General features: G+C 44.3%; 3 protein-coding genes across 4 annotated transcripts; 2 read left to right on the forward strand and 1 right to left on the reverse strand.

Annotated features, from left to right (window-relative positions):
- Nucleotides 1–17,090: 17,090 nt before the first annotated feature.
- SPRYD7 (SPRY domain containing 7) lies at nucleotides 17,091–29,734 on the reverse strand (the record flags this gene model as incomplete). Of its 2 annotated transcripts, XM_082008224.1 has the most annotated exons (5): nucleotides 17,091–17,188; nucleotides 19,991–20,093; nucleotides 22,219–22,385; nucleotides 28,108–28,224; nucleotides 29,629–29,734. In XM_082008224.1, 5 exons carry the CDS (start codon nucleotides 29,732–29,734, stop codon nucleotides 17,091–17,093), a joined length of 591 nt encoding a protein of 196 aa, XP_081864350.1. The 2 variants fall into 2 exon arrangements, with proteins under 2 accessions (XP_081864350.1, XP_081864351.1); XM_082008225.1 differs by lacking the exon at nucleotides 28,108–28,224.
- A 9,271-nt stretch (nucleotides 29,735–39,005) lies between these two features.
- TRIM13 (tripartite motif containing 13) lies at nucleotides 39,006–42,680 on the forward strand (the record flags this gene model as incomplete). Its single annotated transcript, XM_081998127.1, has 2 exons — nucleotides 39,006–39,032; nucleotides 41,448–42,680. The coding sequence occupies exon 2, from the start codon at nucleotides 41,451–41,453 to the stop codon at nucleotides 42,678–42,680; it is 1,230 nt and encodes a 409-aa protein (XP_081854253.1). The 5' UTR covers nucleotides 39,006–39,032; nucleotides 41,448–41,450.
- A 1,633-nt stretch (nucleotides 42,681–44,313) lies between these two features.
- Nucleotides 44,314–47,067, forward strand: KCNRG (potassium channel regulator; the record flags this gene model as incomplete). The annotated part of the gene is made up of 2 exons (XM_081999764.1): nucleotides 44,314–44,891; nucleotides 46,815–47,067. The coding sequence occupies 2 exons, from the start codon at nucleotides 44,314–44,316 to the stop codon at nucleotides 47,065–47,067; spliced, it is 831 nt and encodes a 276-aa protein (XP_081855890.1).
- Nucleotides 47,068–72,089: the final 25,022 nt, after the last annotated feature.

The raw sequence follows: 72,089 nt of genomic DNA on the forward strand, positions 1-72,089 counted from the left end.
GGTTGGGGCAACCACCGGTATCAATACAGGCTGGGGGATGAAGGGATTGAGAGCAGCCCTGCCGAGGAGGACTTGGGGGTACTGGTGGATGAAAAGTTGGACATGAGCCAGCAATGTGCGCTCACAGCCCCGAAGGCCAACTGTATCCTGGGCTGCATCCAAAGAAGCGTGGCCAGCAGCTCAAGGGAGGTGATTCTGCCACTCTACTCTGCTCTGGGGAGACCCCACCTGGAGTCCTGCATCCAGCCCTGGAGCCCTCAGCGCAGGAAAGACATGGACCTTGGGAGCAGGTCCAAGAGGGCCACAAAAATGATCAGAGGGATGGAACACCTCTGCTATGAGGACAGGCTGAGAGAGTTGGGGTTGTTCAGCCTGAAGAAGAGAAGGCTCCAGGGAGACCTTATTGCAGCCTTTCAGTACTTCAAGGGGGCTTATAGGAAAGATGGAGACAGACTTTTTAGCAGGGCCTGTAGTGACAGGACAAGGGGTAATAATTTTAAACTAAAAGAGGGTAGATTTAGACTGTACATAAAGAAGAAATTTTTGACGATGAGGCTGGTGAAGCACTGGCACAGGTTGCCCAGAGAGGTGGTAGATGCCCCGTCCCTGGCAACATTCAAGGTCAGGTTGGACGGGGCTCTGAGCAGCCTGCCCTAGTTGAAGATGTCCCTGCTCATTGCAGGGGGGTTGGACTAGATGTCCTTTAAAGGACCCTTCCAACCCAAAGATTCTGTGATTCTATGATTTATTTATATTTTGGCTCTGCACTCACAGGTTTTGACCAGGACATGGGCAACCAGACTTCCACCGCAGCTTGCAGAGTTTCAAACCACCTACCTCCAGGACAATCCATTAACAACCAGGCTCCTTTCCTGGGGGAGGTGGCCACTTCACATCTCAGGTCTTGTGCAGAGACTTGTTTTGCGATTTGCACTATGCAAGTGTTGAGTAATTACAGGGTATTCAGGAAAGCATCATCATGTGCCTGCTGTCTGCTGTGGTCTTCCCTATAAATCCACTTTTGGCCGCTGTGTTTATGGCTCTTGTTGGACAGTGTCTTGGAGACTGCATGCTGGGCTGAGCAGGCTTTCGGCTTCACCCAATATGGAGATTTTATTTTTAAAAAAATGTTCTTCACAGCATTTAACAGAACATGGGGTGGCTACTGGTAGTTAAAAGGAGAGTCAGAGCAATTCAGGATGCCCTGAACTGCCTCCAGGCATCACGTCCTACACAAGAACCACCAATGCTCTGGGCAAGAAGTATAATGAGTGGACAAGTGTGTGCCAGCTACTGCCCTGTTGACAGCCTGGTAGAACGGTTTTGAATGATTTACATGCTGCCATGAATGGAAATAAGCCAATAAGTGTGTTTTAACTTTTGCAGGCAATTTAATACTGCAGGCTAAGAGCAATTCAACAAATACGCATTACCCTTAGTCAGGGGAGCAGCACTCCAACACTCCAGGTGCCTTTCCCAAGTTTTCCACCATGGGAAAGGGGAAAAGGCAGTCTTGCTGCCAGTTGTTTGCTACTGATTCTAGCTGGCATCAACGAACCATTGCCTCATGGGACCATCCAGGTTCATTATGCAATTAATGCTGGCTTGCAACGTATTTTAAGCAATTTTCAAGTTAATTTTTAGTGCCTGAACGTTGTGCTGTGCAGGGCACTGCTTTCAGGACTTTATATATTGCTGCAATATGGGTTTTGGTAACAGATTGGGAGAAAGCACAGATAAAGGTTGCTCATACAAAAGCACCTTTTTCAAACTCATACAGATTGAAAGTGAAAAGCCTTGCTAAATTTCTCATTATTAAAATAACAACAAAAGGCCTTGATGAGACATACTGAACAGAAACTGTGTCTAGAATTTTTATGGATTACTGATTTACACTGTTGTCTAAATGCACGCTTCATGGGATCAGAATACATCATGTGCTTCATAATGCAGCCATGGCACGCCTGGATTTGCGTAACCATGTTTCTAGACCAAGCTGGCCTCGTTTTAACCTGATATGACTGGGAACATGTGGATGGCACAGGGAAAGGAAGCCCACACTGGGCAAGAGGCTGGGAAGCCAGCTGTGCCTGGATCAGGGTTTTGTTTTCAGCCTTCTTGCAGGCCAGCTTTGACTTCTCCTGCTTGTTCTTCTCTAGGTGCCGTCCTGCTTGTAGGTCTGCTCAATCATTGCAGTGGTAGCGTCTTTGTATATGGTCAAAGCAGTTTTGCTGAGAAATCAGGACTTGTGCTTATTCCTCTCCGTAGAGGATACGGAAACCAGGACCAGGTGAAAGCACTGTGACTATGTAGGGCACTGAGCTAACTAGGAGAATGTGTTAGATGTATTTTCTGGAGCACATGGACACAAAGAAGTGGAGCCTGGCTGCAGGCCAGCACAATTCCACACGAAGACAAGATCAGGCAGATCGAGAGAGGAACTGGGCAAGCAACCTCTGCAGTGTAACTTACTTTAAGTGCAAAAGGACTCCAGGCTCTGGGAGGAGTCCAAGCCACCAAGCAATTCACCAGTCAGACTAACATCAGCAGCTGCAGATCCTTCTACGTCAATGCAACAGGGTTTACACTGGTATAAATCATGCACATTGCTACATTCAGAGACAGGAAAATATGGAAGGAAGAGAAACAAAGGGCAGAAACAGAGATGGCCCTAAAAGGGAACTTACTTTCTTACAGAGCAATCCTGAAAGCAACAATAAGGTACTAAACAATAAAGCACGGCTAAGCAGTTCATTGCTACACAAGGTCATGGTCTACCTTCCCCCACAACCATCCTCAGTGGGAGGCTCATTGTGGAGCGATGGATGCAGAGCCGAATTGACAGCCAAACCTGGGGGATCTGACCATTTCCCCAGGATGGATCTGACATCCCTGGCTCTTAGGATGAAGACAAAGGGTGAGGGAACAGAAATATTATGATTCCCATTCTACAGAGGAGAATGAATAGCAGCGGCATTAAGGCTATCTGCGCAACAGGACGGCTTTAACGGTACTGGAATATCAGCGTGCTATCCTGCAAAGCACGTCTAGCGAGGACAGAGCTATTTCAGTAAAAATCGATTTTTTTTAGCAGACTAACACCCTCCTGAATGCAGCGAGCAGCGATGCAGCTACAAGCAACGTTTTTGACAGTTTAACACTCACTAGCCCAGAAGCTGCTTCCCACTTGCATGGCTGTGTTAGCTGGGGATACCAGCCTTTCCCTCTCCTCACCGACAGAGCTGGCCTGGTTCACCTGATTTAGACTTTCTCTGTGACCTGGGACAAAATATTTAGGGTAGAGCTCTACCAGAGCCCTGCTGGAGCCGGGGAGGTGTGCTTTCCCACCAGTCACAGTCACTGCTTCTTCCCTTCCCACCCCACTGGGCCAGCAGCAAACACAGCACACGCAGAGGATTTCGGGTTTGCCCTCACCATCTGGTCCCGCTCTGGCTCCTCTCCCTGGAGCCCCAACTTTCAATGTGCCAATGCTGCTGAGAAGCCTCCGGGCAGCTTGGTTTGCTTCCTTATCCCAACCAGCATGGCTCTGAAAGCAAAAGCTTCAGCAATATGTGGAGTTACATTGGAAAAAAGGCCATCTGTCACTACGGCTCACTTCATTTCAGGAAATGATTCAAGCAGCATCAGCAGACCTCTTTTGCTGCATGACATGCATCTCCTGCAGGGGGTTTAGCTGACGGGATTATGTTGACCATCGCTTTTTAAGTGGGCATGAGGTTTCCCAGAATTTGGGAATTGTCAGTCTGCAGCAAATAAATGGCTGGCGTATCACTTGGTTGAGTACTAGTGGGAAAATGGGTCTTTTGGGCAGATGAAGAAAAGGTGATGACTTCGATGAGAAGCGAGGAATCGGGCTATAAGCAGCCCAATCTTCTCCTAAAGAAATCTCTGGCAAAATACAGATTCTTAAGATAACTAGATGGCTCTCCCTTTACTGTAACGTCTGAAGGTGTGTTCACACCCCCTACTCAGGGAGCTTAATTTAGGACTTATAACTACTACATTCAGATTAGTCATGAGTGATTCAGACTGCTCAGACTTGATTCCTCAGACAATGGAGAAATGGAGTTGTGACAGGCGTTAGGGTACAAGCAGTCTGAACATGGCCTCATACTCGCTAGATGCATTCTCCTGACATCCCCCCAAAGCAGGAAGCACTATTTCCATCCTACATACAGGAAAAGATGACTTTCTTGGGAGCATACTACCAACTTACATGAAACAAGCCACTTCCACCAGCTTATCTCGATTTTGCCGGAGTTTACTTTGGCCAAGAGCTGCACTTTTCCCACACAAAATCTTCACCGAACTACTGAAATCATTATTCAGTGTAATACATTTTCATTTATGAAAAGGTCATAAGCCATCTTATACTGAGTACAGATATTTTAAGGCAAAAGGGAATTTAGATTTCTCAACAATGAGGATTTTAACATGTACTCCTTGCCAATATAATGAGTGCATCCAAGAAATATGGCTTAAGTTTTCATGGTTCTTGAAGCTAGGAACTGTCTTGTCTGCTAAACGTGCAGAGTTTTCCATGGATGTGACTTGGCTTCTATTTTTGCTCTCCCTGTATTATCTTGAATTACACTGCAGGCACAACCTAAATACGTATACAGAAATATATAGCTTTTTTTCTTGACATGTTCTGGAATTAGGGAAAAATGACATTAGTTTTATTTACGCACTTCTCTTCACACTGAATTTCTGGCATTTTAGCAGATGACTCCCCATGAGAATGTTCTTTCAATCTTATTTAATTCCCAGCCCACCTCTCTTGACTGCAGCAAAGGAAATTCCAGTGTCTAAGCAACTATTCCTCATCCTGGAAGTGTCAGACATTCAGACCACATGGGGAGTTAAAGAGCTCTTCTGCTGACTCATCTTGGCAGCCAGAACAGGTGGCCTTCCTTAGGTCCAACACAGGGCTAGAAAAAGGGCTAGGAAAAGCTAAAATCTAAAATGTCTGGATGGGGGGAAAAAAGGAAAGGAAAAAAAAGACTCTTGAACAAGCCAGGAAGGAATTGGTCCTACCAACTGTTTGTTATGGCAAATATTCAACCTGCGAAAATTCAACATTCGAGCCACCAAGATTTGCCCCAACAGAGAGCACTCAAGAAAAGGTCTGCCACTGTACATGTGAGAGCTCTCCCTAACCCCTTGAGCTTTTGTCTAGAAATCCCTATTCAAGGTGTCAATAACCTGAAAAGTACTTTATTGTGGAACTAGGTAAGGGAAGGCACAGTGAAGAGAATTGTTTGGCACTTAGCTTTGCTCCAAACCTTATGTCACAGGCTTCCCACCTTGTGCATAGTTTTGGACATATTTATGCAACCAGGTTCCCTCACTACTGCAAGCAGTAATAGTTAACCCCATTTCCAAAAGCAACATCGGCTCTTAACATATAAGGGATGTCAGGGGAGCTGGATCCTTGGGCCTTAAAGCCTGGATTCACAGAGACACGTAAGGATCTATGTTTCACTGATTTGCTTGAGGACCTTTGAGACACCTTCTCTCAGCCACAAGCTTGATCAGTTGTCAGAATACAAAGCAACATCAACAAAAACTGATAACAAAGATGAGTGAGTACTGCAAAAATAATCTAAGAACAAGAAATTCATATTAATTACTAGGACCCTGTTCCTTTTTTTTTTTTTTTAATGCAGCTGTATGCACGGCAGTGCATTCCCAAGAAAGCCTGCAGAAAGGAAGAACAGCATGAATACTCATGCAAGTCTGTATTCTCATGAACATTTGCACCTGAACAGCCTGTCATGTTGTCTCTGAACGCTCTTTCTAGGCCTGGGAGTAGAATTGCTCTCAATGGGATTTAAGGGACCCACTGCACATCACAAAGTTTCTCTTCACAGAGCATCTATGTTACTGTATCCTGGCATGACTCTTTTGTGGAAGAGCGCCTTTCAGGCAATTCTTGACACGTATTTCTAGCTTTATGGTATCTAATTAGGATTTTAAGCTCCTTGGAATAGTGCTACCTGACTTCATCTATCCCCAAAGCACCATAAACAGTTCCAGTATTAGAAAAATAACAACCAATCTACATGCAACCTGTATTATGTGCCCTGTCAGTTCTATTGGTTTGTGGATGTGCAAATAAAGTCTGGTTCAGACTTTGTATCTTGCCGCCACAGTATAATCTCAAAAGGGCTCAGAAAACATACAGGATTAGTCAATACAAAGTTGTGCACTCAAAGAGATAGGGTGTCCAAATTGTAGCATTGAAAGATTAAGAAAACATTCGGGTACAAACAATTAGTGGAAATACCTCAACCATTTCATTGGGAAGCATGATTCATTCTTATTAAAGTGAATTTGCTACTAGTAAATATATTGCTAAACCTTAACTGAAAATTACTTTCTAGTGCAACTTCTAGAAACACATACTGCATCTCACTTAGCTGGGCAAAGTTGGAACTGGGAACACATCTGGGAAAACAGCTGGGTTTATTGCCAGATGCTGAAATGACATGCTGAGACACAAATTAATTCACATCCTATTTCTGTGGCTCATCTTCTTACCTATACAATGGAGTTAACTGTACCCTTGCTTCTCGTATGAATTATCCTCACAAAACTTATTTTCAGGTGAAAACTGTGCTCTCTTTCCATTTTGATAAATAGATAGTAATAATCTTTTATTCACACTCCACACACACTTATTTTATACAGTCTCCCTGTGTCACCAGTTACAGAACAAGAAGTTTTCTGATTTTTTATCACAGGAATGTAGTTGTGTTGTGTGGTATTATAAATGCATCTTACTATGTTTAAGAAGAGAAATGAGCAACCCTGAGCTATAAAAGCAGGGTCTTTTCATATTTTTGGTGAATTTAGCAGCTATTTTGAGTATTTGATATTTACCAAAATGTTTTCCATTTCAAACATCAGCTTTGAAGAAGACAGCCTTCTCCGTATTTTAATGCAAGTCTACATCAAGCTCAAGGTAGCAGCTTTTACTGTTAAACATTCTTAAACACAGCAGACTTCAAAAAAAGTTGTTTGCTAGATGCAGTTAGATGAAGTGAGAAGAATTTCTTTAAATACTTCCTCCTTTCCCCAGGAACATGAGAAACACAATTCCACAAGAAGCACTTTCATCTCAGTAGTCTTTCATGGCAAAGAACCACTGTTGAAGGCATTGTTGAAAGATATCAAAAGGAAAAAGGACACATGCCTCCATTTCCTTTTATATATATATGTATGTATATATAATCATTTCAAGTTTGAAGAGCTGACAAACTTGATTACAGATACATGGCATGTGTCAACTAGTGCAACAACATCACCTCAAGGAAGAATCACAGAATGGTTGAGGCTGGAAGGGACCTCTGAAGGGACCATCTGGTCCAACCACCCTGCTTGGCCACCTAAAGCCAGTTGCCCAGGACCATGCCCAGACCTTGAATATCTCCAGGGATGGAGATTCCACAAGCAGTGTGGCCAACTTGTGCCAGTGCTCAGTCACCCTCACTGTAAAAAGTGTTTCCTGATGTTGAAAGGGAATCTCCTGTGTTTTGGTTTGTGCCCCTTGCCTTTGGTCCTGTCACTGGGCACTGCTGAAAAAAGCCTGGCTCCATCCTCTTCACACTCTCCCTTCAGGTATTTATATACATTGATCAGATCCCCCCTGAGCCTCTTCTCCAGGTTAAACAGTCCCAGCTCTCACAGCCTTTCCTCATAGGAGAGATGCTCCAGTTCCTTAATTGTCTTTGTGGACATTTGCTGGACTCTACCCAGTATGTCCATGTCTCTCTTGTACCAAAGAGCCCAGAATTGGACACAGCACTCCAGGTATGGCCTCCCCAATGCTGAGTAGAGGCAAAGGATCATCTCTCTTGACCTGCCAGCAACATTTCATCTACTGCAGTCCCTCCCTGATCTCATTCGCTTTCTTTGCTACAAGGGCACATGGCTGGCTCATGTTCAACTTGTTGTCCCCCAGGACCCCCAGGTCTTTTTCTGCCAAGCTGCTTTCCAGCTGGACAACCTTTAGCATGTACTAGTGCATGACATTGTGTCTCCTCATGTGCAGGACTTTGCACTTCTCCTTGTTGAACTTCACGAGGTTCCTGTCAGACCATTTCTCCAGCCTGTCAAGGTCCCTCTGGATGGCAGCACAACCCTCTGGCGTATCAGACACTCCTCCCACTTTTGTGTCACCTGCAAACTTGCTGAGGGTACACTCTGCCCCATCATTCAGATTGTTAATGAAGATATTAAACATGACTGGACCCAGTATTGACCCCTGGGGTACACTGCTAGTTACTGGCCTCCAACTAAACTTCGTGCACTGATCACCACCCTCATTCAGCCAGTTTTCAATCCACCTCACTGTCTCCTTATCCAGTCCATACATCAACAGCTTGTCTATAAGGATCTTATGGGAGAAAGTATCAAAGGTCTTAATGAAGTCCAGGTAGACAATATCCACTGCTCTCCCCTCATCTACCAGGCCAGTCACTCATCATAGAAGTTTATCAAGTTGTTAAAGCATGACTTCCCCTTGATGAAGTCGTGCTGACTACTCCTGATTATTTTCTTGTCCTTAATGCGCCTGGAAATGTTTTCCAGGTTCAGCTGCTACATCACTTTCCCAGAGACTGAAGTGAGGCTGACCGGCCTGTAGGTCGCTGGGTCTCCCTTCTTGAAAATAGGAGTGACATTTGCTTTCCTCCAGTCTTCAGGCACTTCTCCCAATCACCATGATTGATTGATCAAAGATTATCAAGAGTGGCCTCACAATGACATCAGCCAGCTCCCTCCTCACTCATGGGGGCATCCCATCAGGGCCCATGGATTTACAGGTGTTCAGTTTGCTGAACCTGATCCTCTTCCACCAAGGGTAGATATTCCTTGTTTTAACCTTTCCCCCAGTCTCATAGGACCTGGGACTCATGAAGGCTCATCTTGCTAGTAAAGACTAAGACAAAGAAGGTATTCAGTACCTCAACCTTTTCCATGGCCTGTGTCGCTGGTTCTCCCACCTCATTGATCAATGGGTGCAGATTTTCCTTAGTCTTCCTTCTATCTTCTATGTATTTATAGAAGTCTTTCTTGTAGTCTTGGACATCCCTAGTCAGATTCAATTCCATTTGGGCTTTAACTTTCCTAACAGTCCCTGGATGCTCAGGCAATGTTTCTGTATTGCTCCCAGGTTACCTGTCTTTGCTTCTACCCTCTGTATGCTTCTTTTTTGTGTTTGAATTTGGCTAGGAGCTCTTTTGTTCATCCACGCGGACCTCCTGGCATTTTTGCCTGACTTATTCATTGGGATGGAACTCCCTTGAGCTTGGATGAGGTAATCTTTGAATATTAAGCAGGTTTCTTGGCCCACCCTTCCTTCCAGGGCCTTATCCCATGGTACTCTTCCAAGCAGATCTTTGCAGAGACCAAAATGTGCTCTCCTGAAGTCCAGAGTTGTGAGCTTGCTTTTCACCCTCTTCCCTGCTCTCAGGATCCTGAGCCCCACAATCTCATGGTCACGGCAGCCATGACTGCCTTTGACCATCACATGCCCAACAAGCCCCTCCTTGTTGGTGAGTAGGAGGTCCAGCAGAATACCTGTCCTCATTGGCTTCTCTATCACTTGGAGGAGGAAGTTATCATCAATACAGTCCAGGAACCTCCCAGATTGCTTCTGTCCTGCTGTATTACCCCTCCATCAAATAGTGAGGAGGTTGAAGTCTGCCATGAGAACTATGCCCTGCAAACTTGAGGCTGCTCCTATCTGCCTACAGAGGGCCTGATCCACTTGTTCTTCCTGGTCAGGTGGCCTACAGCAGCCACCCACTATAATGTCACCTTTACCTGTCCTCTCTTTAATCCTAACTCATAAACTGATCTCAGTTGTCTCCTCATCCATGCCCAGGCAGAGTTCCATGCACTCCAGCTGCTCTCTCACGTAAAGGGCAACTCCCCCCTCCTCATATTTCGATCCTGTCCTTTCTAAGGACCCTGTATCCCTCCTTTGCAGCACTCCAGTCATGGGAGCCATCCCACCACATCTCCATGATCCCAGTAAAACTGTAGCCCTGCAACTACACACAGATCTCTTAACTCATTGTGTTTATTCCCCATTTGGAGTGTGTTGCTATACAGACACGTCAGAAAGGCACCCAGCATGCTGACTTCCTAGAAAGGGTTTGGGGCTTTCTCCATAATGGTGCCTTGTAGGCACTTCATTGCTTACATGCAAGTGCTAGAGGTGACCCTGCCTAAGCTCCATTTTGTCGATTTTGTGATCCCTTCTTGTCACATCACACCCTGCCCTTCGCTCAGCAAACCTGTCCATCACTCCCTCCTCTGTCATTCTTGATTCAAAGCTCTTCTAACAAGATCATCCTGTCGGCAAAAGTAGCTTTTCCCCACTTAGTGAGGTGGATTCCACCTCTCCCAAGCAGACACTGATCTGCAAACAGGGTCCCATGGTCATAGAACCCAAAATCCTGTTGCCAACACTGCTTCTGCAGCTAATTATTGACTTGTCCTATTAGTGCCCTCCTCCTCACTTGCTTTCCCCTCACCAGCAGGATTGAGACCACCATGCCCAGACCACTGGGTGCCCATGCCCATGATTACTTCCCCCAGAGCTCTGTAGTAACTTTTGATACTGTCCAGGTTTCCCCTGGCAGTATCACTTGCACCCACATGGAGTAACAGCGGGGGGTTGTAGTCAGAGGGCCGGACGACCGTCGGTACTTTCTCCACAGCATCCCAGATCCTGGCCCCCAGAAGGCAGAAAGCCTCTCCAGATGATTGGTTGGGCTGACAAATGAGTGCCTCTGTGCGCTGCAGAAGGGTGTCACTCATTACGATGACTCAACATTTATTTCTGGTAAGTCTTGCATGGTTTAGGGTTGGGTGGACCAGGTTCTTTGCTGGAAGGCACATCTAGCTCCTCTTCAACTTTGAGGGCAGTGAACCTGTTTTGCAACTGTAAGCCCTTAGGTGGGGCAGGAACCTTCCTTGAAGAAGTCACCAGCTTCCATCCTTCCCCTTCTCCAGAGGTTTTGCTTACCTTGGTAGTGCAAGGTAGACGCTGCCTGCTTCCCTGTTGCAGATGGGATCTGGGGCTCTTCAAGCTGTAAAGTCTCAGAGAAGAACCTCTCCATCTTCGATGTGGTGGAGCCTGCTCACTTCCTCCTGGAAGTCCTCCATTTGGCAGCACAGCTCCTCTAAGACGGCACACTTCCTGAAGGACGGCGGGCCATCTCCCCTGGCCTCAGAGAGAGATGCCAAGCACTCCCTGCAACCTGGGATTTGGAGGGCTGCATCGGCCATCTGTGTGGAAGCTGTATTGGATTTGTGTGGCAAGGTTTTGGTAGCGGGGGGCTCCAGGGGTGGCTTCTGTGAGAAGCTGCTACAAGCTTCCCTGTGTCCGACAGAGCCAATGCAGCTGGCTACAAGATAGACCCACCACTGGCCAAGGCTGAGCCCTTCAGCGATGGTGGCAGCGCCTCTAGGAGAGCAGAGTTAAGAGGGGGAAAAAGTTGCTGCACAATAGCAACAGCAGCCAGAGAGAGGAGTGAGAACATGTGAGAGCAACAGCCCTGCAGACACCAAGGTCAGTGAAGAAGGAGGGGCAGGAGGGGCTCCAGACACCGGAGCAGAGATTCCCCGGCAGCCCCTGGGGAAGCCCATGGTGAGGCCGGCTGTGCCCCTGCAGCCATGGAGCTCCACGCTGGAGCAGATCTCCACCTGCAGCCCGGGGAGGGCCCCACGCTGGAGCAGGGGGATGCCCAAAGGAGGCTGTGACCCCAGGGGAAGCCCACGCTGGAGCAGGCTCCTGGCAGGACCTGTGGCCCCGTGGAGAGAGGAGCCCAGGCTGGAGCAGGGCTGCTGGCAGGACTTGTGACCCCATGGGAGACCCATGCTGGAGCAGCCTGTTCCTGAAGGACAGCACCCGTGGGGGGACCCCGGCTGGAGCAGCTCATGAGGAACTGGAGCCCGTGGGAAGGACTCACAATGGAGAAGTCCGTGGAGGACTGTCTCCTGTGGGAGGGACCCCACGCTGGAGCAGGGGCAGAGTGTGAGGAGTCCTCCCCCTGAGGAGGAAGGAGCGGTAGAGACAAGATGTGATGAACAGCCCAGGTACTGTTTTCATCAATCCCTTCAGTGACAGGGAAGAACGCTGAAAGGAACAGGAAAGCACACCTGATCAACACGTGGCTCAGGGGCTGGTGCTGTTGTCAGAATTTTGGGTTTTTTGACCATGGGGCGGTTTACACGGCACCGGGCCTGCTCGAAGCTGATGGAGTGCAACTGACGCCAAGGGGCAAAAGGATTCTTGCTCATGAGCTGGCAGGCCTCATTGAGAGGGCTTTAAACTAGATTTGGAGGGGGGGAAGGGATAAAGCCGGGCTCACTAGAGTTGAACCTAGGGGTAGGTTCAACGTGCCAGAGTTGAAATCGATAGCCCAGCTCAGGTGCATCTACACCAATGCACGCAGCACGGGCACCAAACAGGAGCAGCAGGAAGCCATTGTGCAGCGCGACAGCTATGACGTAGTTGCCATCACAGAAACATGGTGGGATGTTTCTCATGACTGGAGTGCTGCATTGGATGGCTATAAGCTCTTCCGAAGGATAGGCAGGGAAGGAGAGGTGGTGGGGTGGCTCTGTATGTTAGAGAGTGTTTTGATTGCATAGAAATCGAAGATTGTGAAGACCAAGTAGAGTGCTTGCGGGTAAGGATGAGGGGGAAGGCCAACGAGGCAGATATCCTGCTGGGAGTCTGTTACAGACCACCCAACCAGGATGAAGAGACAGATGAGACACTCTATAAGCGACTGGCGGAGGTCTCGCATTTGCTGGCCCTTGTTCTTGTGGGGGACTTCAACCTACCGGACATCTGCTGGAAGCATAACACAGCAGAGAGGAAACAATCTGGGAGGTTCCTGGAGTGTGTGGAGGATAACTTCCTGACACAGCTGGTGAGGGAGCCCACCAGAGGAGGTGCCTTACTGGACCTGCTGTTTACAAACAGAGAAGGACTGGTAAGAGATGTGGTGGTCGGAGGCCGTCTTGGGCTTAGCGACCACGACATGATAGAATTCTCAGTTGTGAGTGAAGTAAGGAGAGGGGTCAGCAAAACTGCTATCATGGACTTCCGGAGGGCAGACTTTGGCCTGTTCAGGTCACTGGTTGAGAGAGTCCCTTGGGAGACAGTCCTGAAGGACAAAGGGGTCCAGGAAGGCTGGACAGTCTTCAAGAAGGAAATCTTAAAGGCGCAGGAGCAGGCGGTCCCCATGTGCCATAAGAAGAGCTGGCAGGGAAGGCGACCGGCCTGGCTGAACAGGGAGATTTTGCTGGGACTCAGGGAAAAGAGGAGAGTTTATCATCTCTGGAAGAAGGGGCAGGCAACTCACGAAGAGTACAAGGATCTCGTTAGGTCAAGCAAGGACAAAATTAGAAAGGCAAAAGCCCAACTAGAGCTCAGTCTGGCCACAGTCGTAAAGGATAATAAAAAATGTTTTTACAAATATATTAACAACAAAAAGAGAGGCAAGGAGAATCTCCATCCCCTACTGGATATGGCGGGGAACATTGTCTCCAAGGACAAGGACAAGGCTGAGGTACTTAATGCCTTCTTTGCCTCAGTCTTTAATAGCCAGTCCAGGTATCCACAGGGTATTCAGCCCCCTGAGCTGGAAGACGGGGATGGAGAGCACAATGTACTCCTCATAATCCAGGAGGAAGCAGTCAAGGACATGCTAAACCACCTGGACACCCACAAGTCTATGGGGCCTGATGGGATCCACCCGAGAATACTGAGAGAGCTGGCGGAGGAGCTTGCCAAGCCACTCTCCATCGTTTATCAGCAGTCCTGGTTAACAGGGGAGGTCCCAGAAGACTGGAGGCTTGCCAATGTGATGCCCGTCTACAAGAAAGGCCGGAAGGAGGATCCCGGGAACTACAGGCCTGTCAGCTTGACCTCTGTACCAGGGAAGATTATGGAGCGGTTGGTCTTGAGAGTGCTCACAGGGCACCTGCAGGACAACCAAGGGATCAGGCCCACCCAGCATGGGTTCATGAAAGGCAGGTCCTGCTTGACCAACCTGATCTCCTTCTATGACCAGGTGACCAGCCTAGTGGATGAGGGAAAGACTGTGGACGTTGTCTACCTGGACTTTAGTAAAGCCTTTGACAGCGTCTCCCACAGCATTCTCCTGGAGAAACTGGCAGCTCGTGGCTTAGACAGGTTTACTCTTCGCTAGGTGAGGAACTGGCTGGATGGCCGAGCCCAGAGAGTTGTGGTGAACGGCATTAAATCCGGCTGGCGGCCGGTCACAAGCGGTGTTCCCCAGGGCTCGGTTCTGGGGCCAGTCTTGTTCAATATCTTTATCGATGATCTGGATGAGGGAATTGAGTGCTCCCTCAGTAAGTTTGCAGATGACACCAAGTTGGGTGGGAGTGTTGATCTGCTGGAGGGTAGGAGGGCTCTGCAGAGGGATCTGGACAGGCTGGATCGATGGGCAGAGGCCAACTGTATGAGGTTTAATAAGGCCAAGTGCAGGGTCCTGCACTTTGGCCACAACAACCCCATGCAACGCTACAGGCTTGGGGAGGAGTGGCTAGAGAGCAGCCCGGCGGAAAGGGACCTGGGGGTGCTGGTTGACAGCCGGCTGAACATGAGCCCGCAGTGTGCCCAGATGGCCAAGAAGGCCAACAGCGTCCTGGCCTGTATCAGGAATAGTGTGGCCAGCAGAAGTAGGGAAGTGATTGTGCCCCCGTACTCGGCACTGGTGAGGCCGCACCTTGAATCCTGTGTTCAGTTTTGGGCCCCTCACTACAAGAAGGATGTTGAGATGCTGGAGCGTGTCCAGAGAAGGGCAACGAAGCTCGTGAGGGGGCTGGAGCACAAGTCTTATGAGGAGCGGCTGAGGGAACTGGGGTTGTTTAGCCTGGAGAAGAGGAGGCTGAGAGGAGACCTTACCGCTCTCTACAACTACCTGAAAGGGGGTTGTGGCGACGAGGGTGTTGGTCTCTTCTCCCAAGTAACTAGTGATACGACAAGAGGAAATGGCCTCAAGTTGCGCCAGGGGAGGTTTAGATTGGATATTAGGAAAAATTTCTTCACTGAGAGGGTGGTCAGGCATTGGAACAGGCTGCCCAGGGAGGTGGTGGAGTCGCCATCTCTGGAAGTGTTCAAAAAACATGTGGATGTGGCGCTTCAGGACATGGTTTAGGGAACATGGTGGTTCTGGATTAATGGTTGGACTTGATGATCTTGAAGGTCCTTTCCAACCTAGTGATTCTGTGATTCTGTGAACTGACCACAACCCTCATTCCCCGTCACCCTGTGCAACTCAGGGAGAGAAGGTAGAGAAAATGGGGAGTGAAGTTGAGCTCAGGAAGAAGGGAGGGGTGAGGGGAAGGTGTTTTAAGATTTGGTTTTAATTCTCATTACCCTACTCTGATTTTGATTGGTAATAAATTAAATTAATTTTCCCCAAGTCAAGTCTGTTTTGCTTGTGACAGTAATCACTGAATGATCTCCCTGTCCTTATCTCAACCCACGAGCCTTTCCAGCAGTGAGAGGAGAGGCTTTGGTGGGCACCTGGCATCCAACAAGGGTCAACCCGCTGCCAGAGCCTCTGCCCTAGCAGGGACAGGTGCTGCCACGTCTACTGGGGAAAACAGCTTGAAACATCTACTGGAGAAAGTGAAATGAAACATATGAATGCCTAGTATAATTTCAGTTACATATCTGACCACAGCAAAGCACAGCAGATTTCAAGAGGAGTCGATAAAACTGCACTCTAATCTCCTGAGCTTTGTACCATAATGCTGACAAGGGCATCATTCCTTTCAGGTTGAAAAGTTCTACCCAACAGTGTCATGTGACAGCAAGGCTAAAGGGAAGGAAAACACAGGCCACTCAGAATGAAAAGACAGATGCAGAAAATCATAAGGTGAAAGGCTTTGAGAAAGTTGTTTGTATTTGAAAATTTCAGAATCAGATAATTTTTAAAAATATTTAAATAAAATCATTAATTTATGCAAATGCATTAAAACCCAGGAAAAGCCAAAACCAAAAACCAAACATCCAGTATGAAGATTTTCTTTACAATAAAATTCTTCTAGGAAGTATATTAAACATGACAAGAGGGGAAAAAAGCATCTCACAATTTATATTCAAGGGCATCACATTTTAGAACAATGTCTTAGCCATTAATCATTTATAAATGATTCACAAAGAAATTAAATACGATATTCCATAAAAGAATAATCTAGTTTACAGTTTAGATGTAAGGTTTCACCGTAACAGCTCATACCCTTCACCTGGCACTTTGCATACCCAAGCTGAGTGATCTGTACCTACTCTCCCAGAATAACACAGCACAGTGGTCCTCAAAAACACAGGTAGTGTTCAGGCTTACTTTCTAAGGTTCAACAAAAAGATATTACTAGAATAGTGTCCTGTTATTTATCACAATTAAAGCAAATGAAAAGCTAGGAGAAATAGATAAGTTATACTTGTCACTCTAAAATTGAGGAAATTGATTAAATTACACCTTGGGAAAAAAAACAAAACAAAACAAAACCCCGAAGTACCTGGCTGCTAGTTATGCCATCGTATTACTAGTCATTGTGCACAACTGGGACATCACAACTCCAAATCACAGACTAGAAACACAGTGCTTCCTTTAAACAAGGTACATAACTTCTGTGTGAAAAAAGCTGGGAAAGAAAATCATGAGAACTATCCATCTCCATAGCTATCATATGCATAAGGACTATTGGCTTTACAGAGCTCGAGTTTATTCAAAATACTGAATGTAATACTGATGTCAATAATATCCCTTAGTCTCCTTATGCATCAAGTACAAATCAGAGAAAAACCCTGCCACAAAACAGTGTCAGAAATCTTGTATTTGCAACACAGTTATCTGGTGTTGCAGTTAACATACTAATTCTGCAGACAACAGTCACAAGTACTTACTAAAAATACAGATATATTTCCCAAAAGTAATGTGAAGCTTTATTTAAGATGACAAAGCTTTTGTAACAGTGCAGGGTGCAAATTTTCGGTATGAAGACATTCAGAAGATTTGCTGCTCAAAGAGGATCTTTTCAAACCCTGGTGGAGGTGTATGATAAAATTCACTGAACTGACAGTCCAGAATGGCACTGTCATCAACTGCAGAAGAGAACCAAACAGAAGGAATTAGAGAAGGACCACTTACAGTTTAATCCTCTATTACACCTTTTTATTATATTATGTACTATGCTCAAACCATGAAGAATATTCTCCAATACATCCATTAGATATATACAATACAATTAAAAGAAATCTCTTCAACAAATTTGCTAAAGCCCTACACACATACCCAAGGAGAGCACATCATCTCTCTTTGCTGCTGTTTACTTTATTCGGTAATGGTACTTGGTGAAGTCAACGAGAATGCTGCCTCTGACTTCACTGGGAGCATTTGCAGGGCTTCAGGTAATGCCCTCCAAATTTTCTACTCTCTTTCTATGGACAGCTACAGATTAAGGACACTCCAATACACATTGCAGGGCTGTCACCTCCTCAGCTGCATATTTTTCTGTCCACTTCCTAATTCTGCTGGAGTGTCAGCTGTCTGCAATGATTCTTCTGGAGGTTTACAAGGTTTCAGATGTCTGCAATGGTTGGTGTCAGACCATCTGTTTTAGCATGTGACCCAAAGAGAGCTTCTTTGACTGCTTCTTTAAGTTGGAAGTTAATGGTTTTTTGCAATACCTCTCCCAGTTTTGGATCCCCTGCATAATCTGAGACACAAGTGTTACTATCTTTTATGTAGAATATAAAAAAGAAATTGCTGAGGATTTTCAGAGCAAAGCTTTCATGTATTGCATTAGCAAATTGAGACACCCAACCAGTAAGAAAAGCAAGATCTCTTTCAAAGACAACTTCTGCCAAGACAAACCTGGTACACTAGCAACATTAGATCAAAACAGAAAAGCTTCATCTCCATATTTTGGTTTGGAATTTAGATATCTCATCACCAAGGTAGGAATTTTTCCCTCCTAGGCTCAGTTAAAACTTCTATTAGAATATTTGTACAGTTCTGTACTACGTATGCAGTGTTTATATCTCACTTCTGCAAAAGTGCCTGAGGTACAGCTGCTGTAGGGAGCAACCTTTAAGTCCACTTTTCTGTTTTACATTCTCAGACCTGACACTGTGTTTGCCTGCTCTATCATGTTTCTTTTAAAAAGACACCTATAGTTCTAGTCTGAATTGTGGATAGGGTAAACACTTAGCAAACTCTCTTCTCTATGGTCAAATCCTTTCACATGACTAAAAGAAGTTTACAATAATTTAAGGACATTTATAGTTAAAAGTTTATACCAAGTAAGTACCATGAAAAAGCAATTTGCAGACTGCAATTATTCTAGTTCTATGTAGCAGACATGGTAATTACGATTAAATTATGCCCACTTGCGGATGATAAGAGCCTTGCAGTAAAAGGTCACTGCAATCTCCAGGCACGGAACTTCGTTAGTCAGAGAAAAAGATATTTACAGTAGGCTAACATGCCACCAAACGTTTTCTGAAAGCAACCTGCATCCTCCGGGGTATGTAACACCATTTCCAAAACACAGGGAAGATGCAACAATCAATTACCACACAGCAACTCTCTGCCTGCTGCTCAAGGTTCTTGCACCAGGAGCTCCGGCGGTGCTGCAGGGCTGCTGGTCTGCCACAGCATTTTACCAGCGCCATCACGTGGCTTAAGAACACATCACAAAATGACCGTATAAAACGATTTCCACTCTAATAGCTTGGAAAGATATAATTTGTCAGCTACATTTATAGACTGCAAAGGCTCTACAACACATCTAGGGTGTTTTCTTCATGTTTGTGAAATTCAATATTACAAATGTATCAAGATATAGATGGGAACATTCCAACAGTTCATTAGGAACCAACAAAGAAATGAAAAAATTATCCACATCACATAGCTAACGGTGTCTCAAGAGCAAAATCATTTTGCAGGAGGCTACTACTTAGATGAAGCTCACACAGGAATAAAGATAAACTGGAGATGGCTGGAGGTGTAACACTGGGAGTCCGATGAGCAGTTACCGTTTGCTCCAAGTTACAAGCCAACCCAGAGCATAGCATTGATGACCCACTGAGCGAGGGGAAGCACTGCCTTTCAGATGAGATGTTAAACAGAATTCTGACTACTTGGGAACTACAAAACCACTGGGAAGTTCTGGGAGAGTAAATTGTTAACACATGCCTTGGAAAAATTCCAGCTTCCATAATTCATAAATTCTTTCTTAAACTGCCTATGCAGGGATTAATTGGATATGGTATTTGTTTCTTCTTCAAAACTGCTGCATTGTATTGATGGTTACTGGCAAAACAGCTACCACAATTCGCTCACCAGTTGTTGGATTTCAAAACCAGGCATCAATGTGGTATAGCAGCAAAGAGCTGTACCACTATACAGCAAGCAGCTGTACTAGTACTACATTAAAGTTATTACTTCCATAAGAAAATACAAACAGCAACTCAGTATCTATTCATGTTTAACACTGAATGCATTTATGAAGTATGTGAAATTAATAGGCATAAATACCAAGCTTCAGAGATAAATCAGATTAGCCTACAAGTCTCCATTACTTCAAATTTGTTGGTTTACTTTTTTCCATCTGCTTCACAGGTTTTTTACCTGGAAATTTTTAGACTGAGTGCAGTAACTCTCCAGCACGTCAGACGTGGACACGGTATGTAGTCAGTAAGTGGTGCTTTTTTTCCTAGCTATTAAGCAGCATTAAAAATACTTTTGTATTTTCCTAGGTTTGCATTTTCATGCAATATATTGTTGTAGTTGCCAAAAATAAATCACTGATAAGTGTTCCATTTAAGTGAGAAGAATACATAGCTCATAAGACAGACTTGGTACAAAAACATTGTGAAACAGCTTGAAAATCTCTGACTTACCATAGACCACTGGATAGACAGTCCCTCGGATTCCTGAAGCTGGACAATGCATGTTCTTCCCATTTAAATATACATTTAATTCTACATGGTCATATGTAATGCCCTACAAAGTACAGAAAATTAACAAAAAAAAGCATCAACAAGTTAATACACATAAGGTTGCTACTTAATTTAGCTTTCTTAGCCACAGGCAAATTTTAACACCATTATGCTAACCACAGCATCCTAGAAAACCTCACTTGAAATATGCCTGCAGAGGACTAGAAGTTAATAAATGACTGGTAACATTTGTATTTTCAAATACTCAGGATTCTTTAACGCTTATACAATGTGGATGCAGCACAGTACTGCGCACCTCATCTTACCCAGTTTACAAAACAAATACCCAAACTATTCTTCACCATGTTAAAGAAATATAAAATTTTGAATTATTTTTGAATATTAAGCAGTTCACAGTCTTCTTGTTTGTAACTCCTCATGGAAATCACTTTAATAAATAATTATGCTATGAATTAAGTTTCTTGTCCATAGTTCCACATGGAAACCTCTCTCAGCTCATTTTCTCCACCAGCGGCAACAGACCATGGTTTCATATACAACGCTACAAATATGCTGACTACAGATTAGAAAGCAAACACTAAAAATGTAATAAATTACTGACTTCTGGTATGGCCGAGTATGACAATTTGTGTTGTCATACACTACTCAGAGATCTATTTTCATGACAAAACAAAATAAATTGAAGCTTATGAAAACGGGGGAGTTAGCAGTAACACATCAGCTACTTTTCTGTGATTAGTTGAAGCTGTGCAGACTACATAGTTTGACCAAACCCTGAAACAGCCCACAACCCTGCACGAAAACCATTTCAGAAAGGGATTAAAAGAATAATGTAGTGTCTGAGGGTAAAGGGTGGAAGAGTCAATCTTAGCTGTTTGGGGCTTCTACGGATGAAATTTCTGACCATTGCTATACAGAGGCAAGGTTATCCAGCAAGAAAAAGGTAGTGGTGATAAAAGGTCTAAATTTCATTGCATTGCTCCCATGTATTTTTGAAAATAGATCTCTAACAGGACATTGAGAAAATGACAGCAATAAAACACAACCCTTTAAGAAAAGTAACTTAAAGATGTTTTGAGAAACCTGGAATAGTAATCTTAAGATTCTCCATTTGCTCTCATTCTATATCATTTTCCCAGTGAGCATTACCCCCTCCCCACTTAGTATCTCTCCTTGCCTACAAAAGTTTGGCTAAAAATACAATTCATTTGTCACCCAGGACCTATCTCTGCTCAGCTCTGTTCTTCTAATCATTAACCAGTTAGCTACGGGATCTTGAGTTCAGCTGGGCATGGTGCATAGCTATGTAATGCATTCCAGCACATTATTTGTTCAGTAAGGTCCCATCTCAGACAACGCAGGATCCTTGTGATGGGAGTTTTCTGTCAGGTAGATACTGCAACCAGACTGCAACAGAACATTGGAGGCTACTTTTTAAACACTGGTAAAATCTGTCTCTGATTCAGAAACATATCAATGAAGATATGTTTGAGAATGAAGCCCACTGGTATTCAGGCTGCTGATCCATTCAACAGAAGGGGAGTGTACTGCGTTTGCGTGGTAAGGTTTTGGTAGCAGGGGGGCTGCAGGGGTGGCTTTTGTGAGAAGCTGCTACAAGCTTCCCCTGTGTCCAATAGAGCCAATGCAGCTGGCTACAAGACGGACCCGCTGCTGGCCAAGGCCGAGCCCATCGGTGATGGTGGCAGCGCCTCTGGGATAACAGAGTTAAGAAGGGGAAAAAAACCCGGCAACAGCAACTGCTGCCGGAGAGAGGAGAATATGTGAGACAAACAGCCCTGCTTCACACCAAGGTCAGTGAAGAAGGAGCGGCAGGAGGGGCTCCAGGTGCCAGAGCAGAGATTCCCCAGCAGCCCCTGGTGAAGACCATGGTGAAGCTGGCTGTGCCCCTGCAGCCCACGGAGCTCCACGCTGGAGCAGATCTCCACCTGCAGCCCAGGGAGTTGTATTTTTCTCCCCCTGTCCAGCTGAGGGGAGTGACAGAGCAGCTTTGGTGGGCACCTGATGCCCAGCCAGGGTCAACCGACCGCAGGGAGTTTGTATCAGCACTTTCCAAACTGGGAGATGCAAGCCAAACAATTTGACCAAAATAGTCAGTCTGACCACAGAGCTGTAAATAAGAGGAATCTGGGAACAGCTAAGAAACTCACCACCACATCGCCCTCCTGAGGAAGATTGTTTGCTGGTAGTCTATTTTTCTCCTCATTGTTATAGTAGAGAGCTCCATCATTCCTCATCACCAGGCTATGGACATCTCGACCAAGTGGAATTTGATTCAAGTTTGCTTTCTGGGTTGCAACTCCAATACCCCAAATCCCTAAAACATGACATTAACACGGTAAGAAAAAAAACCCACTATTTTGAAGACTATCTTACTGAAGCAGGACAGCATAAAGAATGTGTTTTTAACTAGCGCCATGGTGGTACTACCAGTAAATACATCTTGGAAATACCAGGACTATTGTGGGTTAGCCCTAGTGGGCAGCTAAGCACCACCACCTCTCCTGTTTATTGCTGAGCATGACATTAGGTAGCATGGAATATCTCTTTGGTTAGTTCAAGTCATCTGCCTGGTTGTGTCCCCTCCCAGCCTCTTGTACACTCCCAATCTTATTCACTGGGGGGGCAGAGTGAGAAACAAGAGAACGCCTTCATGCTGTGCAAACACTGCTCAGCGACAGCTAAAACATTAGTGTGTTACCAGTATTGTTTTGGTCACAAAGTTAAAATAGAGCACCATAGGGAGCTGCTATGAAGAAAATTAACTCCATCCTGGCTAGACCCAGTACAAGCAGCCACAAGAGACTGAAGATAAACAGCATCTACCCTGAAAAAGAAGGATGCAGAGAATTGTAACCACTTAGCTTAACTTTTATTCCCAGAAAAATACTGAAAACAAACTCTGAGACTGTAGGAGAATGTAAAAAATAAATCCAGCTAGCATGGATTTGTGAACAACACAATTTCCTTTTTCAGATGGTTAGGCTAGCCTTAGGGAAAAAGAAGAAATTGTAAATATGACAGATCTTGATTTGATAATGTTTTTGAACCTCATACAACATTGAAATAGTCAAATTACAAAAACCTGATCTAGATGGTAACAGCCATATGAATGCACAACTGGTTAGAAAACTGTATTCCAGGTGCTACTGCACCCTATCAAATCAAAAAAGATAACTCAAGTGCGGTTTGAGGTTTTGCACTGAATGCCCAAGGTCAAACACTGTTCTGCATTCCCATCAATGACTGGGATAACATGACAATGTGCTTATTAACATGCTGCCAATACCAACCTGATGGGACTGCATGCTCTTCAGAGACCCCTGAAGTTTTAAAGGATGCTGACAAATTGGGTAAGAGGTTTGAAATAAGGAAAATCCATCCATTTGCTTTTTCTGAATTATGAAGAACAGCAGGTAAGTAGGAATAGTAAGTGGCACAAATACAATAGTGGCTTGGCAACCAGTGCATAGAATATAATTTGGGGGTTATCACAGACCACATGCTGAGCGTGAGTCTGTATCCTACTGTTACGAAAAACTTCTGGATGTATGGCATTTATAAAGCAGACATATTGTATATACAGCAGATGAAGGGTGTCTACTGCTGCTGCAGCTGGAGCAGAGCATCCATTTTAAGCACCATATCTCAAGACAAATTACATCAATTAGAGATACTGTAGAAGAAACAACAAAACCAATAAAAAAATATAAAAATATCAGCTGTAAGGAGACACTGAAAAAACTGGGACTGTTTAATCTACAGAACACTAAAATGAGGCAAAAATATAAGAAAATTAGTTTCAAAAGACAAAATTGCAGAACAATTTATTCTAATACTTACATGCCCAGAATGAAAAGGACAAGAGTTTGAGCAAGATTCAGATCAGACTTCAAAAAAAACTTTACAATAGTCAGGATGACTCTACAGATGACCCTTAATAGATAGCACAAGAACATCTCTGGGAATCAAAGTTTTAAGCTAAGTGATCTACAACTCTCCTGTCTTGGGGCACAGGATACGTGAGACACAGTTCATAGGGACCAGGAGATTTTATTTCCTGTGTTTCTCAAATTAAGTATAAGAACATGGATACTGTGTCTGTGTGAATAATGACCATATATGAACAACAGCCACAGTGGATTCCTCACACAACAGAAAGGATACTAAAATTGCCAAGTTAAGACTGAGCTGGGGTTTACATGTAGCTTAAAACTAAACAACAGGTTTGACTGCGTGATGTTTTGGACAGGTTTGTGTTCATGCTGCCTGCACTCCAACCCAACTGAACGCAAACAACCCTAACCCAAAGGGCACCAGCTTCAAGCTTCAGCTGTTATTATAAGGCCTGCCTCTGGACTAACACCTCGCTTCTTCTTCCCGCCCCTACACACTTATGGAAAGAACAGCTTCATTTGCACAGTGTCTGTTGTTTTTAAAAATACAGGCTGATTTTTAATGTTAGAATACAGGCAAGCCTGGAGTGCACTCTGTACTAGTGAAGCTAATCATATTAGTTAAAAGCATAATGCTTCCAAATTTCATTCACTTTCAGCTGCCTTAGATCTGTGCAAAACAGATAAAGAAACAGGGTGCTGAAAGGCTCCTCTCGATAAGGCAGTGCTGGAATAAGTGCTGCAAAGTGTAGCACAAGGAGTGTCACCCTTGCTCGGGGAAACACAGTGCATGTTAAAAGCAAATGAAGGTAGGCAAACAGTTACAAGTATTGCTGGATAAACTGCACTATTTAAAAAAACATATTTTATAGCTACAGTGTTTTATGTGGTCATAAGCATTTATTTACCAAAAAAAGCATTTCTAAAATATGCTAACTGAAAAACATGCATATGTGGGGCTTATTGACAGTGCTTTCAACTAAACGTGAAGCGGGAGGGGGATAATATCAGACTCACACACAAGCTGTTGGACAACACACCAAGGTTAGAGGGACCGGGTGCTAGCAAGGGCCCTCAGCCTGTTGCACCAGAGAAAAGACCTCAAAGGAACTAAAGGTGGTTCCTCTAAGACGGTGACACGGCCGACAGCCCAGTTGAAGGGCATCTACACCAATGCATGCAGCATGGGCAACAAACAACAAACAGGAGGAGCTGGAAGCCACAGTGCTGCTAGAAAGCTATGATCTAGTTGCCATTACTGAAACTTGGTGGGACAAATGCCACGACTGGAGTGTGGCTGTCAATGGCTACAGGCTGTTCAGAAGGGACAGGCAAGGAAGAAAGGGCAGAGGCATTGCCGTTTACGTCAAGAAATGAACAGAGTGTGAAGAGCTGTCTCTGAAGAATAGCCACGAGCAGGTTGAAAGCTTATAGGGAGGAATCAGAGATTGCAGCAACAAAGGGAACCTTGTGGTTGGTGTCTATTACAGGCCACTCGACCAAAGGGACTCTGTTGATGAAGCCTTCTTACTCCAGCTACAGGAGTCATCGCACTCGCAGGCTCTCGTCCTGCTGAGGGACTTTAACCACCCCGACATCTGCTGGAAAAGTAACACAGCGAGCTGTAGGCAATCCAGGAGACTTCTGGAATGCATTGAGGATAACTTCTTAAGCCAGGTAATAGACAGCCCTACCAGAGGGGATGCCATACTGGGCCTGTTGGTGACCAATGCATGTAAGCTAATTAGTGACATCAAGATTGGAGACAGCCTGGGCTGCAGTGATCATGCATTGGTGGAGTTCACAGTCCTGAGGGATCTGGGTCAGGTGAAGAGTAAAGCCAGGACTCTGAATTTTAGGAAGGCAAAATTCCAGCTCTTCAGGGAGTTAGTCAATAGGACCCCCTGGGAAACTGTCCTCAGGGACAAGGGAGCAGAACAGAACTGGCAGATCTTTGAGGACACTTTCCATAGAGTGCAAGAGCTCTCAATTCCCAGGTGTAAGAAATCAGGAAAGGAAGGCAAGAGACCAGCATGGCTGAGTGGAGACCTGCTGGGCAAACTAAAGGGCAAGAAGGAAATGCACAGGCAGTGGAAGGAGGGACAGGTATCCTGGGATGAGTACAGGGATGCTGCCTGGTTTTGTAGGGATAGGGTCAGGAGGGCCAAGGCGCAGCTGGAGTTGAACTTGGCAAGGGATGCAAAAAATAAAAAGAAGGGCTTCTACAGGTATGTCAGACAGAAAAGGAAGGTCAAAGAAAGTATACTCCCCTTAATGAGCAAGACTTCCAAACTGGTAACAACAGATGAGGAGAAGGCTGAGGTACTCAACAACTTCCTTGCCTCAGTCTGCACTGGCAGTGTCTCTTCCCACACCTCTAGAGGGGATGGACTGCAAGACGGGGACTGGAGGAGCAAAGTCCCTCCCACTGTAAGAGAAGATCAGGTTCGAGACCACCTGAGGAACTGAACATGTACAAGTCTATGGGACCTGCCAAGACGCATCCCAGAGTCCTGAGGGAATTAGCTGATGTAGTTACTGAGCCATTCTTCATGATATTTGAAAAGTCCCGGAGGTCCGGTGAAGTCCCTGGGGACTGGAAAAAGGGAAACATTGCACCCATTTTTAAAAAGGGTAGCAAGGAGGACCCTGGGAACTACTGATCCATCAGCCTCACCTCTGTGCCTGGGAAGATCATGGAACAGATCCTCCTAGAAGCTATGCTAAGGCACATGGAGGACAGAGAGGTGATACAAGTCAGCCAGCATGGCTTCACCAAGGACAAGTCCTGCCTGACTAACCTAGTGGCCTTCCAGGACGGAGTAACCACATCAGTGGACAAGGGAAGAGCCACTAATGTAATCTGTCTGGACTTCTGTAAGGCCTTTGACACAGTCCCCCACAACATCCTTCTCTCTAAACCGGACAGAGATGGATTTGATGGGTGGACTGTTGGGTCAATCAGGAATTGGTTGGATGGTCGCATCGAGATGGAGATCAGCAACGAGTGATGTCCCTCAGGGGTCCGTACTGGGACCAGTACTCTTTAATAAAATCTCCATCAACACTATAGACAGTGGAATCAAGTGCATCCTCATGAGGTTCAACAAGGCCAAGTGCAGGGTCCTGCACCTGGGTTGGGGCAAGCCCCAGTATCAGTACAGGCTGGGGAATGAAGGGATTGAGAGCAGCCCTGCCAAGGAGGACTTGGGGATACTGGTGGAGGAAAATCCGGACATGAGCCAGCAATGTGTGCTCACAGCCCAGGAGGCCAACCATATCCCGGGCTGCATCCAAAGAAGTGTGGCCGCCAGCAGGTTGAGGGAGGTGATTCTGCCCCTCTACTCCGCTCTGGGGAGACCCTACCTGGAGTCCTACGTCAGCTCTGAAGCCCTCAGCACAGGAAAGACATGGAACTGTTGGAGCAGGTCCAGAGGAGGCCACAAAAATGATCAGAGGGATGGAACACCTCTCCTATAAAGAAAGGCTGAGAGAGTTGGGGTTGTTCAGCCTGAAGAAGAGAAGGCGCCGGGGAGACCTTATTGCAGCCTTCCAGTACTTTAAAAGGGGCTTATGGGAAAGATGGGGACAAGCTTTTTAGCAGGTCCTGTTGTAATAGGACAAGGGGTAATGGTTTTAAACTAAGAGAGGGTAGATTCAGACTAGATATGAGGAAGACATTTTTCACAGTGAGGTCATGAAACACTGGCACAGGTTGCCCAGAGAGGTAGATATCCCATCGCTGGAGACATTCAAGGTCAGCTTGGACGAGGCTCTGAGCAGCCTGATGTAGTTAAAGATGGCCCTGCTCATTGTAAGGGGCTTGAACTAGATGGCCTTTAAAGGTCCCTTCCAAGCCAAACCATTCTATGATTCGATTCTATTCTACAATATAACAGCATACAAAATATGGCATTTTAGTATTTGCACTCCTTTAGTAATATACTTACCATTCCTTGTAGTATTTCAGAGCCACAATTAGGAAAAAAGGAGAAACTGCCTTTTATACAATGACAACTTATAAAACTCTGCAAAGTTCTCAAGTTCATGAATGCAATTAGAAAGATGCATGTATTTGGTATTTTAGGTATAACAACCAGCAGGCAGTCTGACAACCAAAGTCGTACATTTTTGCTTACTAACCTGTAGACTGGATTTTAAACTCAAAATAGCTCTTGTTCTGATGCAAAGGTGCATTGGCTAAGCAGCCTCCCGTGCCACATATTCTTCTGCCATTTTTAACAATGACAACATCTGTTCCTGCACAAGAAAAAAAAAAACGCAAAACTTCAAAACATTTTTAGAGGTCTGGCAGCAGCCCTTAAAAACTCTAGCCATTGTGAACAGTTTTTGTTCTTTCTGCCCCGAGTAAGAGCTTCATTAGTCTGTGAGAATTATGATGATGGCAAATGCTTTGAAGTAAGAAAAGGAAGGCTGTTTACCAGCTAGTTCATCTTTCAACTAGGGTTTATTTATTTAAAATCGACACGCTGCTCTAATTTCAACTCTTGGGTTTCATGGCACCATGCTGATTACAACCTTTACTCAGCCACATCAGAAACATAACTTACAATTTAGTCAGAAAGGGTTCACGGTGGGACCAAAGCCCTGTACTCTGTCTCTACACACTGGAAAAAAAAAAAATCTGCAAAGAGAAGGAAAGGCACATCACGTAGAAATGTTTGATGCAACTGCAAAGTGTTTAATCGTTATCTGAACAAATACTTTTATTAGAAACATGCCTGCCAATATATAGAGAAAAAAATCCTCTGCTAAGTTTTCCTTCTCCAGTGGAAGACTTCATCTTTAAGTACTGTTGTCATGGTCAAGAACATGGGAGACAGGCAAGGTCCACTAATACAACTGAATAAAACCAGGCTAATAATTGCGCTTGAGCACTGGACCCTGGATCGGCCACACTGTTTTCCTCCTAGTTCTTTCCCTGGCTCTGCTGCAGCTGACACAGATCACTTCTCTCCTCAACAAACCCCAGATGTTGTTTTGTGGATAGCTCATCCTAAAGATTACGCTCAAAAATCAGTACGAACAAGACATCGGACAAAATACCGTATGGCTTGGCTCCTTCTGCATCTTCATTGCCATAACTTGACCCCACTGCTCTGAACCACCAGCTCTGGCCTAACCTGACCAAGATCTTCAGTCCCTGTCAGGCAGCCTTCCCCTCTCAGACAACCCCTCTGAAACTGTGGCACACTCCCACATACTCATTCTGCTCATGGCTTCAACGGAATTTGAACCAAATCGAAATTTTTTATTTCCCCCTGAAAACTGCCAAATCCTTCTAATAAAGTAGACCAAAAGCGACTTTCCCAGTGCTTTTCACTGAGAAAAGAGGATAAACTTTAAGGGCAGGTGCACATCCCCCCTAGGGCCGGTAGGGTTACACCGTACCAAAACAACCCGACACCGCCACCAGCTCCCCGTTCAAACTTCCCGCCGACAGCGTCCCGGGGACAGGCAGTCCCGGCCACCCGCCCCCCTCACAGGTCCCCCCCTGCCGCGTCCCGGGGCCGGGCCTGCGGCCTCCCCGCCGGGGAGGCGCCCGCACCGCCGCCGCCGCCCCTCAGCCTCCGTCCGCCCGCCCCAGCCCGTCACAGGCGTCTCGCTGCAGGGGAAGGAGAGACCCGGACCCGCCCCGTTTACCCATGCGCTGCGTGTCGAGATGCACCGCCGGCATCTCCTTCAGCTGGATGTGACCGGCACCGCCATCCCTGCACCAGGAGAAGCAGCAGAACACGGAGGCGGCCATGACTGGCCGGACCCCGCCGCGCCGCGCAGACGCAACGGCGGCCAGAGGGGCAAGGCAGGGAGGGCGGCAGGGTGCAGCGCCCTCTGGCGGGCAGGAGGTGGCGCCGCGCGGCTGAGGGGGCGAACGTCCCTTCCTGGCTGTCCGCCCCGTCGCGACATGGCGGGAGGCGGCGGGACATGGCGGGCAGCGCCCTCCCAGGAGCGACTGGGCCCGGGGGTGTCGTGAAATCGAGTACGGTCTAAAAAAAAACCTATTAAACCCCCATCTTTCCTCAGGAAGTGAAAATTTAAATTAAAACGAGTTGCAGCCAGAAACCTGCTCCTCCTTCTCCGCAGCTGAGGAACTGTCTGAATGTGGCGGTGGCTTGAGGCGGCATTGCGCTTGGCCAGCCCCCCGCAGCCTCAGGACACGGCCACCTAAAGGACAATTTTTGTGTGTATATATATATATATATATATATACAGACACACATACTAAGGAGGAAACTCGTCATGATGGGCAGATGGTAGGTATCACGTCAACGAACTTCACAGCACTGGGCCATCCGGGAAGGGACTCCCTCGTGGGAATCCACTGGTCAAGTTATTCCTGGCTCCAAGTAACAAGAACCACATTTATTGTTGTCTTTTTTTTTTCCCCACCCTTCTTTTTTTTAATTCTTTCTTGGAAAAGTGAAAAGAGACAGGACTCCCTGAAGCAAAAGGTTTGTGCAGCCAGGCCCAGCAGGGGCTGGCTGCCTCTCCCACCCAGGGTCTCTCCGTCTGCCTCCGTGGCCTTTGCTCCCCATGGGTTGCCATTTCTCCTCGTCTTCATGACCTTTTTTCGTAAAGCACACTTTGGTACCAGCTCTGTGTTGCTTCCATAGAGGCAGAATGCCATGTAATTTAAAAAGCTGTAGCTTGACTTGTGGCCTTTAGGTTACACAAGTGTTTCATTAGAGAAAGCCTTCGAGCTGTTCTTACAGCACACAGCATCCAGAATGGGGGCCCAAACTGGGCTCCAACAAATAGGGTAAATAATGATAACAAGGCTACAGAAGCCCACCTGTGCCTACTTCACATTTTTTTTATCTACAGAAAAATAAATGTTGTAATGTCGTAATAAATGTTGTGCCGTGGGCTGATGATCTAGAATGTTTTGCAGACAGCAGATAGTTTAAAATACATATATTTAAAGGCTTATTTATCTCCAGACCAATTTGGGATGAAGTTGTTGTTTCTCATGATTGTCATCTGGTGTTTTATTTTGCCGCATTTCACCTAGACAGCTCCCTTAACATTTTATTACAGTATATAATATGATGCTACTAATGTAACCCATATGGTACAACATTATCTGTCTTGGGGGGTGTGTGATTAAGCGGATATTCAAAAGTCCTTGTTAAAAGACATTTTCCTAGCAAGAAATGTCTTATTGGTCTGGATGGGATGTATCAGTCACACTTACCCCTTTACTTGAAACATGAGGTGAAACGCTGTCTTTCTCAAAATTGTGCCTAAAACCAACCTGATTTTAAGAGCAGCTTTAAAATATGCTTCCTTTCTTTTATTGGTCTTACTGTTCCAGGCCATAAACATTTTGGGTCAAGAGCTCACTTCCTTAAAATATGCCAAATAGGATTAGTCTTGAACTTCTAAGAAGTAAATACTAGGTGGAAGCTGATGTTCATTTATTTCGTATGGAGGGCATCATGATTCTCATTGGTAGCTTGTTGTTCACATAATTAATCCCATTTAAATCACTGCGGGATTTTTATTGTCTGTCACACACTGTGGGTTTGTTACAGTAAATGCTAAATGACAAATGTTAATATATTTAAAAAATAAAAAACAAAACAAAACAAAACATGGAGAAAGACTCAACCTCCAAGTGACTCCCCATCCCATTTTTTTCTCTGTGCCCCAGTAAGTCCTTCTTTACCCAAAATGAGCATGGAGAAAGCAAATGCATCTCACCACATGAAGTCAGCATTGCCAAATCAGTTGGACTCAAGGGGATGGGCCTTTGGGGAGCAGCGTCTGGCTGTGCCTTGCTGCCAGTTTCCTGCTCCACTGCTTTCTTAACTTGAGGGGCTGGTTTTACAGGCCAACAGACTGCAGCACTTGTGGGGTAAAGTACGTGCCACAGCTCGTAAAAGTTGCCGGTGCTGCTTTGGAGCACGCTGATTCCAGTGTCTACGTGCTCGGTTGGGCAGGAAGCCTCGGGGGACCAAGGTCAGAGCAGCTCTCCTCCCTGCACCCGTCCTACCTTCCTCCAGGTGCAGAGCCCAGCTGCTGAGCACCCTGATGGTGGCTGGTGACAGCTCGGTGTCACAATAAGTTGTGCAGGAACAGCGGCAAAGATACACGTGTGCCTGAAGTGAAGGCTCCGGTGCCGGACAAAATCACGCAGACAACAATGTTGCGCCAGTGGAAGTAAGGCAAAAGTCAGCGGGTTAGCTGGTAAGAAACACGGCTTATTCGTATGCCTTTCTTGGAGGTTGAGGTGAGCAATTCCAGCAGGATAGTACCATATTTGTAAATGTGCTTGCTGCCTGTTTAGAGCGTATTTGAACACTGGAATTTTTACATTGCACAGAGAACTGCCCCAAGGAAATGAAGATCTGGGATCCAACATTTAGAAGTATAATTGTGCTTGGTAATGAAGGGTTAATTCAGCTTCTGCCTTCCTTGAATGTGTATTTCTTTCACTGGGGAGGCCAAGTATTTAAGACCCTCCCACACTGGAAGCAAAATTATGCTCAGCATGCCTAAACATGTTTGCTGCTCACAGGGTTTTAACTTTATTTCCTTGAACAGTAGCAGCAGAGACATTTTGTCTGGGAACCATGTTAGAAGAACAGGAAAAAGACCAGTCCCATCCATTTCCTAAATGCAGGTGTATTTGGAGGTCCTGCTGAGAAGAAAATGATGATCATTTACTGGTTTTGTTCTCTTGCTCAGAGCTTCATTCACAAAATACAACTGTCTCTCATTAGCCCTGCAAAGTAGATCTACTGGCTGCAGACAAGTATGTTTCAGAAAGGTTCCCTGATAACGCCAAGTTCGTGGGAGAGAGGGGAACTCTCTCCTGTTGTTACAGCATGTAATACAACATGACTAATCAGTTCTCAGAAAAATAATTCCTCTTTGCCCTGCTAATAAATACCACTGGGACTTGCTTCTCTGCTGCCACGAGCTTTGTGAAGGCATTTACACCTGTGAAAACCAATGAAAAAAGTAGTTGTTAAATATGCTGGAATAGATTTAGTAACGTCTCCACGGAACTTGCACAGAAGTAAATGATGGTGCAGGACTGGAAAATCAAGGTTTGTTTATTGAAAGCAGTCCTTCCACTCCCAGGGTCAGGCCTGTGGTTTGGAAGATGATACAGACAAGGTCTCAGATGAAAAACAGGTTGTGCTTGTACTTCTGAAATCTTCATTATAATGTGTTCTTGTGAGGATTAACATTCTGTAGGAAGTCTTCTGTTTTATACAGTTAATCTGATGCTTGCCAAATCATAGAAGAAATTGTATATGAAAATTAATTTTGTTCCTCGTTGTTCTATTTACTTTGGAGGTCACTTCTCCTTTCTTCTTTATGCAATACAAGCAAAACCCACCGGAGCAGAGCTCTGATCTATAGGCAGTCACAAACCTCATCAAAACTGACAGGCACGCTGGCCATACTTCATTCAGGAAGGAGCAATTAAGTTCTTTTATGGTGTAAGATAGCTAAAAACTAGAAACCGCTGCCTACGGCACAGGGCTATACAGCCAAGCACTAAGATGAGCTAACTCGTATGAGCAAGCACTAATTTGGGGAAAGTCAAAGAGATTTCTCTAGGGACTGCTTGCGAACGCGGCGGCAAGAGCACAGATTGGTTGCAGCTGTGTTTGCCTGTGTGCATGTCCGGGACCGGAAACACCACGCGAGAGCCAGCAGACAGTGGGAGAAGCAGTGGTGCATGGCCCTGAGAAAAAGCCAAGGGACAGCTTCTTCTGGGCAAGCATCCTGGCTAGAGCAGCAAACTTGGACTGCCGCACAGTACTCCCTCCCATTTACTTCCTCTGCGTGCAAGGAAATGGGACGTGGCTGTACATTCTTTGTCAATAAATAGGATTATGCTAAGGAGATAACTGAATTCATCATTGATTCCCTCCCCCCCCGCCACCGGCCTTGCAGGAAAATCTGGCAAAGTGTTAAATATTAGTTAACTGTGTGGGTCAAAGTTCTGTGTGTAAAACTACGGAGCTTTTCAGTACTGCTAAAATAGTCATCGGAAACCCTGCAGACTTCAAGGCAGTCTCTGAAATTCAGACCTCAAAAGAGCAGTTGATCATTTCAATCGCTGACGATCCTTCATGGATTTTTAATGCCTGGTATTTCTACAATGTGTATTAAAAGTAGCTTTTATGGAACAGTAACAAGAAACTGCTTTCTCTGATCCCTCGTTTGGAGTGTTTAATATAGTCCAGATGTATCTGTTGAAAAGAAATTTAGTTGGATACAGTATAGTTGTGAAACATTTATACATGAGGAAGGTGTTTGATACAAGGAGCTGTTTTGAATAATTCCTTTATCTGTGTTATCTTACAGCATCTTCTTACCAAGCTGCTATTGGCATCAAAGCCCTTGCAGATTTATCTCCATGCTTAGGTCCCCATACCAGTTACATCCTACATCTCAGATTGTCTCCCTCCATCTGAGGGTATGCTCACACCAGCACAGCTGAAGAAAGCAGTGTGCTTCAAGAAGTCACTGTCCTGATGCTGGAGTGTGCTCTGTGTATGCTCTGACACCTCTGCAACAAGACGCTAAGCCTTAACCTCCTTCAGCGGGAAGTAAAAGGCAGGCTTGCAGCCAAGGGTAAGACTGTAAAATGCCCTCAAATCACCCCTTTTCTTTGGTGTTTCACCCTCGGAGACAATTACAATCTGATGGGTCTTTGGTAGCATGGCTTCAGAAGAAGCCTTACTGATGGAGAATACAAACCTGGGGGGAAAAAAGGGGTTTTAACTCCAGATACATTTATCAATCAGTTTTATGTTAAGACATCTTCTCTGGTACAGCACAGGGGGTGCCTGGGGCCTGGAATGAGCAGCTGGTGTGGCCGAAGGGCAAGGCTGTGTTACTTTTGGCAGCAGTGCCGGCAATCGCTGGCTGGAAGTGTTTGTGAAATTATGGCCGGGGGGGGGCACTTCTGGTTTTATGCTGACGTGTGTGCAGGCTGCCACCGAAACAAGCCCTCTCACTGGCTCATCCTGGCATTGGTGTTTGTTTGGCTGCGGAATCAGCTGGCTGCCAAAATTGATCCTGCTGAAAACTTTTTTTTTTTTTTAACTGGATTAGCTGTCAGCTCTGTTGGCAAGCAGATCTAGCCTAACATGTGGCCGCATGAATGTTGGAGCCAGCAGAGAGGAGGCATCAGGAAAGCATGACTAAGGGAAGGGAAAAGGATGGAATTATCTCTTTTGCCAGTAGCACAGTCTCAGCTTGTCTTAACCCCCATGAATCTACCTCTCAGGGTAAAATTACCTGTTACAGCTTGAGTCACATAAATGGCTTTCTTCCACAGAAAAGGAAAAATCTTGTCCCTCTTTTCCTCACTTCTCTGATGTTAGATCTGGTGATTGTCTAATCTTGCACTGAACTGGTTTAACTCGTTGAATCAGCAGAAAATTCACCCTGGCAAAGAAAAGGGAATAGCGTTCTGCTGGCTTAGCGGGCTGAATCAGCTCGATAAAGCATCTGCTGGGGCTGGCAGAGTTGGTACAGGCGAGGAGGGCAGTAGCAGTCAGCTCTGAGGTCACTGACTGAACCACAGTGTACAGCTTCAGTCTCAGAAATCTCCTGTCATTATGCTTAGTAGAGGAGCCACGATCTGGGTTCTCCCTGTAGTTTAAAGATGACAACGGGTACTATCCCTTTGTCCTACAACAAACACGGTGTTTGTCTCATGAATCTGGAAAATACCGCTATTTTATAATTCCTTCCAAACTCCTACCCCTGTATTTTGAACCCTCCCATGGCAATGTGACATTTATCCTAACACATCCCTTCAAGCTGGGCCTCTCCTTTGAGCCTAGATTTCCCTTGGGCTTGTTTCCTTATTAAATAGGGAGATATTGCCACAGATCTACTAATGCTCTTCTCCATCAGCCAGAACTTTTCTCTGAAGCGTCAACAAATGGCCTCCGATGCTACTCTGGGAAGACACTCTGTGGTCTCAGATGCAGGAATGCAAACTCATCTGCAAACTGCTATTGAAAAACCTCTATAAACAACAAAGCATTTACAAAATGCTTATAGAATCATAGAATCATTTAGGTTGGAAAAGACCCTTAAGATTATCGAGTCCAGCTGTAAACCTAACGCTGCCAAGTCCACCAGTAAACCATGTCCCTAAGTGCCCGATCTACACCTCTTTTAAATACCTCCAGGGATGGTGACTCCACCACTTCCCTGGGCAGCCTGTTCCAAAGCTTGATAACCCTTGAAGAAATTTTTCCTAATATTCAATCTAAACCACCCCTGGTACAACTTGAGGCCATTTATAGAGACAGACAGTATAGAAAGATGGACTTACATGTGTGCAAAATGGTTGTGTACAACTGTATCAATCAGAATGCCAAAATTGTTATTTGAAGACAGATGATGATACCCTTGAGTACCAGTGCTGACTGGGCATTGTCTCTATGCTCCAAGCACAGAAATCCCGTGCTGTGTTTGCCCAGAAGTTTAAGCTTTCATCTTTGACGGAAGAAAGCCCAGCTAAAGAGGGACAAGAACATTTTGAGATGGTCCTAATGAAGAGGAGATATCCTGGGTGGGCAGTCATCCACGCTTATGCCCAGAGAGCTCCTTCTTCATTTATAGGGAGACAGAGTAGGACAGGCAAATGACCTTACACCAGCCCACAGAATTAATGGAGAATGAAATGTACTCTAAAAATATGTCAAGAAAAAAGTTAAAATATGTCAAGAAAAAAGTTATATGAGAAATATATAAACTTACAATGAGTGAGAAATCTAAAATGCCATGTTATTGTTAATATTTTTAACCATAAAATTAAAAAGAAGATTAGTAGAATCAGGAAATTCTTGATACAAAAGTGGCTGTTGGAAAAGCATAAGGCAAGGGGTACTTGGAAAACACAAATGCGCAAGCATTGGGATCTCACTTGAACGCAGTTTGGGTAGCCGAGGAATGGATTAAGCCATCACTTTTCAGAAACGACCTGGAATTACTTGTTTTTAATAAACAGCAAAGAAGATGACGGACAATTAAGCAGAAACAAGCAGGATGTTGAAGCGTACCTAAAGGTCTTGGTTGCTTTTGTGCAGCAACTCTACCTTCTGGGGCCATTCTCCAGTAGGTAGTGAATGAAATGACCAAGTGTGTGAGCACTCTGAAGAGGATTTTCAGATATATTTGTTCTTGATCAAACTGTTCCCATCGAGTTCAGCTGAGAGGTCAGGCCAGCTCGGATGGAGGCAGCAGGAGAGAAGGTGAGGAAGAGGAGAGCTCTTCCTCTTCTGGCTGCAGTAAATTGGGGAACCACAGGCATGTTATTGAATGGTTTTTAAAATCCATATTCCTAAACAACTGGAAGTAAGATGTCAGGTGCGTGAGGGAGCTTCATCTCATAGAAATACGGTCTAGCCTGTGATGTTACTTGTGTGCGTAGTCCTGAACGTGAATAGTCTCCCATGTGCTGATGAGTGACGTGACTGCAGTGGGTGAGTGAAGAGCAGGGGCGTGACAGGGGTGCAGGAGGCAGAGCACATGCGTTTTGGAACAGCTTTTGATGTAGCGTTTCATGAAGCCTAACTCGAAAGTAAGTTCAGTTTGGCTTCGATGTGAGACCTGATATGATGACTGAGAACTAATAGGACTGCAAAAAATACAAAAAATCAAAAAGTTTCTCCACAGTGTCGGCACTTCCAGCTGCAGTTTCATAGTCCTGTAACTAGAGGGTCCACTCAGGCAGATGCGGGATCCCTCCTGCTCTGTCTCCCTGGGTCTAGTTGGTGTTATTGCGGGAGACCTGCATAGGTTTGACAGGCCATGTTACTCTCCAACAGATTCACCAGCAGGAAATGGTACAGCCAGCACATTAAAGCAAAGAGGAACGCATCTCCATCCTTTTACGAAGCATATAAGGATATCTGGCTAAAACGATGTTGTATTTTTTTAATAAGGGGTGGATGGAGGTGGAAGATGCTCAGCGGCATCACCACCCAGCAGTGCTCCTCGTTGCGCTGTGCGACGTGCGCCCGTGAGCTCAGTCTGAAGTCTAATTTAATAAAACAACAGAAACCCCTAAATACCTCGGGGGGGTGGGGGCAGAACAGGCCACCTGCTTGGGCCTTGACGTCGGCCACCGGCTTAGACAGGCGGCATCCACCGCCTGGCAGCGAGGCCGCCCCTTCCTCTCCCCCGGCGGCCTGGGGGCTTTCCTTGCCGCCGGCCAAGGTGAGTGGGCGCACCCCGTCCAGGCCGGCGGGCAGCAGCTCCCGGCCGACCGCTTCTGCGGGCCAGGGCCGGGGTCGGGGCCTGCCCACTCCTCCCGGGCCGAGCGGCGGCGGCGGGGCGCGGCGAGGAGGGGCGTGCGGCGGGGCGGCCGGCGGATGGAGGCCCTCAGCATCGCCCGCTGCCGCTGACCGCGCCGCCGCGGCTCGCCGAGGTGAGAGCGGGGCGACGGGCCGTGCCGTGCCGGGCCGGGCCGGGCCGGGCTGTGGAGGGGGCGGGAGCGGCTGCCGGCAGCCTCGGGCCCGGAGCGGGTGGCGACTGGGGCCGGCCGCGGCGCCGCGCGGTGCGGACGGCCGAATCGACCCGCTCCCTCCGCTTGCCCCCGGCTTCTCCGCCAGCCCCGGCCCGGGATGGTGAGTAGCGGGGTCAGGCGGCGGCGCGGGCCGGACCCGGGCGCCGGCGGCAGGAGGGGGCAGGCCCGGCCGGGCGAACCAAGGCCGCGGCGTTGTGAGGCGGCGGCGCGGCGGGCTGCTCCCGGCCGGCGGGGGGAGGCGGCGGCCGCCGCCGTTGCCGTTGGTCTCGCTGTCAGCCCCCCGTCCGCAGAAGCCTCGGTTTATTCGTTGCGGGGCTCAGGGTGACTCCGAGGTCCGCCCTGCCCCGGGCAGCGGTGCCCAACGGAGCGGCTGTGACCCGCGGGGCGCCCGTGGCCGGCGGCTGGGAAGCGCGGCCGGGCCTGGCAGGATCGCCCTCGTTTAGGCGGGTGTCGGGGATCACCCCTGGCAGGAGCGGGTTTGTAACCAGAAGCAGTGAGGGAACTCCCACCTGGGCAGAGGGACGAGGAGGCGAGTGCAGCAGCCCTGCGACCTGCGCCCGAGGGGTTGTCAAAGCGCGTCGGTGAAACGGTGTTCTCGGGGCTGTAGCTGCGCTGAGCCAGAATTGCTTCTTTCTCCAGGACTTTCTAGCTTTCTGAAGGCTGAACGTGTTGAATCTACCTGGTACTCATGGAAAAAAAACTTTGTCCATGAAATAGCAGGTTTAAAGCATGGCCACTTTCCCCAGCTCTTTCTGGCCGTCTGGACACCTGCACCTGGAGGTCAGTTGTTCTATGTTACAATATCTACGCTGACCCTCCATTAGGTTGCGGTTCCTCTGGGTCGGGTGAGCAGAGTTAAGATTATTGCTGCTGGGAGGAGGAGCTCCCATCCCCCTTCCTCCTGCCTTATCTGTGTGGGACCCCAATTTTTTGGGCTGATTCAACACACCAGTCTGACAGAAGGCTGGTGAAATTGCTCATAGGACGTCCTGAGAATGATCAGGGCCCTTGCAAAGGCAGGCAGACAAGACCTCTCCTGACTCGCTCAACTGCTTGTGGCCTGACTCGGTCAAGTTTTATTTAGCATACTTGCACACTGTGGCAGGAAACTTGTCATTCAAGAGCTATCTTTTTGTTTTGTTTGAAGTTTGGTGAAATTTTTGTTTTGCTTTTAGCCTGTTGCTGGCTGATAAACCCAAATTCTGTGCTGAGAAGCATACTAGATGAATTTCTCCCTGGAGCATGGGAAAAAGCTACTGTGGTTGTTTTTGTATTTATGGTTTGATTTGTTTTGCTATTCTTCTTCCTAATGATAAAACTGGCCAAGTTGCTCTTTCTGATGGGGGACATCTGCTGGGTTTGTACCAGGAGAGTTTCATGTAGCTCAGGTGAAGGAAGAAACCGCTGTGCCTTTTGGTCTGTGTGCTACGGGTGGGGAATTCCAGGGCCATCCAAACCTGGATCAAAAGTTACACACAGAAATTCCCAATGGAGAAGTTGAAATGTTGCTGTAGTTCCTCACACAAATACCAAGCTGCTAATACAACAGGATGTTTCAATCCAGAGGCAACTTACTCTCTGAAATTAATGTCCTAAAGAAGACAGAAGCTCAGCTGTCCAAACCAGTCATACAGGTTTTCAGTATTTTTGGTTTGGTGTTACTGGTGGTGTTGTAAGGAGGCAGCGGGGGGGGAAGCTCATAGACTTGCCCATTTCTTTTTTTAAAATCCTAGGTTTTAATGATGTCATATAATGGTTTTGAAATTCAGTTATATTTATAAAGCATAATTATTTAATTGGATAAGTGGGGTTGGAATGCACCAGGACAGTTTTATTTGGATCATGAAACCTTTTTGTATATGTTTTTTGTATTTTTAGGAGCATGAAAGTCTTCAATGTTTGTCCTGCAATTTTGATGGAACGTGTTGTAGTAAGCATTTTCTGCAGTGGTTTGCAGTCCTCGCTGTCAGGCGTGCAAAGCTGCTTTTCCAGCTCCCTAACTAAGAAGTAAAATCCTCCCTGGTAAAGGAGACAGACCAGAGCAAATATCTTCTGCACTGTGAATTTCCATTTACTAAAAAATGGAGAACTGTCTTTTTAGTTTTGTATTTGTAGAGCAGAACTGATCTTTGTGCTGCTACGGTGGCTAAAAGCTGTGAGTACAAGTTGGAAAGAGAGCACTTATTCATAAACAGGTAGACTCAGGAGTATGGGGGCAAAATCATCCTCTTCCTGTCATCCCATTCTTTTTAGCAGTAGGAAGAGGACGGAAGAGAAACTTCGGTTGTTTTAGTACTGAGAGGTGCTTCAAAATTACTTTCTTCTCACAGAAAATGAAGCTAACTTTTTGAGTGGTGACTCCCCTTTGTCTTTGCAGGTAGAGCAAAGAGCCACATCACATATTCTGTAGCTGAGAAATTCTGAAGCTGGGCTTTTTCAGTCAGCTTTAATATTGCCTTCTTAGAGTAGTGGTGCATGAGGTCTGAAACTGTAAGCTTTGGATGAGTTGAGCAAGCAGAGAGTAATCAAATCTTAGCAGGGCGTATTGGCTGGTTATCTTTTGTAAAAATCCAGTTTCTGGGTATTGCATCAGTGAGGAAAGATGTAAGTCTTGAACTGTTATTATGAGTACATGAGCTATTTTCATTCAGAGTCCTTGCTGGGTTTGGCAAGCCTTCTTTTCCAGCATTTCTAGTTGAGAGTCCAAAAATGGTTCTGCCTGGACACCAAGCTGTTCTTGTCCCTGCCATATTTGCCAGATACCACACCTAACTGGACTGGCTGCAAGAACCCAGTTGAGGCTCTGTCTTAATGATACTAGAGAAAAAAGGAGATCCTTTTCTTACTGAGATGTGTCTCAGGCAGAGATCAGTTTTTGCATGGTTTCCCTGGAGGAGAGATAAATTTTGTACGTTCTGTTAACCATCTTTCTTCTCTTTCCTAGGATATGATGGAGCTCTTGGAGGAAGATCTCACCTGTCCCATTTGTTGTAGCCTGTTTGATGATCCTCGTGTCCTGCCCTGTTCACACAATTTCTGCAGAAAGTGTCTGGAAGGAATTCTTGAGGGAAATGTGCGGAATGTGCTTTGGAGGCCATCCCCTTTCAAGTGCCCCACATGCAGGAAGGAAACTCCCATTACTGGAGTCAACAGCTTGCAAGTCAACTACTCCCTGAAAGGTATCGTGGAGAAATATAACAAAATCAAAGTAAGTCCAAAAATGCCTGTGTGCAAAGTGCACAGTGGGCAACCCCTTAACATTTTTTGCCGGACAGACATGCAGCTGATCTGTGGGGTTTGTGCCACCCGTGGTGACCATACAAAGCACGTTTTCTGTTCTATTGAAGAAGCTTATTCCCAGGAGAAGCGGGCTTTTGAAACCCTCTTTCAGGGCTTTGAAACTTGGCGTTGTGGAGATGCCCTCTCGCGGCTGGATACCTTAGAAACCAGTAAGAGGAAAGCTCTGCAGATGCTGACCAAAGATTCTGACAAAGTGAAGGAATTCTTTGAGAAGCTGCAGCACACGCTGGAGCAGAAACGAAATGAGATTCTCTCTGACTTTGAGACCATGAAGCTTGCAGTGATGCAGGCCTATGATCCGGAAATCAATAAACTGAACACAATTCTGCAAGAGCAACGGATGGCATTTAACATCGCGGAGGCCTTCAAAGATGTGTCTGAACCCATTATATTTCTGCAACAGATGCAGGAGTTCAGGGAAAAAATCAAGGTGCTCAAAGAAACCCCTTTACCTTGTTCCAGTGTGGACATCAGCCCTACAATGAAGAGCTTTGATACCAGCCAGTGGAATGGAATAAAACTAGTTGATGTGGACAAACTTTCCTTGCCTCAGGAAAACAACACTCTTAAATTCAAGATTCCCTCAGTCTTTTCACGCAGATTTATAGTGACCTTTCTTATTTGCTTGCTTATTCTTGCTGTCACCAGAATGTCCTTTGTGGAGTCAGTTGTTGACAATCTGCAGTGCTGGAAGTCTCAATTCTTTACGATTAGCTTGTCCTATTTGGCAGATACAGTGGAGATAGCAGATCATGCAGTCTTTTACTGGGAACAGATGACAGATGGAGCTTCACTTCTAAGAGAAAAGTGTAAAAACTATACATTGGTTGTACTGGATAATGTTGCACAGTTTGTGTGCAAATATAAACTGTTGTGAAATCCCTGCTGAAATATCAGACCTAAGAAATCTAGTGAAGAAAATACAGAACTTCTTAAAATTAATTGTTTTTGTAAGACTTCAGGTGAAAACATTCAAAGATTCAAAATGTTTCCAAAACATTCATACTATTCATGTAGTTTGAGCACTGGTAAACTGGAAGGTGAAATGGAGCTTTGAAAACACATTGTTTCTGGATTCTTCTTTCAGTGGTGATTATAGGAATATTATTAATTGTAAATCATTTTTCTTACCAAAATATAGGGTCAAACCATGTACTCTGTTTAATGTTAGTGTAATTGTAGAATAAGATAAAAAGTGTCACTTCCTGAAACGTCATAGTTTAAAAATTTTTTTTCTAACTGGTAGATGGTTTGGACAGAGGAAGGACAGTTGTGATTTAGAAGAGCGCTGCACTGAGAGCCTTCTCGAGGACTGCCCTTCCACTGCAAAATACAGAGTCCACATTCTGGAACCACTTTCTGTCTGAGGTTGTTACTTCTCACTTGAAAAAGTTATTTGTATTTTTTTGTAAAACCAGATGTTGTAATTATTCTGTGCATTCAGATTGCTGTAGATATCAGTTGTTGTTTACATGTTCTATACAAAAATATATCTTCAGGGCAAGCATAAATTGTAGGGATAAAGAGAAATCAGTTGAGGTTGATAAGAGAAGAACAAGCTGCAAGATAGCACATACTTTGCAGATAGAACGTACTTTGCAGTTTACTTTTCCAGCATCAAATTGTTGGGGTATCTGAGCTGTCTTGTTAGATCCATGTTTCTCTGAAGCCACACTTTTTAAGAAAGTGGACTTTAACTAAAAAGTTCATGCACGAGTCAGCTGCAGAAAGGCAGCTTGTGCTCCAGCCCTGCAAAGGTGGCAGGTAGAGCCTCTCTGTCTCTCCAGATCGTAATTCCAAGAGCTGGGGAAAAAGGTGGGATGATTTCCTTGGAACAGAGTGCATAATGTGACAGGAGTATGGATGTTGTTGGAGTTTGGAAGTGCTTTAGCACTGGAACATATATAGGCTCTTCTACTGTTACTGTCTTTTTGTGTACCTTGTTTCAGGAGTGAATTGAATTTTCTGAGTGTATTGACTTGGCTGTAGGATAGCAGTGATTTAAAGTGAACTGTAAGCTTGGGTTCTCTGAAGTGCCCTTCTTTAAGAGCATATGATACTGAGATACATTGTTTGAAGCACATCTAACCTCTTGTTGCAGTGGTCCTATGAGCAGCAATATATAGAAAGAAAACATTCAGTTGACATTTCCGGGAAACAAATGTAATGCGTGCCATAATTTGGGGATATTCCTTGGCATCTGTCAAGGTTTAATAAGTTGTGATAGTCAATTCACTGTCTTCCAGTAGTGCTTGCAAGCTGTTAATTTCAAAATTAAAATGTTAAATTCCAAGAATCAAAGCTTCCAAGCAACCAAACCCTGCAAACAAAACTATTGTGCATGATATTTACATCTTTGTTGCCTGGGAATCCTGTCGCTACTCCACACCTCACTCCAAACATTTGCTAAAAGCACTGAATGGTTCTTGCAGGTGCCTTGCAGTTTAGGAAAGATCAAGTCACAAACATACAGATCAGAGACTTGTAACTCTTGAGTAGCTGAGATAGTGATGAGTAATCGAGAGGTGGTGGTTCTGAGTGTGGGAGGTGTGAGATTTGTAACCCGGGCTTCTACCTTGCAGCAGTTTCCTGAGTCCAGGCTAGCACGGATGTTGAATGATGATGATCAGGAATTTAAACTGGTGAATGGAGAGTTTTTTGTGGACAGAGATGGAACTTTGTTTAGTTACATCATGGACTTCTTGAGGACTCTCCAGGTCTCCTTACCTACTGATTTCTCAGACTATCAGAGGCTGCAGAGAGAAGCAGAATTCTATGGGCTCAGCCCTCTGGCTGACCTCCTGAGCCAGGAACACTTGCTGAAGCCAAGGCTGGAGATCTTGGAAGTCCGTTTTTCTCTCCAAGAGATGCAGGCTTTTTTCCGGATCTTTGGTTCCTGCAGTACCACTGTTGAGACGCTAGCTGAACAGATCACTGTGTTTGCTGGGCAGCAGTCAGGACAGAGCTGGAACAGCCCTTTTCCTTCTCAGAAACCACTCCTTCCACTTCCTTTGGAAAGACCTTCTCATCACGACATGTTTTTTCAGTGTGGTACTGACTACTCTGCTGGTGACCAGTTTGTGGCCAGGTACTTTCCCTAGTGTGACTTCTCATTATGGAAATGTCTTTGTGACTTTTAGTTCATGAAGTACATGCAATGTGCTAGCAAAGCTCATTTTAAAGAAATTATCGGACAGCTGTCTGAGAGAAAAGAAATATATTTCCTTCCTTCTGCTAGTTTAATGTTACCTTTATCTAGTTCTGAAAAACCCAGTTTAATTTCTGTTACACTGATTGGCGTGTTCTTCATCTTTCTTAGAAATGTATGAATACTGTTCTCGATGTTTGTTTTTGTTTTCTTGGGTCTTTCTCTCTCTCTGCCCTTGCCTCCTTGCTTACTCTCCCAGGCTTTAGAATTTCACGGCATCAATGACCTTCTTCTACAAGACTTGAAAAAAACAGAGTAAAATGAAGCAAAGGAAACAAAATAAGTAAGGAGTGAACTACTGGGGAAGCCTCAAATCTCCGCTAGCTCATGGTCCAAAAGACTTTCATATGGAAAAGAGGAAAAAGAGAATGGCTAAACAGGGTTGAAAACACTAGTAGAACTAAGATTGCAATTCAGGGACTGGGAAGCTTTTGTAAAGCCTTTTATGGGGAGGAGGGAGAAGGGGTAGATTATTAACTATAAGCTACACAGTGGGTTTTCTTTGAATTCAGAGCCAGGTTCTGTTTTTATTAACATTACTGTATATCAGTGATTTTTGTGATAGCAGTATCGTATTCTAATGACAACTTACATTTTTTAAACAAGCTTTTGCTGGATGTCTGTCTTGTATGGAGACACATTCTTACTGTATAAGAAAATGTAACCTAATTTGTGGCTCTTGGAACATCTGGAATTCAATGGAAATTTAATTGAAATAGTTCCAAAAGGTTTATTCTCTCTGAATATATGAATCAACACAGCAGTCCTTTGATTATTTAAAAATAAATCAATGAAGTTTATCTTCTAGCTTTCTTTAGCTAAGCAAGTAGAAGAAAAACTACTTTGCATTTGCAAAGCAACACACATTTATGCACCAAATCTTAGTTTTATAATGTATTACTAATTTTAATGGAATAACAATTGGTTGACTAGGTTACGGCAACTTAAATAGTGGGAAGAATATTCCTGATTCTTTCCTTTACTTCTTCTCACACGGTAAAAATTTTCCTTGGCAGATCAATGGAAAAACTTATCTTGATTAATGAAACAAGTGAAGTTTGATTGTGTTGCTTGCCGAATTTCTGTCGACTTAAGTTTTTGTGGTGACATGGACGCTTTACCCTTTTTTGTGCTTTCCATGAATGTTTGGTGTACTATCCTGTGAACTGTGGAACAGTTTCACCTCTTATGTATTTTGTAACGGTATTTTTACCTGACTTCTGTTCCTCAAAATGTCTGGATAGATTCTTAACCTGTACTTTTCATAAAATCATTTGAGGCAATGTGAAAATGATTTTCATACTTGTTACCACAAGACCTGCTGTACAAGGTAACTTTGCAATAAATGTCACTGTTCGTAGAGAGAGATCCCGTGTAATGAAAAGTGATGCTGTTGGGGTGAATGTGGCTTCACTGTCCTTTCCATCACTTGCTATTACCTGAGGAACTGTTGGAGCACTATGTAGAGCATGCCATTCACCTCTCCTCCATGAAACGAAGTGGATGGAGGTTATCATCTCAGCTATTTCCTAAGAAAGTAAGTTTTGGTGTGGGTGTGAAAGAGAAGTGCTTTCTCTCTAACATGTAACTGGACGAGCTGAGAATTACTGTTCTTATAATGAGGGAAAGAGTTAAATTGTCCTCAAAGCAGGAAAAAAAACCCCAGAACCATGGTCGCTGTAAACCTGTGCAATTGTGCCGAGTTGCACCATCCAAGGACCTTGTTTGTTTTAAAAAAAACATTTGATTCCATCCTTCAAGAAGTAATTCAAGTGCATTGTAACTGCTTTTTTCTTATTTTAGGTATATTTCCATAAAGCCTGATAATAGAAAGCTGATTAACGGTACTAATGTGCTAGGCCTGCTGCTTGACACTTTACTCAAGGATGGATTTCGCCTCATAAGCACCAGGACAGTCTCCAGTGAAGAAAAAATCGAATGCTACAGTTTTGAAAGGATGAAGAGGCCAGCAGGCCTTACTGTCATGGTGAAGCAAACCCCAGGGATCTCCGGGGTAGCACAGACAAAGAGAAGCCAGGTGCAGAAAGGGAAATAAAGCCTTTTCCTGTCCTCTTTTGAAGGTGGAAGAGGGGTGTGTCAGCAGTAGTGGCCTTTTTTTGTTGGCTTGTTTGAAACTGCAACTATTGAGGGAAGTAACAAACATACAATTTTTTTTTATGTATTTGGGAAAAAAAAATTGCTTTCCTGCCTTTCAGCACCCCACCCTCTTCAACTCTAAATAAAAGAACCACAGATTCAATATTGGTTTTGTGGACCAGATTCCAGCAGTTTCAAGGGTTGTTTTTGGTTTTCTCTGTGGCTAAAACTCATATGAGGACTTACAAAAAATCAGCCATTCCTTCTAGAAAATAGTTTTTATGTTCTGTGCTAATCCGTAAGTAGATTTTAAATACATGATAATACACGAAGAAATAACAGCTTGACACAAGTGTCGTCCCAACCATTTGGGAGAAGTGGCTGGAGGAGGAATGCAAACCTCGACGATTGACTGTTGCTTCTACTTTCAAAAGATACATGTGCACGAATTCTCTTGCAATTGACTGAAAGCAACATGACGGAAACATCCCAAGTTGTATTGCTGCATGGCTCCAGATGTGAGAATGTGGCTTTGTGAAGCCACCACCAGTATCCAGTTACTGTCTCTTGCAGAATACTCCTCTGTCCTCTCCTCCCACTTTGAAGGTGTTAAGCTGCTCTTCAGTGCTGAGAATTAAATGATAAAGATCTTTGTGAACAAAAGGTCAGTTAATTTTTAGAGCTTTAACTATAAAAAGAATGACAATGTGATGAACAGTCCTTCAGATGGAAGGGTTAGCACAATTTTAAACAAAATATTACAAAGGACTTCTTTTAATGTTTGTTAAGTGCAAAATGTACCTAGGAGGTAGCTTTAAAAGCCTTTGGAGTGCTAACCCTGTACAATGCTTTGTAAAGATGCCAAAATTAGCTCAGGTACCAGGAGAGGTAAATTATGAGGCCTTATAAATTAAGAATCTTTTGTCCTCCCTTCAAGGCAGGGAAAGAAGTTGGCAATAACTTCAAGGATTCATTACTTGAATCTGACTTTTGTCGCTGATAAAACACCATCTTTCCAGAGTTACAAACAGCCAAGCACAGCTTATTTGGGCTTTCTTGGCTGACTAATTAGATCTGGCTTTTCATTAGCTTTAAATGTGAATTTATTATTTTATTTGCAGCACTTAAAAATGGGAATGGGTGGTGGGAATCACCCCTCATTTCCTTGCCCTTAGGGGTTTCAATGAAATGGATCTTCCCGACTGGTGGTGCCACTATCAGACATCTCTTTTCTTTTGCTACCGCTGTAGTGCATTTTAGCTTGACACAAGTTCAGAAGTTCAGCGGCAACAAGGAGGTCCTCTTTGCTTGTGCTAGAGCTTTCAGCGTGGAGAATAACAAGATTATGGGACTACATCTCCTAAGCTGCTTACAGGTTATAAAGTAATAAATGTTGAGGAACTTAAGAGTGGGTGCTTTGAGTTCAAATGGGATTTTTTGTCAGTAATGTCAATATATTCATATTCGTCTTGATATAAGATGGTTTTTACAGTGAGAACCATAATTCACTGGAACAACCTCCCCAGGGATGTGGTGGAGTCCCCATCGCTGGAGATTTTCAAGATGCGACTGGACAGGGTGCTAGGTAATCTCACCTGGACTCCCTTGCCCACAAAAGGTTGGACCAGATGATCTTTCAGGTCCCTTCCAGCCTGGGCTGTTCTATGATTCTGTGAAGACCTTCTGTGAAGGTCTGTGCCAGAAGGCTTATCATGGTGGACTTTGGGGTCAGACTGTTAATGACACAGCAGACCAGCTGTATGAGATGACTGTCCCGACAGGTCGCTGTACTACAAAGACAACGCTGCTTGTTTTCTGAGTTCATTTTGAGGTCCATGTACTGACTTTCCAGAAAAGTTCCCATTCCTCAAATTGGGATAGAACAGAAACCAGTAATGACAGGTATTGAGCGAGTCAGTGACTGAATATTGTTGGTGAAGAGGCTTACCAATAATAGCAAGAAACTCAAAAGTGACAACTTTTTACAGGGAAAGGAAAAAAAAAGAACTTGAGGTTGTATTTAAACATCATGCCTTAAATGACCAGTGAGAGCAGCAGTATAAAGATAGACTAGTTTCAGAATCCCTTGAAGTAACAAAATGAGGCTACTTCACCTAGAGCAGTAGTAGTGAGTTTGTTCTCCTTGTTGTAGTAGCCACTTTGAAAATTGAAGTTTGGATTACTTTTTTTTAAATAAAGTGAAGGAAAATATGAAATATTTCCATTAAAAAAAAATGGAGTTTTGCCCTATGCCATCTGTATTGGCTTTGTGTGGTGAGGATTTTGGTAGCAGGGGGCTGCAGGGGTGGCTTCTGTGAGAAGATGCTAGAAGCTTCCCCTGTGTCCGACAGAGCCAATGCAGCCGGCTTCAAGATGGACCCACCACTGGCCAAGGCCGAGCCCATCAGCGACGGTGGCAGCGCCTCTGGGAGAGCAGAGTTGAGAAGGGGAAAAAAACCTGCACAATTGTGGCTGGAGGGAGGAGTGAGGATATGTGAGAGAAAGAGCTCTGCAGACCCCCAGGTCAGGGCAGAAGGAGGGGCAGGAGGGGCTCCAGGCACTGGAGCAGAGATTCCCCGGCAGCCCCTGGGGAAGCCCATGGTGAGGCCGGCTGTGCCCCTGCAGCCATGGAGCTCCATGGGGGAGCAGATCTCCACCTGCAGCCCGGGGAGGGCCCCAGGCCGGAGCAGGGGGATGCCCGAAGGAGGCTGTGACCCCGTGGAAAGCCCACGCTGGAGCAGGCTCCTGGCAGGACCTGTGGCCCCGTGGAGAGAGGAGCCCAGGCTGGAGCAGGGTTGCTGGCAGAACTTGTGACCCCTTGGGGGACCCACGCTGGAGCAGCCTGTTCCTGAAGGACAGCACCCGTGGGGGGACCCAGGCTGGAGCAGTTCGTGAGGAACTGCAGCCCATGGGAAGGGCTCATGTTGGAGAAGTCCATGGAGGACTGTCTCCCGTGGGAGGGACCCCATGCTGGAGCAGGGGCAGAGTGTGAGGAGTTCTCCCCCTGAGGAGGAAGGAGCAGCAGAGACAAGGTGTGATGGACTGACCACAACCCCCATTCCCCGTCCCCCTGCGCCACTTGAGGGGAGGAGGTAGAGAAAATGGGGAGTGAAGTTGAGCCCAGGAAGAAGGGAGGGGTGGGGGAAGGTGTTTTAGAGTTTGGTTTTAGTTCTCATTACCCTATGCTGATTTCAACTGGCTTAAATCAACCTTAAATTAATTTCCCCGAGTCTGTTTTGCCCGTGACGGTAATCGCTGAATGATCTCCCTGCCCTTATCTCGACCCACAAGCCTTTCGTTGTATTTCCTCTCCTCTGCCCAGCTGAGGAGTGGGGTGACAGAGCGCCCTTGGTGGGCACCTGATGTCCAACCAGGGTCAACCCACCACAGCATCACTTGTGATCCATGGCTTTGGCAAAATGAATATTTGGTACAACCATTTCAGTACCAACTTATGGTGGGCTAGCGCTGAATACTTTCTGGTTACCCTCATGGGCTAATTTTTATTCAGCACAAACATCATTTTATGAATGTAAGATTTTGGCTCTGTAAAAATACACCAGTGCACGTTCCTGACCTGTAAAGAACCATACATGCTTTACGTTGACCTCGTGTAACAGTGTAGTCTGAGACTACGCATCTTTTTGAAGCAAAGCACAAGACTGTCAGCAAGTTTGGATTCCCAGAGTTCTTCTAGCATTTATTCTTGTTTAGCACTGAGCTGAGAAGTATCACCTTCTGTCATTTGTGCACCTGCAGGGAACATGACTAGGTTCTTACACAATGCTTTTGTTTTGTTTTATTTTTTTTAACTGATAGTTGCTTAAGTAGGTTTGAGAGCATTCGTGTGTGTCGGTAACCTGACAGAAATTTGGTGAAAATGTCTAACTAAGACCAGTGGGATAAGCATGACTTTCAGCTGAAGATAATTTGGTGTGAAGCTGGTTCTTCAAAGGAGAACGACCTCCTGCATTTCTTTATACAGAAAGTGGAAGCGCCGACGGCAGAACTACAGGTGTTGTAGCTTCAAGCTAAAAGTATGTTCGTTTGCAGACAAATGAATATAAAAATAGCATCAATGTTCTAGAAGGCTCTTCAGCTGGCCTGGGTAGCTGCTGCCCTCCACCTTGAAAGATTATGATGTTACTGTAAAGTGTTGTTGAACCAGGATGGGAATTTTTCTGTCCCCTCTTTGGAGGGGTATGCAGCACATCCCGCAGCCACTGAGGCAGTTGTTTAGAAGAAGTAGCGGCCAATATTTTTACTGTGCCTTTCCTTCTCAGGTCCCAAACAGGCAGCAATGCAGCAGAGAGCAGGCTGTGTTGTGTATGATCAGCAGAGTGGTTCACGCTGGTGCATTTCCACAGAAGATAACAGCTGTACAAGTAGAAGTGAATTTGGCTGATGGGAGCCCAGATTAGCTACGAGTCTGAGTGATTTTAAAAGCCTTCTGGCCAAAACCAGATTATGTGTTAAACTAAGTACTTTCACCCAAATCTTGGCAGGCAAGTCAACTCAAGTATCTCACATGATCTCTGCTGGACTAGAAGTGTATTGTAGGTGACTTTGTCATGCTTTTGCATACGGCAGAACCAGGAGCTCTGATTGCTCACATCTAGCTCTACTTTTTATTAAATAGGTATGGGATTTTGAAACATTTAGACTTTTTTTTCCAGTGAAGTTGGAATTTATGATCTCTGACATGATCCACTTCTTCAAGTCATTGCCAACTTTCCTCAAGAGAATTCCTTTTTCCTGGGAAGGTGTAAAATTTGCTGATTTCAGTAAACTTACTGCTGCATTTGCCGTTTTATTCTTGCTTGGATTCAGCAAAGAAAGATGTGCAAACTGTTCCACTGCCCGAGATGCTAGAAACTGACTGCTGTAGTGCTGGGGGGCAGCCCTCTCACTTGCTCACAGTGAGCAGTGAGCTCTCTTCTGCTTTTTAACACACAAGCGGACTGCCAGAACAGTAAGATCGCTAGAGGCAAAGGAAACTAAACAGTAAGATAACACCATCATTCTGTCCTACTTGGGCTGAAGTTTACATGGCAGAAGTAGATTGTCTAAAAAGAGGTGATAGCTTGCTAGATTTGCAAAAGGCAGATAATTCAGAAAGACACCACCTCATTTTGTCTTGTATTTTCTTTCTTATTTTAGAGTCACTTTTCTCGCCTTTACCATCGGATTTCATCCCATGTTTCTATACTCAAGACTGTCAAGGGCGTTATCAATACATTCTTGTGGTGCCTGTTTGATATCCCAACAGGACAGAGACACCACACTTTTTCCACCCCTGGGTTCTTGCACCATCTTGACTTCCTTTCATAGTAATTGATTACATGTTTGTACTTGTTAGTAACTTTTTGTCTGCTTCTTCACATACTGGGAAGTTCTCTTATGTCCTTATTATCTCTTTTGGGGGCATGTCATTTATTTACCACCTGAATTGTTCAGGAATCTGCTGATACCAGGGAGGAGAGAGTCTGACACAAAACACCTTCCTGTTCTTTGGGTATTGATTTCAATATGACAACTCATGAGGGTTTTTATTCTTTTAGGAAGTGCGGTCACTGCTTTCTTATAGGTTCTACAGTTCAGTGCTCGTAAGTTAGTATAACTGATTAAGAATAGATGTTTAAATAAAGTGAAATTGATACTATGCTTAGACTAAAAAAGACTGATCTCTTAGCACTGGCCCTAGTACTGGGCAGTTTTTACCTTTACTAAGTAATTCCAAACCACTTTTCATTTCCCTGCATAGTTGAATCTCATGAAAATAGTAGAAGACTCCACCCTAAAATGCAGTATATGAGGAATTAACAGCCACAGGGCAAAAGAATGATGCTGGAGTAATTGCATCCGGCCCTGTTTCTACACACAGGGGTAGTAACTTCTGTTCTGACTTTGGACAAACTTTTCTCCACATTGGGCTGTTCTCACTTTTTACCTATTTTGGTTAGTTTCCAGTTTTCCAATGATCAAATATAAGTCCTTTAATCTGGGCTGAGCAAGGCTGATGTGCTTTTGTCTGTTTCTGGCGGGGAAAATTCTAAGGTATATCCAACACACATTCTGGGTGATACTCGGTTTTGATCCACAGCTGAATTCAGCACCAGAAAGCCACCAAAGTGGATCAGAAGTCCTGTTTGAGATCACAGTGAAGCATTCATAACTTTGAATATTTTTTTCCTAAATTTGTTCCCAGATTGCTGGAAAGTGTTATTGAATACTCATTGGGAAACAAGCTGGGAACTATCCAAAAGGGGGAGGAAGACTCATTGCCTCTTTCTCCTTCCCTCTGATTTCTGCTGAACCATTGCCAGGCTTTAACATTACAAGGTTTATTTTTATTGATTTTCAACAATAAACAGTGGGAGTATCTACAATAAAAGATTTACAGCACATCACGAGGAAATACAACTCCCTACCAAATATTATATTGATCTATTCCCAGATGCTACTGAAAGAGCATATAAAAGTCCAAATCCAGCCCAGTGATGGAGAACTTCCTCTCTCTACTGACAGATGCATATGGCTGTTATGTCTTCAGAAAACAATAAAAGGGAAGGGAGTGACTCTGCTTCTTTGACCACATCTTCAGCAGCCCAGTTAAATCTGTCAACTCAATGTAATCCACATAAATAAAGGATTTGGGAACTGAGGGAACTGCTAGTATGTCTGAAGATTCCCATTCTTTGAAGCTGCTTCTCCTGCTGTAGTCAGGCCATAATTAGTCACAGAAGCCCTTGTTGTGACTAGTAAATGGACGGACCAACAATGATTTGAATAGTCTGGAACCGGCTGGAGATATGCCTGGAGCCCTGAATATTCTCAAATGGGTGGGTGGGATATAAATCACTAGTCATCGCATAAAATACAAATAAATCTGACTTCTATTAAAAAAAAAAAAAAGGGAATGTCAGTTTTCTAGACTATCGTGTAGTTTCTGCTGAAATAACCCCCTGAAGCGTGATCTGATGTGTAAATTTTTCCAAGAATCCTTCCTACATTTCTACTCTGTTTCCATTCTAATGCAATGGTTCCATAATTGGTGGCTTCTTTCTGGTCAGAAAGATGATGAATGTAGCCCTAAAGGTTGGAAAGAGTAATGTGTACAACTCTGCTTTAGGGAATGAATGTAGGGCTTTGCTTTCTAAGCAAGTTTCTGCTAAACCAGTCAGCCGAGTGCTTGCTGAAACTGTGAAGAATTAAACGTTGCAACATTGTTCCATCCCAATTCTCCATTGGAAAAAAAGGCAATAAATTGGAATCATCAAGTCTTGGGTTTTACTAGTACTTTGGAGTTGGGAACTCAAATTTCTTTGAATTTCAAAGGCAGTTTGTAGCTGTCATTGAGAGCCTTCTGAAAAGACTGGTCTATGGTTTTTGGTTTTGTTCGCCGGTGATAACTAAACTGAGTAATAAAGTAATTGCTGACATACCATTTTATTTACAAGGTTGTATTCAACAACAAACAGAAGGTATGCTGATCCTTCTGTCCTTTCATCTTTGCATCTTTTTACCACATCTTCAGTTTGCTCCTTGGCCTGGTCACTGGTGGAATAGAGGAAAAGGCTACGTGATAAGGGCAAACAAGATCCACAGAAGAAAGCAAACTTGCTTTTTTCATTTCTCCCATTACAGAGAAGGAGTTAAGGAATAAAATTCAGCTAGAAGGAGTCGCTGCCTTTGTGGGACCAAAGAGACACAACTTACTATATTGAAGGGTGGACAGTTAGCAGACCTGTCAGAAATTTCAACACCGGCAAACAAGGAAAAGCAGAAGATTTTACAGGGGTGAATGAATGGGTGGGCGATAGCTGCTAAAGGAATGTGGAAAAGGCATAGAACGACTTAGATGAGAGACTTAAACATTCATGAGACTATGAGGACATTTTATTTTTTTCCAACCTGCTAGGCAAGTGGATCCGCAGAATATCTTATAACAATAGTTTGCACACCTGAAGAACAAAATTTTGTCTCTTGGAGGTCAGTTCTGCCTCTGCGCTATGCAGTGAAACATGGCAGGATCCAGACGTAAGATGGGTTTATCATGTTGATACCTCACATCTGGAAACAGAAGTGAAGCTTTTGGTGGCCGAATAGATAAACTCTGAAGATGAGAATACCAGCACTGCTTTGGTAGTGCTGGAGTTATAAGCCTCCTGGATAATTACTGGATATGTCCTGTTCGTGGCCTTTGTTTCAATTCCAGTTGCAGTATGGTGAACACTAATCCTATTACTAAGTTCCTAATTTTCCATAAACTGGAAATGTATCTTCTGGAACAGACTGGTTTACGTTGTTTTTCCCATTTGCAAATCTATCCTTGAGCCATATAATTTTCCTTCGCTACCTATGATTGTTCAAAATTATCTTCTGAAGATGGCTCAGTAAGCTGTGGATCCCTGGAACATGTTAATGGCTTAATTATTAATATAATTTTAAATGAAAAATTGTAACTGCATGGCCCCTGATGTAACTGAGATCCTTCTCTCACCTTTAGTTAGGCCAATGATTTTTTTTGCTGTTTTTCAGTAAGAGTTTTCTTTGACAACTGAAGTGTGATAGTACAATCCAGAGTTCCCTGGTGCTTATATGCAGTTCTGAAATCTCTGCGGATGCATGTGGAAAAGGATGGGTAAAAGATGATATTTCTGGTAGACTCATCTTTCATTTCAGAGATTCTCTGCAGAATCTTGGTGGGAAAACGCACTAGTAAACAGGCACAGGGACGCTTGTGCAACTGCTTCATTGGCCATAGTTTTCCCTAAGAAGCTGGGCTGTAGCAGTCTCTTGTGCTTAGCTACTGAAAGCCTGACACATGCTCGCACTGAACTTCGGAGGTAGGCTCTGATATTGAATAGAAAAACAGAACAATGTGAAATTGTACAAGGCTGATGGAACGTCAGTCTGCTATGGTTTCAATGATCTATATTCTGTGGAGGGATCTATACTGACTTCTTGTCTACTCCCAGTGCCAAGATATAGCCATGAGTGGAGGATCTAATGGCAGGTGTTAGGAGTTTATATCCAGAGCATTCGGGATATGAAGATGAGGATTTCGATTCTTCTGAAACCAGTGGTGACAAACAGGCAGATCTTCTCTGGAGGCAATGACAACTGCCACAAAGACCACACAGCTCCTTCAGGGTGGGTTAATAACAACGTGGAAGTAACTGTTTTGAAAACCCAGAGCAGGGCATTTTAACCTGATGATAGAAAACTGCCAGCAGAAAACATTATTCCATATCTGATCTTTCAGATGTATGTACTCACATCTCTTGAGATCTGGGAGAGCCAAAGCAAACGCTGTACTGGAATTGAGTCATTACCACCTTTTCCCCTCCCTTTTTACAATATAAGTATGGAATTTCTTTTACGTAGAAAGAAGTATTAGGTTTGCATGGCAAGGTTCTGGTAGCAGGGGGCTGCAGGGGTGGCTTTTGTGAGAAGCTGCTAGAAGCTTCCCCTGTGTCCGGCAGAGCCAATGCAGCGGCTACAAGACGGGCCCGCCGCTGGCCAAGGCCGAGCCCATCAGCGATGGTGGCAGCGCCTCTGGGATAACAGAGTTAAGAAGGGGAAAAAAACCCGGCAACAGCAACTGCAGCCGGAGAAAGGAGTGAGAATACGTGAGTGAAACAAGCCTGCAGATCCCCAGGTCAGGGCAGAAGGAGGGGCAGGAGGGGCTCCAGGCGCCAGAGCAGAGATTCCCCAGCAGCCCCTGAGGAAAAGCCCATGGTGAGGCCGGCTGTGCCCCTGCAGCCATGGAGCTCCACGCTGGAGCAGATATCCACCTGCAGCCTGGGAAGGACCCCATGCCAGAGCAGGGGGATGCCTGAAGGAGGCTGTGAACCCATGGGAAGCCCACGCTGGAGCAGGCTCCTGGCAGGACCTGTGGCCCCGTGGAGAGAGGAGCCCAGGCTGGAGCAGGGTTGCTGGCAGAACTTGTGACCCCGTGGGGGACCCACGCTGGAGCAGCCTGTTCCTGAAGGATGGCACCCCGTGGAGACCCAGGCTGGAGCAGTTCGTGAGGAACTGCAGCCTGTGGGAAGGACTCACGTTGGAGAAGTCCATGGAGGACTGTCTCCCGTGGGAGGGACCCCATGCTGGAGCAGGGGAAGAGTGTGAGGAGTCCTGTCCCTGAGGAGGAAGGAGCGGCAGAGACAAGGTGTGATGGACTGACCACAACCCTCATTCCCCGTCCCCCTGCGCCGCTCAGGGGGAGGAGGTAGAGAAAATGGGGAGTGAAGTTGAGCCTGGGAAGAAGGGAGGGGTGGGGGGAAGGTGTTTTAGAGTTTGGTTTAATTTCTCATTATCCTGCTCTGATTTTGATTGGTAATAAATTAAATGAATTTCTGCAAGTCGAATCTGTTTTGCCCGTGACGGTAATCGCTGAATGATCTCCCTGCCCTTATCTCGACCCATGAGTCTTTCGTTGTATTTCTCTTCCCTGGCCAGCTAAGGAGGGCAGTGACAGAGTGGCCTTGGTGGGCACCTGATGTCCAGCCAGGGTCAACACACCACAGAAGTGTTGTTACTAATGATCTAATGTGCTCTCATTAAAATGCCCTGGGACAGAACGGAGTCAATGAGTGACTAAAATAGAATACACAAGCCTGTCTCCGTGGCAGCTGGTAAGCACTAACTTGTTATAAAACTTCAGTGGTTGAAAGGAAAAGGTGAAACATCGCAAATGTTCCATATCAAAAAGTCAGACACTCTGCCACATTGATGAAAGAAACAGGTGAATTGCTACACATGAGGAAGTTGTGGGTTTTTTTGGTTTTTTTCCTGTTTAAGTCTTGTACTGCTTTGCTGGAGGGCGTATAGGTCTCTACGGTTGGAAAGCCTGTGTGATGCCCATGCTTGGGAACTGGTGTTTACTCTTTTGGGGATCTAAGAATAGTGTGCATAACATTGTCTATACAAAGAGATTGCAAACCATTGAATAGCTGCTTGTACTTCAGAAAACCCATAAAGAAGTTTCTCTGGTGAGACCCCACCTGGAGTACTGCGTTCAGCTCTGAAGCCCTCAGCACAGGAAAGACATGGACCTGTTGAGCAGGTCCAGAGGAGGGCCACAAAAATGATCCGAGGGATGGAACACCTCTGCTATGAGGACAGGCTGAGAGAGTTGGGGTTGCTCAGCCTGGAGAAGAGAAGGCTCCGGGAGACCTTATTGCAGCCTTCCAGTACTTAAAGGGGGCTTGTAAGAAAGATGGGGACAGACATTTTTAGCAGGACCTGTTGTAATAGGACAAGAGGTAATGGATTTGAACTAAAAGAGGGTAGGTTTAGACTTGATATATGGAAGACATTTTTGACAATGAGGCTGGTGAAACACTGGCACAGATTGCCCAGAGAGGTGGTAGATGCCCCATGCCTAGCAACATTCAAGGTCAGGTTGGACGGGGCTCTGAGCAACCTGATGTAGTTGAAGCTGTCCCTGCTCACTGCAGGGGAGTTGGACTAGATGACCTTTAAAGGTCCCTTCCAACACAAAGTATTCTATGATTCTATGATTTTAAGTTGTCTTTATATAAAGATGTTCATCTCCAGAAGTTATTGCTATAAATGGTCTCTACTGCACCATATCTAAGTTCCTCCCAAGATGCACGTGGAAATTCTTACAATTTTAAATTAGTATTTGCAAATATTAATAATACACTATTTAGCTTGTATGGCTTCATAGTCTGGGACTCTCATTTTGGGAAGGTAGCTCTATCTGCAGCAGAGATAAAACTTTATCTTCTTTTTGCTCTAAGTGTCAATGTTTGCTGTTACTGGAGACAGCTTTCCTTCCGGAGAAGGCTGTCCTGAGACAACGTTCCAGTCTGATGGCATTTTGTAATGGTTTTGGTATTTGGTAAAACTATCCTGCCAATTGGATCTTTGAAGGCTTTGTACTCATTGGATGAAGGTAGTGAGTCAGGAGCTGCCTTGTAGTGAGAAACAGAGAATGAAACATGGACATGGACGCTAGTCTGATGGCTGGAAACATAGCAACAACAGGCTTTCTTTGAAGGCTGAAGTTGAAGGTCTGGATGGCACCTCCAGGACCCTTGGCATTTAAGAAATGTTAACGAGAATATAGAGATGCTGAAAAATGCAGGAAATTCCCATGTCTGTAAGCTACCCTTGTGTGAACCACACCTGACCTCTCCACCTAGCATAGAACATCCAGCTGAAGAGAACCTTAGAGAAGAATCTTTCAGTCCTCTTGTGGTTGACTGAGCACAGGAATATTTTCTATGGAACTAGTCCTATAGGATGCTGGAAACTTACAGAAAATCATCTCTCAGTACTAGCAGAATAGAGAATGGTTGAATCAATACTGAAGGCTGGACATCCATGGAGGCTTATAAGGGGTTGATTCTGATCCTGATTTGACAGTGGAGTGCTGTCTGCTTTCAGCTGAAGGATCCAAAGGTGGTTTGACCTTGTCAAAATTAATTTTGGTGTCATTGTTACTGATAATTCCTGCTCTAGCATGATGGCTGCTGAGGGATCCAAGAACTGCAGAGCACATATCATGAAATATCCAAAGTAATTCCAACTCTTCATCATCGGACAGCCCGGTGTTCCCAGGTTTGAGCTATGCTTAATTTCAGAAGAGTTTATGTAGAAGAAAATGAGGATCTGTTTCGCAAATGTTCTGTTCCTTCTCACCCTCTAAGCAAGGCTTAGCCATGTTAGAAGACTTGCTGACAGCCTAGGGCAAGAAGTGGGAACAGCGAAAGAGTTCTGGTCTTTCTCAGTGTTTCTGCTCAGGCAAACTAGAACCAGAGGCCAGGTGCCTGTATCACTTGTGACATCTTGAGGCAAGATGTTTTGCTTGCTCAGCCTTAGAAGATTCATGTGATGCTTATCAAGCCAAGTAAAATGTGCCTTATGTGGATAGTCTTTAATGACACCAGTGCATTATAGCCAGTGAATGCTAGGGAGGTCGTGATCATTCATGGGGCATCCAACAGAAAAATAACAGAAATGCTGCAATTTCTAAAACTAAACACGATCTTTGCAGCTATTTAAGTGTTAATGTAAGTATAAATTAGTGAATAATAAAAGACCACCTGGTATAGCACTGGCTAATGAAAAGCTCTATTGGTAGCCACAGGGCTAGAACTAGAGGATGCCAGGATTAACACTGATCTTGCACAAAGACACACGGTTACTGCTTTCACAGGTGCTGCTGAACAACGCTCTCCCGTACAAGAATATCAGATGCACAGGTACCAATGGCTGCATGCGGTGCTGGTGTACAAATGCAAAAACACACATATGGAAGAGAATTCCAAGTATTCTTCAAGATATTCCAATCCAGGGTTTTTTTTGGTTTTGTCTATGTAGTACCAAGAGGAGGATGAAAGAAATTGGCAAAGAAAAAACAGTTCAATATAAATGATTTGGTTTTAATATAGAGGGTGACAGAGAAATTCCTATCCCAAAGACAAGCTTTATGGGGAATCAGAGTAGTTTCACCAGGCCTAGATGTCTCAAAGAGCCTGTTGGCAGCCTGAGAAACTCATAAACACTATAAATCACCAGGACCAGATGCGATTTTTACAAGAACTCCAAAATAAGTGTGAAAAAAATAGATATACAGTTAAGAATTTGTCAATTACCATTAAAAATATCCACTGCTCTGTCCAACTGCTCATAGCTGAAGGGAAAAAGGTGCAGTTTTAGAGGTAACTGGCTGAGGATGCTTTCATAGCATAAGGTAGTGCCTTTCTCAGGCTACTTACTTTATGCTTGAATAAGCATAAAATAATGGGAACACAGTATCACAGCTCTGCAAGTAACCTGTATGTTCTAAGCTACTATAATTGCTTGAACAAAATAAAAATTATAGATACACCAAGAGCCTTGAGGAAGTCCTAAAGTTTAATCCTAATTTGGAAATTAAGTAACCATTCCTCAGAGGAGGAAAAATGTAATTTTTCTGATCAGGGTAAGTTATTTGAATATTTTTCTACCCAGAACAGGCTCTTACCAATTACACTAACTGGGGAGGGAAATTGTAAACCTTCCTGTCAAAAAAAAAAAAGCGCCGCTTCAAAAATAATGAAAAAGAAAAGAATTGATAGTAGAGTGAAGGAGGGATGAGGTGAAACCCCTTGCTGGTTGTTGAACAGCCATGAAGTTCTTTAACGCTGCTAGTTGCTCCCTCTTTCCCTCTTCAGCAGCTTTAGAGAAATTAGGAGCATAAAGCAGTTTAAAGCCACCTTTACTGGTGCTCTCTTTAGCAGTAAAAACCAGAACTTGGGCATAATAGAGTTCTGTGATGCAATTCACAAATATTCAGTTATCTCAGTGCTGATCTACTGGAAACATAAGGTATTCCTTTAGTGAGCTTTAATAGGTACTTATATTTATTGTATGCTCATTTTACTATTACTTCAGGAAACATCTTAGGAAAAGAATATGCAACTTGCAAGGAACTGCACAGTTAGTCCAATAAAAGCAAATTCCATTACCCTTCGAAATCCTACCTGCAGCTTGCTTTCATCTGCTAATGGTAAGAGTTATCACTGCCAACAACCTTTGAACAAAACTGTTTTGTGATTTCTATACTCTTTTCCACATATCCTTGATTTAACAAGAAAGATGGGGAACACCTGTGGGCAACTTCCACTGGGCACTTTTTTGGAAGGACGAGATGTGAACTTGAATCCCCCCAGGCTTCTGAAACCCACGTTTTCTGTTTCATGGAAGAGTCCCCTTGCCTTGATATCGCTTCAGCGAGTTTCCTAAATGCTTCTGATGGATTTATGGTTGGACTCGATCTTAGAGGTCTCTTCCAGCCTTAGTGATTCTATGATTTTAACAATTCATGACAATTTTTAAGCAGCTCTTTGGTCTGTCTCTGTCTTTGCCATTACCTCCTCTTCAATCATGGTATCCTTACCCTCTGTTGTTTTTGCCAACTTTTGTAAGATACCTGATTACAGCAGATCTTCTAATGTGTCCTGAAGGGGAAGGGGAGAAAGAAAAAGAGGTTTTAAGCACTTTGGCTTTCTCAGTGTCATGCTAGTCTTCTGTTCTGTGTTGTAGTAGAAGACTAATTCTCACATCATTTTCTCTACTACTGATACAGCTATGCATTTTAGCTACAAGGCAAATTCTTCAAATGAAGATAAGCTTTTATAACCTAGGCCATACCTGATGCAGAAAGAGATCATCTCTGCATTGTTTATCTCAGAGCAGAAGATTCTATGCCTCTGAGGTAGAGTTCTTTATAGCATCACAGAATCTTTGGGCTGGAAGGGACCTTTAAAGGCCATCTAGTCCAACCCCCCTGCAGTGAGCAGGGACACCTTCAACTACATCAGGTTGCTCAGAGCCCCGTCCAACCTGACCTTGAATGTCAGGGATGGGGCATCTACCACCTCTCTGGGCAATCTGTGCCAGTGCTTCACCAGCCTCATTGGGAAAGATTTCTTCCTCATATCTAGTCTAAATCCACACTCTTTTAGTTCAAATCCATTACCCCTTGTCCTATTGCAACAGGTCCTGCTAAAAAGTCTGTCACCATCTTTCTTCTAAGCCCCCTTGAAGTACTGGAAGGCTGCAATAAGGTCTCCCTGGAGCCTTCTCTTCTCCAGGCTGAACAACCCCAACTCTCTCAGCCTGTCCTCATAGAAGAGGTGTCCCATCCCTCTGATAATTTTTTTTACCTTCTTCTGGACCCGCTCCAACAGGTCCATGTCTTTCCCGTGCTAAGGGCTCCAGAGCAGGACACAGGACTCCAGGTGGGGTCTCACCAGAGCGGAGCAGAGAGGCAGAATCACCTCCCTTGACCTGCTGCTGGCCATGCTTCTTTGTATGCAGCCCAGAAGACGGTTGGCTGCCTGGGCTGCGAGCGCACATTGCCGGCTCATGTGCAGCTTTTCACCCACCAGTAACCCCAAGTCCTTCTGGGCAGGGCTGCTCTTGAGCCCTTCATCCCCCAGTCTGCATTGAGACTGGGGGTTGCCCTGACTGAGGTGCAGGACCCTGCACTTGGCCTTGTTGAACCTCATGAGGTTCACACAGGCCCATTCCTTGAGCTTTCCACTCGAGCATTCCATTTTCGTCCTGGAAGGTTTCCTTGGGTTACCTATTTCCCCCACCAATAGTGCCTTTTAACCATAGCTACATCATCAGATTTTAGAAAATAAGTGCTTGCATACATTCATACAGTATTTACAGCCCTCTATCACCACATGGATATACAGCGACCATCACAAGGCAAATTCTACGTTTCTGTTACAAACGTAAAAAAAAAAAAATTAAAAAACCTAATACATGCCCTTCAATTTTCCAATATTTTAGACACCTATTTCTTTTCAAGAACAAGGTTTTTCGTGTCTTAACCCATGGAAAAACACAAACTGGCAGCAAGTTAAGCTACATACAAAAGAAGAGATTAAAGCAAAGCAAACATGAAAAAAAAAAAAAAGCAAGCCTCTTGGTAAAACAGCACCTTGTTAAATAGCAGAAGCTCTCACAGATGTGCCTGCAAGACAGTCTCAGTCATTAAATAAGGCTGGAGCCTATGTCTGGCTAGGTCACTGCTAGCTTACAAACTTTTATGTTTTAAAATTTTATTGGGTTTGCATGGCAAGGTTTTGGTAGAAAGGGAGCTGCAGGGGTGGCTTCTGTGAGAAGCTGCTAGGAGCTTCCCCTGTGTCCAACAGAGCCAATGCCAGCTGGCTACAAGACGGACCCGCCACTGGCCAAGACCGAGCGCATCGTCGACAGTGGTAGTGCCTCTGGGGTAACAGAGGTAAGAAGGGGGAAGAAAACTGGCAACAGAAATGGCAGCTGGAGGGAGGACTGAAAATATGCGAGAGAAACAAGTCTGCAGACCATCAGGTCAGTGCAGAAGGAGGGGCAGGAGGGGCTCCAGGCGCCAGAGCAGAGATTCCCCGGCAGCCCCTGGGGAAGCCCATGGTGAGGCCGGCTGTGCCCCTGCAGCCCATGGAGCTCCACGCTGGAGCAGATATCCACCTGCAGCCTGGGGAGGGCCCCACGCCAGAGTAGGGGGATGCCCGAAGGAGGCTGTGACCCCGTGGAAAGCCCACGCTGGAGCAGGCTCCTGGCAGGACCTGTGGCCCCGTGGAGAGAGGAGCCCAGGCTGGAGCAGGGCTGCTGGCAGGACTTGTGACCCTGTGGGGGACCCACGCTGGAGCAGCCTGTTCCTGAAGGACTGCACCCCATGGGAAGGACCCAGGCTGGAGCAGTTTGTGAGGAACTGCAGCTTGTGGGAAAGACTCACATTGGAGAAGTCCGTGGAGGACTGTCTCCTGTGGGAGGGACCCCACGCTGGAGCAGGGGCAGAGTGTGAGGAGTCCTCCCCCTGAGGAGGAAGGAGCGGTAGAGACAAGGTGTGATGAACTGACCGCAATCCCCATTCCCTGTCCCCCTGCACTGCTTGGTGGGAGGAGGGAGAGAATTTGGGAGTGAAGTTGAGCTCAGGAAGAAGGGAAGGGAAGGTGTTTTAGGGTTTGGTTTAATTTCTCATTATCCTACTCAGATTTGACTGTTAATAAATTTAATTTCCCCAAGTAGAATCTGTTTTGCCTGTGATGGTAATCAGTGAATGATCTCCCTGTCCTTATTGCGACCGACGAGCCTTTCATTGTATTTTCTCTCCCCTGCCCAGCTGAGGAGTGGGGTGACAGAGCGGCTTTGGTGGGCACCTGCATTATTGACAGAAGTTTATTGAAATACTTTGCATTTGCCAGGCTGTAAACATGGTATTAAAGTATGCTAGTCTTAAGTTTTGATCACAAGGACAAAGTACTGGTCTACATTTTCACTGACACTCTTTAAAAATAGGTTTCTTACTGTCTTTATAGGAACTAAATGCAGATACTCTATTTAACCAAGCTTTGACATTTATCTTTTACACAAGAGGGATAAAACTTAATTTAAAGGTAATTTTTATAAATGCACAAAATTCCCCCCCCCCAATTTTCTCTATTTGTAATATAGGAATGAAAAAAATAGCTTATTAAGCACAATAAACTGCTGAATTAAAGCACAATTCATTTCTGGAACATCCACACCACCACAACCAACAGGGGGCTGTCTGGCTACACAATTATATCGGATCTGCACTGAAATCCTTTTTCTGACTGTACAACCTCCCATCCATGCATGCTTCCTAGAACTGGTTGTTTCACAAGTCATTTGACAGATTTCATACCTCCAAAACAATAGAGCTCTTTTTCATCTTTGTCTGAGACTACTGGAAATTTCTCATTTTTGTGTCTGAAGTTTTGTTATGCATAGATGGATAATATAGTTTATATATTTACTGATATATCTGAAAAATAGCAGATATTGCATATTGAGAAATAGGGAGACTTTCACATTGTTTTGATGACATGAAAGGTGTGTCACAGCTGATTCCATATGCTAAGAAGATATATCTATATGAACATTTTTGTGTTAGTTTCATATGTAGCTATCAATCTTCTGTAGAAGGAAAGAGGTAGACCGAAAGATTGTTAGCCTGTCTGATACTGATTTAAAGGCCAGATATGCAAAGTCTGGCTGTAGGAGTATCAAGAAAGTTAGAATAAGGCCCTGAATATTCCTTACATTGATTTAAGCAATGGAAATTAACTTCAATACTGGACTGCCATTTTCAAGAGTGGAAGGAACTTCTCCTTGGTGCCAGCACCGTTGCTCACATGGCAAGCACATTCAGCTGGCTAAGCTTACCAAAAACTAACCCAAAGTCATTCAGTGAAACCACCATGAAAGTATCAGAGCCAGGCTAATATTGAAGGAAACAGGAAGACTCTGTCATTCCCAAAGCTGTCTGGCTTTATAATCACAGGACTATAGAATCATAGTCATGTATTGCTGTTGACTATTCTAGCTGGTCCAATAATATAATCCCTGAAGCTTTTCCTTTGCCTTTATTTCAATAAAATGTTAAAAATGTGTACATTTGAGACTTCATATTCTATAATTTATGCCTTATATAGTTCAAATTTTATAATACTTTAAAATACTTTAAGTATTTTACGGGATATTCCAAATTTTTTACTTTTAAAACCACTTAAATGTGTAAAAGCTGCCGACAGAAGGTTCCTTTATAGGTAAAGCCACATGCTTGCCCTGCAAAAACCGTAGGGAAATGTGGAAGTTTCTATCCCTGGCTGTCTCCTATGGCTATAAGCAGCAGAAGAAAACATTATGGATATATTATTCCCATCTCTGAAGAGAAGCCAAGTCAGCCAGCCTCTAACTACTCAGCACCATGCGCTTAAGGTTGAAGATTCAAACTAGATAAATGCTGCTATAATTTGTTGATTTCAGAACTTTTGAACATCAGGTTCAAATTTTACATTAAGATGGAAGCAATATTAGATAAATTTCATTTGATTTATTAACAGAGAGCTATGTGTGAATCAAATTTGGAAAAAGTATCGAGTTGTTGCACCTGAGAGCCATTAAATAATTTTGAACAGAAATAAACTGTTTAGAGTGAAAAAGTAATACCCCAGTGCTATTAGCCGCCTCACAGAAAGATGAGCGATGTCACTCATGCCGTTGCATTTTCTCCATTATTTTTTCTTATTTCTGTTTATAGTTAAACATTTTCTTCTGATATATGCAACTGCCACCTTAGAAAGGAGTTTCACTTGTATCTCAGACATAAGTTTTGCTTCAAATACATTTTAAACTTTTTTGTTTTAAATGAAGAATTGCTGTTCTGCTTCAAGTTAAACTGTGGCAAAATAGTAGCTCACCACTTCAGCTATATTTCTGTCAATCGTTTCTTCTGACTTCTATGACAGGAGGCGGTGATGAAGAACATAAAGGGAGTCTATACATTTCAGACTGAAATCATTACTGCTACTATTGCTACCTGATTAGGAGAGATTTTCCCCAATACTTGACAAGATACCACGATTAAGGGAAAAGCTTAAACATTTTCAGATCTCTGTATCTGAATATCAAGTACAGAACCAGTCTCACTCAGTAAAGTGTGCCATATGCAGTACCAAGAAAACTGCTTTTGAAATTTGAAGAACAATGGTCTGTAGAATTCACTTAACATTTTTAAAGATGCACTGTTTACCACTGTACATAAGAAATTAAGTGTTACAATTTAACTAGTTCATTCTTTCTGCAACATAGATCTTTACAGGTAAGTTTATTGTAAAATATACTGAAATTCAAACAAGAGCATTACCTGTAGTGTTTAAAAGATTTTGCAGAATATTGAAGGTGTTACTCATGAAACCACATTCCAAAAATGGGACAAACAAATGTTTAATAATAATAGCTATATATGCAAAACGAATCAGTGACAAGATAAGACACAGAGTAATTTGGAGTTCACAGGACTGGAAAAATAGACCATGAATCAACAACATGGAAACTCTGTTTCTCAGCTTGAGCTGGTAATAAGGAAAGTTGATTGCAGATCTGGTCTTTAAAAGATGTGCAATACTCACCTCTTCCTCTGACATCAGAATTAATAAATGCAATAGAAAATTCCAGGAGGAAATGCATTACTGTAGAACAGCTACTAAACAAGTGTTTTGTTTTTTTTTTAAACAAAAACCCAACAGCTCTTCAAGATAAGTCTCTATTACCCCTATTTTAAATGTGACACAGAAGTGTAGAAACTATAGTAGTATGCAACCGTTTGAGGTACCCTGTTTAAGAAGATAGGAGACTGTCAACAGACATGACATAACATTACATAGTATTTTAGTTCAAATGACAACTCCCAAGAAGCTCAGCTGTTAACTGTGAACAGCTAGTGTTTCTGTCAGACACCTCTGAAGTGAGGAGTACAAGTACTACGAAACTGTGGCCTGGTAACTTGTTTAGCATCATATAAGAATAAAGGCAGAAAAAGAATCATGTCCAATTCTTAGGAATTCTCATTTGACATAACCATGAACACATGGTTTCCTCTCCTTGCAGTCTTTTGTTCCATTGCCTACAGAATTTTCTACCAATTTCTGCAGCACCTATAGCAGCATCAGGCTTCTTGTTTGCACAGCCCACAAACATCTTCCCTGGCTCAGCACCACACCAGGCCAATCCTATCATTAGATTAAATATTCTATATGATCATGAAGATTGCTTCATAGTATGCTAACACAAGGGGGCAAATGAGGATTGCAGAATCTTAAAGCAGGAGTTATCTAACTTTTTAGTGTTTCATTCTGTGATCTTCATGTTCTTTTTACAGTTATTTGGTTTTGTTTTTCTTCCCCCAAAAGCACTTCCCCCTTTGAGTTCCTATTCCCATATTAGTTGAAACATTTTATTTGCTTCCACAAAGACTATGAGAGAACTGAAGCATCTTTCACATGAAGAAAGGCAGAGAGATCTGGGACTCCAGCCTGGAGAAGAAAAGGCTTGTGTGTGTGTGATCCTATCAAAGTTTATAAATGCCTGCTGATGGGGGTAAGGGAGAATAAAGACGACATAGCCAGGCTCTCCTCAGTTGTGCCCAGTGACAGTACAGGAGGCAACAGACACAAAATGAAATGCAAGAAATTCTCTCTGAACAGGACAGGTTGCAGAGTCTCCATACTTGAAGATATTCAAAACCTGACTGGACACAGCCCTAAAAAGCCTGCTCTACCTGACCCTGCTTGAACTAGATGATCTCCAGAGGCCCCTTCCACCCTCAACTACTCTGTTCTTTTGGGATTCCTTTTCAGGACCAAAATTCATTAGAGTAGCTGAGAGCTCTAATAAAGTTGCCCTCTTCTGTGTGGAATATGATGAGAGGGATGAAATTAACAGTGATTTCAGAGATGACAGCAAAAGCTACCACTTAACAGTCTGCATCCCCTTCTGAATCTGAAGTGCAGAGCACTCTAGTGAATGTTAGGAATGATCTGAGGTGTGCAAGCCCCACTCCACAAGCCTGACTCGTTCTCTTTGCCTCAGGCCAGATCCTTTTTGTCAGGCTGCTGCTTCTTCTTCCTATTTCAAGAAACAAACAAAATCCTCCAATCTTTGCCCAACCTGTCCCAATCCTTACAGTTTTCCAGTTCATCAGATCCGTCCTTCCCCATCAGTTCTCAACTCCAATCTTTCAACATTAGATTTTTAGACATGCTCCTCTCACTAGTTGTCTTTGCTCCTATACAGCTACTAGACTCAGTTTATTTTCAAGTAAGCCTATCTTTTCTTGCCCTTTTATATGAATTAAACATCTTTTCCCCATAAGTTCCTAAGCCTAGCAGAAAATAAGCTCCTGAATTGAAAACAGCAAGCCTTCCTTTCTTACATCAGGCACAATCCTTAGGAACCCCAAGCTACAATGCAGAAGGAGTTCCATTCAGCCACAGGCTACAGCAGGTAAATAATATTAGCAATTGTATTTTCCAGAGGTTTAAGGCAACTGTGAACCACGCAAGAAATATGACATTCTTTCCAAAGGTTTAGGAACTTTTTAATTTGAGTAGGCTTTCACAAGCACTTGAAGTCATTTTCTTAATCCAGATGGCAGCTTTGGTTCCTCAGTTGAGATCTTGTTCTGCAAATGCTCAAATTGTATTTTCATCATGTCAGTAAACTGTTATAAGTTGCTAGGGCCACCAACAAAGCAGTCCAACCTTTCCCCTTCTGCTTCTTCTCACTCCTTGCCATCCCTTGCTCTGTGCCAGCTATAGGGGTTTGGTTGCATGGTGAACCAAAAGGAAGCAGTCAGTTGCCCTATCCACACGAAGGCCTGCACTGGCACAATAAAGTAGTCAGGAACAAATGGTTTGGCCACTGGACTTTGATGAAGTCACACAAATAGACTTACTTGTTGCATGCTCTCAAATATTTCTGATCAGCTCTTTAGATGCACATCTACTCATAGAAGTCCTGGAGAAAAAGCCTGGATACACTAAAATATGGGATCTACAAAAGTAACAGGATGGATGGCGCTCTGCAAGCACAACAGTCTGCAGTCCACTAACAAAAATCAGTGACCTTTAAAGGGAGGGGAATGGTGGAAGAATAATGTCTTTTTCTTTTATAACCCACAGAGTCTGGTCTTTCCAAGCGTTTCTAAGTTTTCAAACGGCTGAAGTGTATGTGCAGGTCTTTAGTATTAAGCAGTTACAGATAAGCAAATCAACATAGTGCTACTTAAAGAAGCCTCAGTGAGAAAGCTATCCAACTTTGAGCCAGGTAACATATTTTTTCTGAGTAGTCAACCTCATTTTGGTCGCTTATCTTAAGAGACCTGTAGTAGGTAAATATACACACAGAAGTGTTTACTGTGTGAAAAGCTGTAGGCTATCTAATACTGCATAGCTTTACTATTGAGAACTCCTGAGGTCTGAACTAAATTGGAAATTTTAGTCATCAGTAATTTCACCAGTTCAAATCCATTGCAGGCACAGATAAGACAAGTGTAATTTTTAGCAGCACATACACCAGGCTGAAATTCTATATGGTCAGATAATGCATTTGTAAGTTATAACAATTTGGATTCACATTCATCTATGTCATGTTTGTACCTGTGCAACTGCACCAGTAGCAGGCCTGTGAAGCCTGAAGTCAAAACAAACCCCAGTGCTGATAAGCTTTTTTCCTCCTTTTAAAACATCTGTATGGTGTATAACCTGGACTCTGTGAGCACTTATTTGAAGAAGGCATGTGTATTTTAATGGTAAAATATAACAGGGCTAATAAAGTGAGATTAGCAAGTGATACTGAGTCATGATAGCGAAGAAAATAAAATCTTAAAAGGAAACACACTTTCAGATCTTGACTGTATCTAAAATTAGTGACATTTACATAACCATTAGTCTACATTTGACTCACCACACAGTTCTTGCATGCTGCTTTTAAAAGAAAAAGAGCCCAAGTAATTTCCATTCTCACTGCAGCGATTTCAGTCATCTCAATGAAAGATTCCCCTGCAAGAGAAACATCTTAGTGGAAGATGAGAAAAAAAATTAGTAAATTCAGTCAGATACACAGTTTAAACTTCTAACCATAAAATTGTTACCTGTCTATAAACACAGTGATTTAAGAAATGAAGTGTTTAATAAGTTCTGTTAAAAATTTTGGAAGACACTTTTGCTTTATGTGCTCACTTTGCTAAAAACATGACAAAACATTTCCCAGTTACATTCATTAAGAAAATACTGTAAAAATGAACACACAGTTTTAAGAGTTTGAATAAATACTGACATTTAAAGTAACACCATTTTAATATTTCCTTTATATATATGAATAAACACACTTACCAAAGCATTGTTAGACAGGTGTAGCTTGAGATGGCTCCTTTAATAAATTCAGCTTTCATGTAAACCAAAGCATTCGAAGTTATGTATACGTCTAGTCTATATTTACCATCAGATACTATGAAGTCCTAAAAAGTGTTCCTGAATAGATGAAACTACAAACAAAAGCCAAGAAAGTATTCACAAACAGTCAACGTGTAAATTATAACAAAAAGGCATCAGGAAATACACAAAACATCCTTTCTCATGACTCGCATGCAGAAGTGGCTAGCCTTACTTCAGCAGCACAGTTAATACTGGAGATATTTACAGTCTTAACACCAATATTTACGTGCTGCTAAAGTATGACAGACATCAGCATCACAAGATTGACTAATTTATAAGTGATATTTCTCTTCAGGATGATGAAATCCTTGTATTTTTGAGGCAGCACAATATGGCCTGCACCTTTTCAAAACCCACAAACCATTATGTGCTGCTACGTTATGCCAAGGTGTCTACCATACATCAAGGTAATAGAAACATACGCTGAAAGCTGAATGCAGAATTTTCTTATTGAATATTAGTTTTCATGTACCAACATCAGCTGTATTAATAAACTACAAAATGTTTATAAAACTTTCATCCTTTGCCAAGCTGACTGTTTATTTACAGTGAAGCTCTAAACTTTATTGTCAACTGTGCATAATACCTTCATAGGACATGAACCAGGAACTGGACAATTGTGTGTCTGATTGGAGGAACTAGATTA

This window comes from Phaethon aethereus (assembly GCF_964289735.1).
Source record: "Phaethon aethereus genome assembly, chromosome: 1".
NCBI lineage: Eukaryota > Metazoa > Chordata > Aves > Phaethontiformes > Phaethontidae > Phaethon > Phaethon aethereus.